Source organism: Lissotriton helveticus, chromosome 6 (genome assembly GCF_964261635.1).
Source record: "Lissotriton helveticus chromosome 6, aLisHel1.1, whole genome shotgun sequence".
Classification (NCBI taxonomy): Eukaryota; Metazoa; Chordata; class Amphibia; order Caudata; family Salamandridae; genus Lissotriton; species Lissotriton helveticus.
Window position 1 is genome coordinate 1081201829 of NC_136067.1, and position 72089 is coordinate 1081273917.

General features: G+C 45.2%; 1 protein-coding gene across 2 annotated transcripts; it reads left to right on the top strand.

Annotated features, from left to right (window-relative positions):
- The first annotated feature begins 27083 nt into the window (after nucleotides 1–27083).
- C6H6orf120 (chromosome 6 C6orf120 homolog) lies at nucleotides 27084–49495 on the top strand. Of its 2 annotated transcripts, none has more exons than XM_078648726.1 (2): nucleotides 27084–27210; nucleotides 48419–49495. In XM_078648726.1, exon 2 carries the CDS (start codon nucleotides 48423–48425, stop codon nucleotides 49035–49037), a length of 615 nt encoding a protein of 204 aa, XP_078504852.1. In that variant the 5' UTR covers nucleotides 27084–27210; nucleotides 48419–48422; the 3' UTR covers nucleotides 49038–49495. The 2 variants fall into 2 exon arrangements, with proteins under 2 accessions (XP_078504852.1, XP_078504851.1); XM_078648725.1 differs by lacking the exon at nucleotides 27084–27210 and adding an exon at nucleotides 27263–27398.
- The last annotated feature ends 22594 nt before the right edge of the window (nucleotides 49496–72089 follow it).

Genomic DNA, 72089 nt, shown 5'->3' on the forward strand with positions numbered 1-72089 from the left:
CTTTTTCTTTGTACTAGAAATATGTCAATGATTTACTGTAAAACCAAGAATGTGTGCCCGAAGCTTAAAATTCTGTATAAGAAGAGAAGCCTGATTTTGTAAAGTCGAGCAGTCTCCTGAGAACATACCTCCCGTGTGTTGTACTTCTAGGACACTTGTTACCTTGGTTGCAGCCAATAAAATCGATCCTTGACTTCACCTAGAAGACTCTGAGTTTCTGTGGTCTGAATCAGGAAGAACCCCAGGTCTCTGGGTGTACCCTGACACCGCTGGGTTGCCGGTTCTGTGCCGGTTCTTAAAAACCCAGTACCTCAGCTGGCGCCCAACGTTTGGGGCGATTCCAGTGGTACCAGCCCAGCCAGAGGTTCGTGAGGAGCTTTGTGTGGAAATTCTGGAGGACGGCCAACCACTTCATCGACCCCTGCATGTCGAAGTGGTCCGAAGGTCTTTGCTGCGAGGTTCCCCGCTTCCCAACGGCTACAGAGGACTGCTGCCCTGGCTATCGCCCTGATTTGGACCCTTGAAGTTTGGTAGAGCGAAACACTAAGACGAGTCTTCTGGTGACGTCATCGATATCTCAGTTAAGTATAAGTGGAGCGTCTCCCAGTCCTTAGTTGGCTTTGATTTGGAGCTTGCAAGCGCCAAAGCCGAAGGACTCGTGTATTCACGAGAAATATCGTAATCGATAATCCTTTGAAGTTTGGTGCTAGACTAGAGAGAGAAAATGCCTAGTCTTAGACTTGGAAATTTGTTTTGTCTTGGTTGTAATAATAGGGGCTCCCGATTGGAGGACTCATGTCCGGTTCCTCCGGTTGGAACTCCTACTTACGAGTTTTATGTGAAACATGGGGTAGGCCCCATCACATACAATGAAGTGTGGATCAAATACACCAGAAAAGATGGTGTTTTAAAATGGCCCCAATATGGTAGCTTTGATACCGAAATCTTAGATAACCTCGAAGTTAAACTTTTCAAAAAGAAAGCCCGGCCGGCAATGTTTGACTCCTTCCGCTTATGGCGTAAGGAGGCCAAACAGAAGGAAATCAAATTAGCTAAGAAAAATAAGAGAGAAGGGGGACTTTCAGTAATGCAAGCTGCTATGCAGTTTAAAGACAATGAAGAAGAGCAGATGAGTGAGCAGTTGCACAGGCAACGTAAAATGGCAATGGATAAATGCTATCCAGTTTTGCCGTCTCTTCAGCAAGAGGCAGCAAAAGAGCGTGAAAAAGATCCATTAATGTCACATTTATTAAGTTCGCCACCCCCCTATGCGCAAAATGCCACGGCACCCCCACAATCTTTAGTTGTGCAAACTTTGCCTCCCGTTCCTCCGCAGCACCCACCAGCTGTTCTCCAGCTGACTCCTGTCTCTATGGTGCAGCCTCCTCCAGGCCCGCCGATCACATCTGCTTCACCTGTGCTTTCTACGATTTTGCCTAATGTACTTTCTACTTCTCCTAATGCTCCCTCTACGATTTTGCCCAGTGCTCCTTCTATTTCTCCTGATGCCTCCTCTGCTATCGTCTCTGCCCCTGCCCTATCTCACCCCGTTTTTCCACCCGTTCTTCCTTCAGTTTCACCTTCCATTCGGCAGAAAATGGCCAGCACTGTCACTAACCTTTTCTCACCTCTTTTCGGGTCGCCTACTACGACCCCTAACATGGGACGAAGACAGTTGCGAAGTCAACTGCCTGACTATCAAGAGAGAGATTCACTGAATCGTTTAGTGCGTAAATGGGTTATGGACACTGTAAAGTATGATGTAGAGTCTGTCATGGAAGTCTTCCATCAATGGGAAGCACCGACGCAAAGATATGTTTTTGAACAGATGTGTGTTTTCCTCTGTGAGGATTTGGAAGACAATGATCTGGAATGCAACCCGCAAGAGTTGTGTCGTGTACGGTTCAAGTTTGGAGAGGGCATGATTGTAGGTCCCGATGTGGAGAAAGCGGTTGAAATATTATTATCATATCGGAGTAAGGGGAGCAGTTCTGGGTCACAATCTGAGCCTAGTGCATCTAGTATGAAAAAGGCGCGACAATACCCCATGAGAGAAGTTCCCCCACAATGGAGAGAGGGCGACACAACTGTTGACCCCCCTATTCTGCCACACTTTCAGCGTGTATGGGTACATGTCCCATGGAAGCGAGCTGAAGTTTTAGCCCTCAAACAGACATTACATGATCCGCGTAAAAATCCTGCAGGGTATTACAAAGAGTTGTCACAAACTGCTGGGTCATGTATAATGAATTTAGCCGATATCGATATGTTATTTGGGAATGTTGTTCCACAGCCTTTATGGGGTAAAATTCGTCATACCGATCATGATCAGGAGCTAGGTGACTCATGGGCTAATATTGCTGCTGCAGATGCCCGACAAGTTGGTGGTGCTAAACCTGAGCCTTTAATAGCAGAACTCCCTGGTAAAATAGTTGATTACATGAAAACGATAATGCCTGCAATACGTGTAAATTGGGATAAGTTGTCTGCATGCAAGCAGAAGAAAGAAGAAACTGTCTCAGATATCTTCACCAGGTTTGAAGAAACATTTGTCGACCACAGCGGTCAAGATATGACCACAGAAGGTGGTCAGAGATTGTTCGTCGATAAATTCGTGCACAATCTGCTTCCAGAATTGTGTAAAAAGTTAAAGGATTCAGAAAGTTCTTGGGCTGTGTCATCTTCAGCCCAGATATTGGCTACTGCATAATATTACGAAAATAGAGACAAGGACGAGAAAGATAGAGCAGAAAAGAAAACTAAGGAGTTGAAAACAAAGGTTTTGTTACAGCAAGCATATCCGCCACGTAGTGGTGGTGGTCAAAACAATAGTGGTCAGAATAACTATCAGAATAATTTTCAGCAGCCTCAACAGTATCAAAGGAGCTCGCAAAGAGTCAAGTACACTCAGCCACGTGTCCCTGTAGGCCCCAACCAGTGTTCGTATTGCAAGGAAGAGGGTCATTTTAAGTATAATTGTCCTATTTTGTTACAGCGTGCAAATGGTGGTCCTGGTGTGAGAGGTCGTGGTGTTCAACAAGCGCCTAGAGGTAGAGGACGTGGAAACGTCCCCCAGAACGCACGTCCCCTTCCACCCCAAAATTCTATGAATAGGTTCGATCAGCAGAACAACGCATCTGACAGGACAGCTCAATACTATGTTGATGATTATTATACAGAAGATGAGTATTTGGAAGGTAATGATTGCTAGGACAGCCATAGACAAAGAGAGGGAGTTGTTTCAGTTCCAGTAGATCAGAGTGGACCTTACGTTGAGGTGATTACATCAGGTGTGTCAGAGCCTTTTCTGTTGGATACTGGTGCTACAAAGAGTTCTATTATGCACTCCAAACTCCCTGGCGCACCTTTGTCTGGCGAAATGAACATTTCTGTAGGTTTCTCTGGCGCCCCAGTTAGAAATCCGATTTCTGACCCTTTGTCTCTTTCTGTTGGTCCTTGCGAATTCGAAGCACCCCTCATTCTGACAACAGGTTGTGGTGAAAACTTGCTAGGATTGGATTTGTTAAAAAGACTGTATGCGACTTTGTACTGTTCTCCTTCAGGAGTACAACTTACTTTATGTAAGAAAGTGGTTTCTCCCATGTATTTGTCGAGGGATAAACTTCCAGCAGAATTGTCGTTTCTTCCAGATATTCTTTGGGCCGCTGGTCCTAATGATGTGGGCCTTTTAGAAATTCCACCATATGTTCTAACATTGAAAGCCAATGTTCAAATGCCACGAATTCCCCAATATAGGATATCTAGTGAGGGTGAAAAAGCTTTGCTAGCGATCGTTTACGAATTGATTGAAAAGGATGTGATTGAAGAAACACGAGGCAACGTTTGCAATAGTCCTGTTCTGCCTGTTTTAAAACGAACTGATCCCTCTCAGCCACCTGTGTACAGATTCGTAATTGATCTTAGAGAGGTGAATAAAATAGTTGTGCCACAATTCCCGGTTGTCCCCGACATTACCACATTATTGACTATGATTCAAGCTTCTGCCACTTGGTTTTCCGTGATTGACCTGAAGAATGCTTTCTTCAGCATTCTGATTGCTGAAGAAAGCAGGGATATTTTTTCCTTCAGTTTAGGAGGTCGCAGCTTCCGCTTTAAACGCGCTCCTCAGGGCTACTGTGAAAGTCCGTCAATATACAGTCAAGCTCTAAAAACACAGCTTGATACAATTATTCTACCGGAAGGTGCTGCCCTTATTCAGTATGTGGATGATTTGCTCATTGCTGCAGACACCGAGGAAATTTGTAAAAAGGCCACGCTGTCATTGTTGCGTCATCTGTGTGATTTACATCACAAGGTGTCACTTTCCAAACTGCAATATTGCCGACAAGAAGTGACCTACTTAGGTCACCTCCTATTGAAGGAGGGAAGGAAACTGACCCCAGAAAGAATTCAGGCAATAGCGAAATTGGGTGTGCCAAAAACACAAAGAGAAGTGCGTGCTTTCTTGGGCATTACATCGTACTGTAGACAGTGGATTCCAAATTTTTTTTTATTGGCCAAACCTTTGGTGGCTTTAACGTGTAAAAATACACCCAATCCTATTCCTTGGTCTGAAGAGTGTCAGAAAAGTTTTCTCGAATTGCGCACAGCATTATGTTCGGCTCCTGTGTTAGGTACCCCCAACTACAGTAAGCCTTTCACATTGTATGTCCACGAGAAAGAGGGCTGTGCATTATTAGTGTTGACTCAGTTATTTGGAGGTAGGCAGCGTCCATGTGCCTATTTTTCGTCGACTTTGGATCTGGTAGCTAGAGCATTGCCAAGTTGTTTAAGAGCCACAGCAGCAGCAGCTGTTTCTATTCGACAGTCTGCTGGTCTAGTAATGAATAATACACTAGTCGTGATGGTCCCACATGCAGTAGACACATTGTTAAATAGAACGAAGACACAGCACTTAACTAGTGCTCGATTGTCCAGTTACGAATTAACATTGTTAGGGAGTCATGTCCACATAAAAAGGTGCAGTACTTTAAATCTAGCCACATTGTTGCCAATTACAGAGGAATTAGGTGTTTCAGAACAGCACGATTGTTTTCTTAGAACAGAGGAAGAGACGAAAGGGAGAGTAGATCTATCCGATACTCCTCTTGCTGAATGTGATGGTACGGTGTGGGTGGATGGTTCATGCTTCAAGCTCCCGAATGGTGACACGACTGCAGCATATGCTGTTACGACTTTGCATACGATTGTTGAAGCTGCACGTGTCCCACATAATTCAGCTCAAGCAGCAGAATTAATTGCGCTCACGAGAGCATGTGTGTTGTCTAAAGGGATGAAAGTGACTATCTACACTGATAGTCAGTATGCATTTGGAGTGGCTCACAGTTTTGGACGATTGTGGAGAGAACGTGGGTTCCTGACTTCGCATGGAGCTAAGATTCAGCATGGTCAGTTGGTGAATGAGCTTCTTGAATCACTGACCTTGCCTCTGCAAATGGCGATTGTGAAATGTAGTGCTCACAAGAAGGTGACTGATGATGTTGGTCGTGGAAATGCATTTGCTGATGAGATCGCGAAACAAACGGCAAAGAATGTAATGAGCCGGATGTATGTTGCAGGCCCTGCAAGATGGACTGGTGATGTTGGAATGTGTGAAGACACAATAGAGAGTGTGAAGTCCATCCAAGCTGAGGCCACCGAGAAAGAGTTGAGCACGTGGAGAGAAAGTACGGGTAGAATGGATGCGAATGGTTGTTGGATTGAATTATCAGAACATCAGAGATGGTTGTTACCCGATGCATATGTGCTTGCAGTGGTTACAATGGCTCATGGAATGGCTCATATCAGCGTAAAAGGGATTTGTGAGTTGTTGGCTCCAGTATGGCAGAATTCAGGGATTCCCAAATATGCAGAGAATGTCGTCAAGAATTGCATGGTATGTCTAAAGCACAATCCAGGTAGGGGAACCCCAACTCCAGCTGGTCATTTTGCACCTCCTACGTATCCGTTAGAGGTTTTGCAGCTAGATTTCATTCACATGGAGAGGTGCAACAATTTAAAATACGTACTCGTTGTTGTTTGTGCCTTCTCAAGATGGGTAGAAGCCTATCCCCTAAAAGACAACACTGCCTTGTCCACAGCAAAAGCCCTTGTGAAAGAGTACTTCTCCAGGTTTGGAATGCCTAGAATGGTCTGGTCTGATAATGGAAGTGAATTTGTGGGTCGTGTGATGAAGAGAGTGTGTGAAGGGCTAGGTATTCGGCAGAAGTTCCACGCTGCAAATCACCCCCAATCAGCTGGATTAGTAGAATGCTACAACGGCACGTTAAAACTTAAACTGGCCAAAATCCAAGCGAGCACAGGTCTTAAATGGCCTGATGCTCTACCCTTAGCACTCCTGTCCACCAGAATGACTGTGCATTCACGAGTAAAACTTAGCCCCTATGAAATAGTTTATGGCCGGCCAGCCAACATATGGGGAGTGCCCAGACCCACAAAATTCAGCGAACTTGAACACCCTGTTTTGCTTGATTATCTGTATGAATTGATGGCTAAATTGCGTGTTTTGCATCAACAGGTTCACGACAACCTGCCTCCGGTCGCTGAGACTCCGGGTCACGCCATTGACCCTGGTTCCTGGGTTCTTGTTAAAAACTTTCAGAGAACGAAGAACGACCAGCCCAGGTGGACCGGACTGCACCTCGTCCTTCTCTCCACAAGATCAGCCGTTCGCGTGGAAGGGAAGGCAAACTGGATCCACGGGATCCACTGCAAGCAGATCCCCCTGCCTCTGCCATATGACCAGTGGGTCCAGAAGGGTGTCTCTGTCCCAGAACCTAAAAGCGTGCCACATGTCATACCTTTCAGTGATGCACGTGTAAAAAGAACTGACTCTGAACGAGAAAATGAGAACATTTCGCACGAGGCTGTGCCACCATCCAAGCTATTGAACACTACAGAGCCTGAACTCTTGTTCCAGGATCAAACAGTACCTGGAAGACAACGGTATAATTTGAGACCGAGAAATACAAACTAATAAAAGCGATTTCTTTTGCAATTCGAGACCAAGATCCATGGACTAATAAAAATTCTTTTTCCTTCCAAACACAATTTTTTTTTTAAAGTGCAGCTCTCCCATCTGAGAAACTTGCTTATTTTTTGTTTTTCGAACCGCCATCCGGGTTCCGCTGCTAGGGCCGCGGTTGCTTAAAGTCTTTGGGGTGCAGCTGACGACGTTAGGTCGGTAGTTCTGGTTGGTCCAAGGGAGTTGCCCTAGACTGACAGAAGCATCTCTTAGCAGAATCAACCTCCCACCGCGGGCAGCACTTTAGAGAGGATGGAGTTTTCCGAGATGGAGAGACCTGCCAAACCAACGAACTTTAAAGGCAAATTATGTAAAGTGATGACACAGAAAAGCTTTTTGATATTGTGCATTTGTATATTATTCAGTATGATGATATTTTTGATAAGTTACGCTTTATTCTCTTTTCGTGTAACATTTGCACCCACTACATCACCCATACCTCCTCCTACTGCTTCCTCTCACTCTTTCCACCCTCTTCCTGACCATGAATCCAATAGGAGATTGGAGTTCATTAATAACTCCTTTGTTCAGCTCTTGCACCAACACCAACTTGTAATGAACACAACTAACTGTTGGGTGTGCAGTCTTATGCCTCACACCACGGATAAAGGTATCCCTTATCTGGTCCTGCCATTCAGTCACAATGGTTCTGTATGGGCATATAGGACAATGTTCATATATGCACACGAAATCTACCCCCTACGTTCTGTAACAGACAATCCTAGAAAAAGTGCTCTAGTCAAGGGTATAGTAGACATGATTAAGGAAGGTATTTCTTACGAGACTATCCCGAGAGATGAGACACTAGTATACATAGGATGGAACATGACTGGATATGGAGCTACTCTGAGTGAGAAACAGCAAGCTAAGAGATCGTCCCCGATTTGGATTGTACCCCATCAGGGTCATCTGTGTCTGCAAGGTAATGGCACGAATCCCAGGGCTCAGTTAGGGAAGAGTATCTGCACTAAAACGTATGTATTTGCAGCCCAGACTTCCCCCGCGTTTTTAGCAGCTAAGGGTACTTATTTCATCTGCCATGACAGAGCCTATACATGGTTGCCCCCTGACTTTTCGGGCTCATGTTTTGTTTCATTTCTGTTGCCCCCCCACCTGCACAGCAGCGGCAGATTACCACAGGACAAGGATAGTTAGAGGTGTCTTGAGTACAGAAGACACTGCAGGTCAGGAATTTGGGGACTTTGCAAAGGGTTTTCTGCCGTTCTGGGGATCCATGGCCAACAGCAGGAACATAAGGCAATTGACAAGGGTAGTTGAGTCCACCGTGGTTGAAACTGCTGGTGCCCTTAGTAACTTGACTGCTGAGCTCCAGTCGGATCGACTTATGACCCTTCAGAACCGGGTCGCGTTAGATGTCATACTTGCAGACGGAGGTGGGGTATGCAGATTGATCCAATCTAGTTGCTGTGTTTTCATCCCAGATAATGCTCCAACGGTGTACCAGGCCATCTCCAAACTACATAAGATTTCCGAATCTATTCATGTGGATAAAGGAGATTGGTCGTTAATGGGATGGTTCTGGGAACTGATATCCGCCTGGGGATGGAAAATTCTGATGGTCATTGGGATGGTCTTAGCCATTCTTTTCCTGTTCTGTCTATGCGTGCAGTGTGCTCCTGCAATATGTGGCCTTTGTGTCACATCATGTGTAAGGAAGCCTGTATCAAGAGATGAACTGAGTACTAGAATGATGTTACAGCAACATCTCAATGACTTTAAGAATATAGATCTGGACTCAGATTAACATGAGGATAGATTAATTGCCTATGTAAGGGCAAAAGGAGGGTTTGTGGTTCTGAAAATTCTGGACTCGTGTAACCATTCTGGACTCGAGAATTAAACTTCGTCGAAACATGACGAATTTGGTATCAAAAGGCCGAGAATGACGAGTACACTATGTACAAGCATTTCCAGCCAATTCGAGTGACGATTTTACCTCGTAATCGTCATTTTCGTTCAGAACCCTCAACTTCCATTTTGGGTATGGAAGCCATTTTCTGCGTTGCCCTTTACATAGGTCTTAATCCAGCTAGATTCGATCCCAAAAGGACACGTACACCTTCATCGACTTTCCTATGACCTGTGCAAGTTGGAACCATTGCCCCAGGCCGAACTCGTTAGGTCAGTTCCCCTCCCAGTGGCCGAACAAGATTGCATCAAGGCTCAACAAGCCATTAAACCATTTTCAGCGCACGCACCTGCCGTATCTCGCTCACATCTGTCTCTGCTCTTTTTGCTCCACTTGCTTTATGGTGGGGAGGTGCCCGTTTTATTGGTGGTCCACCGATATCTGATGAAATGTTGGGCCTTGCCGGGTGATTTGTTGTAGGCAGCACAAAGTGAAATATGGACATGTCATCATGACTCTGCTTTTTCTTTGTACTAGAAATATGTCAATGATTTACTGTAAAACCAAGAATGTTTGCCCGAAGCTTAAAATTCTGTATAAGAAGAGAAGCCTGATTTTGTAAAGTCGAGCAGTCTCCTGAGAACATACCTCCCGTGTGTTGTACTTCTAGGACACTTGTTACCTTGGTTGCAGCCAATAAAATCGATCCTTGACTTCACCTAGAAGACTCTGAGTTTCTGTGGTCTGAATCAGGAAGAACCCCAGGTCTCTGGGTGTACCCTGACACCGCTGGGTTGCCGGTTCTGTGCCGGTTCTTAAAAACCCAGTACCTCAATGTCAAAGTCGAGTAAGAAGTGTAGAAACTTTTCTGCCTGTAATAGCAGTCCAGGTGTCATGCTTTACCTTATTACACGCATCGTGGCACAACAAGTGCTGCAGTCTACAAGGGACACTTAAGGTACAGGCCTTAGGTACCCCTTGAACCATATTTTAGGGACTTATAAGTAATTTAACTTATGCAAATTGTGTCTAAGCCAGTTAGACGTACACATCTTTTTTTTACAACAAATTTTATTGTTGACAGGCAAAATTATCCCAGGAGGATCCAGGGCAATACATCGTATGCATAACATGGCATTAGTAATGATGTCAACTTTTTTACAATAGATCTGTTGAAAAATTGAGGATACAAAGGACTGAACCTAACAAAAGTAAACATTATAAACAAAGAATAACAGTGTCGCAATGTCCATGTAAACATTATCAGATATTGCCTCCAATCGTGATAAATTAGTATAGATACAATTGGTCACAGTGCGCATAACCAACGTTGGATCTTCATGGCAAATCATCAGTACATATTGCCCGGGGAAGAGGTTCAAGCTATAGAACTCGATATTCGGCCCACCTCTTCTATATTTTCAGGTGTTTCTGGAGACAGCCACGTGCCTTAAAAATCTAATTGAATTTCCAGCCCCATTAAGAAATCAACGCCCCACTTCCATGCCCCAACAGAGGGCGGGGAAGTCGCCTTCCAAGCCTTGGCATTGTCGCGCTTAGCCAAGGTAAGCCCTAGAAATAGCAAGTGCCTTTAGTATTTATTACCGCCAATCTCATCAGTAATGTGAAGCATAGTTAAGTGCGGAGACCGTAGAACATCCCACCTTAAAACCTCGGAAAGGCAGGTCAGCACCCCATGCCAAAACTGCAATAAAGCAGTACAGTCCCATGTCGTGTAGAGGAAGGTGCCTTCGGCCAAGCCGCAGCATAGGCCCAAGGGGGACGCAATTATCCCAGCGCACCAAAGCCTATAGCAAGTAAAGTATACCCGGTGGAGGTATTTGAATTGTATAAGTCGAAGGCGCATGGCAATGGCCACACCGCGTGGGGATTCAAGAGCCTTAGCCCAGTCGTCCTCATCAAGTGGACCCAAGTCTTTCTGCCAGGCCTCCCTGGTCTTGTGGAGTGTGTTGTGACCATTAGTGACTAAGGTGCAGTAAAAGGCTGTGATTTTGTGTGCGCCCATCTCACCTAAAAACACCTTAATGAGGTTAAACTCAGGAATGTGTCTTGCAGCGCAAGGTAAGGGGAGAATGAGTAACGAAATTGAAGATAATTATAAAATTTGGATCAGGGCATTTGAAATTCAGATTGTAGTTATTGGAAGGACTTAAGGGTCTGACCATGAAGGACATCACCAACCGTTGAGATTCCAATAGTGTCCCAGCTTACAAACCCCGGGAGTTCAAGCAATTGCGGTAGAAGGCCATTGAGCCAAAGGGGAGTCTTGTTAGTGAGAGACTTACACATCTTTAAAGTGTGAGGGCTCTGTGCACTTACATAGTCGAAAAACCAGCAGCATCATTTCACAGTTACCGTAAAGTGGAGCGAAAGGTGAGGGTGGCTCTGTAAAGAGCCATTTCCTTACAAGAAACATCCATCTATACTAATACATGTGAGCCTTCAATCCATATATAAAAGTCTTTCTCTAATTTCCTTATTACAATAAAGTTTTAGTGCTTTTATGACTCACTGTCGAATAAAGCTTTTTGAAATTGCAAAAAAAAAATGTTTTTTTGTCTCTAGTCACCTGTAATAGTAAAGACCTAGCTGCTCAACTGTAATACATTATTACAGTTGCGCTGTGATGTCATAATGCCTGCTGGCAGCGGCCAATGTGAAAGGCAGGTCATGGAACATCGTTGTAGCTACAGTTTAGACAATAAAACTACAGCTGGCTTTTCATTCTTTTGTATTGTTTTTCCAAAGGGAACAGTGATCAGAGAAAGGAAATGTTTATTGCAACATGGTAAGATTTTCTCGCTATAGGTTATTACTGGAAAGTTATCATTTCTATGCATGTTTCTACACATTGTGAGCTACATTCTTTTTTAATCTGCCTTACAATAAATTGACGCTAACACTTTTTTTGCTACAAATTACTGTTTTTGTTGTGTTTAATTTCACACTTCAGATTCTACTTTTATACTTCGTGAGTGCAACCATACTACATCTTTCATATGAAAGAAAATGACATTAAGGATTTAAGCGGTTGGTGGGAAGGGTGAGGAATGACCATGTATTATAATAAAATACCTCATGAGAAATATTAGAAGGGTATTGGAAGTCACCTAGGAGTTACATGAACTTATAAAGGAACTCAGCCTTCGGCTTAATTTCTCTTAATGGTTACAGAACTCTTTGGTGACTTCTAATATCCGTATAATTAATGACAGGGAGTACTGTAGCCTGTTTTTAACGTTTTAGAGGTATCAGTATGGCACAAGATAGGAGCTTGAGTGAACATTCATTTGAGCATAATGAATGTATTTTCAGAGTGTTAATCTGTCTGAAAACCTTTATTTCATATTTTCATTCTTTAAGACACATGTAATGTCATCAGTTAAATTTGCAAAATTCTTTGTGAATTTACAAGAGAAATTTGCAAATCCTTGAAAACATGGAGTTCCTTTGGCATAAGGCCATTTAAGGAGGGCTAACACCTTCTTTATGTCCATAGACAACCAGCACCATTCACTTTGAACCCAAGATGCTCATTCTCATCTTTGTCAAATTCATATTTCTCAGGCTTGCAAGTCAGTTGATGTTGCTGGATCCTAGACAACACCAAGGTCTGAAGCTTCAGATGTTCAGTAAGGGTTTTCAGGAAAAAATACTTTGTTCAAAGAGATCAGTACAAAATTAACAAAGAAATCACAAAAGAATGAATCCATGAATTGCGCGATTCAAATGGAATTACACAATGAACAAATTTGCCAAATTAGGTGCAGAAAACTATTTTCCACTTGCTCCTCTCTTTTATATGCATATGGTGGTAAGTACCTCATCCTTGTACACAGTCTCAATAGCCTTTAATACGGAATAAAGGATACTGATCCTTTAACATGAGTGAATGTAAACTACTAAAAATAACACAGGGTCTGAGATCTTTCTTCAGAACAAAAAACAGAGTGGCCTCAGATGGATATCAAGATCATAAAATCAATTAATTTAGTATGTTCTCTTATAAATAGGCATTTAGTATCACTGTGTTGTTATTCATCAAAGGACAGATGCACCCAAATGGTGCGACTGCATCAGGTTCACTTGGTATGGCACATTTGTATTACAGGTTAGGAGGAAGCAAGCAGTCATCAGGCTTAGCAAAAATCATTGCATATTCATAAACTGTGGTGACACTGAAAAAGATTAGCCACAACGAAATCTATACTAGTTGTAGAGTCTTTTATTTCTTAAATAGATGACCAATAACTTACTAAAGGGTAGCAATGATCATGATAAAACTGTTATTCTGGTAGCCCAACTGGCATACGGATTAAACCTCCAAATAGAGCATAATTTTAAGAGGCTATTAAAAGTCAGTACTCCAATGGAGACCTGTAATGTTGATCAAGCCTCCCCAACTGGCCTTGAGGTCAATGGCATACAATCAACAGTCAACACAACTTCAGGTATCTGTTGAGCTCAGTTAGGGATATTGGTTTTAGAGGCCCAATCATGGCCATTTAACGTGCTCCACTATCCAGCAGCGCCAGAACAGTAATCCTTCTTTCTTCCTTAGTTCTGAAGACAATGTGCATCAGAAATAATTGACTGCATGAAAACATCACAAATGATAAATGATCTAATACAAAGGAGCCTTTGCAAACACTCTCCATTCTCTTCCTAAGAGATCTGGCTTTTACTTGAATATGTTTTAGGACATTCAGGGCAGACACGGACCATACGTCCAGAATTTCAACAATAAAGGCACAATCCAGCCTATCGCCGATGTTTCTTTTCATCCTTTGTTAAAGGATCCCTAACTTGCCCTATCAAAATAGATTTTTCTCGGACGTAGTGTCTACATTATATTCTCATCTGCAAAAAGGATGAACCATTCGCAGATGTGAGTTGAATCAACCCACTCAAGACTCCTTTTTTTTTATTCATTTGAAACTGATGGTGTTTGATGAGTTGAGCCAGTGGGCACATATTGATGTGAAAAGGTATTGGAACTGAGATGGCAATCAAGATGATCAGTAGGTAACCCTTTGGGAAACACTACATGTGGAGAGCTTGGCAGCTTTGATCTTTGTAAGTCATTTGCAGATAAGAGTGAACAATGAGATCCACACAAAGCATTCCCTGAAATTCCGAACCACTCATTCAGTTGTCTCTGTCATCGGTCTCCGAGACTATGAGCGAAATATTTGCGTTGCTTATGGGGTCTGTTAAGTATTTAATGCTGCTTTCTATCTGCCTCCTCGTGGTAATGTGGTGGACATAAAATAAATAAAGGAAAGAAGAGGGACATTCAATTAAATACGAATGGACAGATCCATTGTGTGGATTGCACAATACACAAATAAAAGCTGCCTGATATTCTTCATTTGGAGGGCGTAAAGAGGTCCACTAGTGCATTTGCTGCTGTGGTCTTCATATCTTTAAGGGACCTCAAGAGGAATTGACTGTCAGTGTAGTGTTTTGTTCGCCATAATCCTGAATTTGTCATGTTACTTCCTTCTTCAAGAGTGTACTCAGAAAGAAGAGGTTTGAACTGTAGTTAAACTAGTATACTGGAGTTTGCCAGAGTGATGACTGCCAGAATCATACAGCCGGGGATCGTATCTTTGAGAAGGAAATTATTAAGGATGTTTTGATTTTGGGAACCAGTGATAGAAGAAGGGCCTTGGGCCACTACACTAAGCTTGGTGTTACAGACACATTGAGGGCTTTGATAGTATCTGCTAATTGTATCTATTAGTCTGCTTCCAAATAATGACAGCATGAGAGAAAAATGGAATGGTAGTTGCACTTGTTATTTTATCTATAACTTATTTTGTTTTTTGTATAGAATATTTGAAAAACATCACCACGTCCTTGTACTGTGCTTGCGTTTTTCTGTAGTACAGTAATGCCCATTATTTGTTAACATTGTAATACTTGCCTCTACTGACTTTTTACCTGGTACGTTTGCCCCCACTAGTGAGGAATGGTAATGGATGATAGAGGGAATATGTGGGAGGAGTCTGCAGTCGAATCCCCACTATCATTTGTCACCAACTTTACTAAAGCTGCTTGTACACACCAGAGGCGCAAACTGAATTCCAGCTTCTATTAATTTGCTTACATTGTAACAAGCATTTTTATTCCAGTTATACTTGCCTATGCTGACATCTCTCTCTGGTAAGTCTTCCCCTCCTAGTTAGGAAAGTTAAGGAGTGATGAACAGAAGCACTAGTGGAATGAGTAGAGAAGCCATACACTCATTGACCACCAATCCTGCTAAAGCTGCTTGTACACCAGAGCGACTTAAACATATTTCCTGCTGCTCCTAGTGTGTTTACATTGCATTAAGCACTTTATTTCAGGAATGCTTTCCTCTGATGACCTTTCTCCTCAGTAGGTCCTACCTCACTAATTGAGGAAACAATGGACTTTAAAAAGAGATATTATCCACAGCTTTTGACCAATAGGTTTCGTACTACATTATATATTGTACGGCGCACTGCCCAAATCTGAGATATGGAGCACCTTTAACAGAGTGTAGCTGGAACAGTGCACTCTATTGCAATGAACTTGCTCTTGCACTGGGAAGAGCACATTAGTGAAAGACGGTCTGTCAGTTTGAATCTGCAGGTCCGCGTTTCACAGGGCTGGCAGCAACTTTGCCTGAGTTTGGAAGGGTGGCAGAGATACTCTTCTGGCGAATGAAGAGAATGACTGCACTAACCTGCAGGGGTCTCACTGACACACCCTATCCCCCGTCCAAGGGGAGCACTCGCAGGGTAGCCGACTGTGTGCTATCTTTATGTGGAGCACCTCAAGGCAGTCGTTTGCCCCTGCAATTCCAACTGTTTTACAGCACAGGCACAAAGGCACCTAATTCCCTCATTTGCATGGGGCCACGCCATACCATAATTTTGGGTAATGCCCCGGTTACTTACCGGTAATCTTCATTACTCCGAGTCCATGTCTTCCTCGCCACAGTATGGTTCATGAGTAATTACTGTGGCGAGAAAGACAGGACGGGGAGATAATGCCCCGGTTACTTACCGGTAATCTTCATTACTCCGAGTCCATGTCTTCCTCGGCACAGTATGGTTTCCCTTCCCTCCCGGCCCTGGTGGTGGCTTCATGTCTGCGGCTTGGTTTCTCAGGTCGTGCTGTGTGTTCTGTGTCCCTTTATGGGATTGGCTGAAGCCACTGGGGGCCATCTTGGTGGAGGGAGAGGGAGACTAGAGCGCTTTTTTTTTAAACTTGGAGTTCTGTGTGGAGCCGGAGGCTCATGAGTAATTACTGTGGCGAGGAAGACAGGACGAGGAGGTAATGGTTAGATTCACATAGGGAGGTTAGAGGGGAAATTTTATGCCCATGCATAAAGAGCGTAACTGAATGCTCACTTATTAACACAAATAAGAACTCTATCCAGTACATGAAGATTTTTCATTGTGGCACAAACATACACTTAGATCAATGTGATAAGTGTGCTGTACTAAAAATCATTGGTAAAGTCAATAGGTCTTACCTTTACTACATGTGTGTCCTGATCTATTGTTCTCTGATTGTGTAATTTCTCTAGTTGATAAAGTAAATGTGTATAAATGGTAAAGAGTGATTTATTTTTTTCAGTAGGTGTATTACGTAGGTAAGGAAAGATTGTTTGAGTGCATATTTGTTTGACCTATTATGTGTTTGTAGCAATGAATGTTTGAATAAGTGTTTTATTGTATGTATGATGTGAAAATTGTGCTCAGAAGAACAATTTACTTATATTCAGTAATACTCTTCTTTGTAGAGACACTATCTAGCCACAGATTCCTCACCATTTGAATACTCTCCAGAGGTCAGACTGGATACAGAAACGTTTCAAAAGTATATCAGTGCGCTGTTAGGTGGCGCTGTGCAGCTCCGCAATGAAGCTGTTCAGCTCCAGAAATTGCATGCAGAGCCTATGATCTACTCCTGTGTGCTGATATCAGTTGCTTTTGAGGCTGTCAATTACCTCAAACGCACAGCTACAAGAGTGAATTGGTTGTGACCAGTGTGCAGATTCCTGGACATGGGATCTAATTAATGGATAGTGTCCGTTCCCAGAACAGGGAAGATGGGAATGTCGGTGAGGAATCTGCGGCTAGAAAGAGTCTCTACCAAAAAGAGCATTAACAAAGGTAAGTTTCTTGTTCTCAGAATAGAGACTTCTAACTTCAGATTCCTCACCTTTAGTATAGATACCATAGCAGTACCTATTTGGAGACAGGTCTGTAAATAGACTCAAACCAGAAAGTCATGCAGGACTGAGTGGGCAAAATGCCCCTCTCTGCGAACTTGACTACCCATGTGTGACGAGGGGGACCCGGGTGACCCTATGCGACATGACGTTCAACAACCACCCTTGAACAAAACCCTGTTACTTTCACCCTTTTCTAACCAGCAACCGGAAAACTGGAAACGAGACGAAGTCATTCCACAGAGACCCGAGACTGGCTTCCAAGAAGAACACTGTTTCTTTAATTGGGCAGAACTCGAGCCTAACCACGCCCACAAGTTCGAGGTAAAACCCAGCATTGAATACACACAGGTGTGTTCATCACCCGGAGGCGGAGTAGTTGGTTGGAGAGACGAGGAGAGCGACGGAGCGGAGTGGAGTACAGGAGTCGAGAAGGAGAAGAAGACCAGAGGGGAGTCTGGAGCAGGTAACGGAGACGCCGGAGGAGCCCGAAACCTCGAGGAAGAGGAGGCAACAGGAGGCACGCCGAGAGAGAGAGCAGACGACTACAGCGACAAACCAGGAGGCCATCGAGAAGGCGCTTCGCCCAGCCACACTTCAAGGGAAGTGTGGCTCTCGCAGGTACTGTCACGCTTTGCGGGCTGGGCGGGACGTAGATGGGCTAAACCTCCCTGAAACCTCACCCGGCTTTCCTCTGCACTAACCCCCCCCCCCTATTCACTGAACCGGCACCACAGGACACCGGGGTTTGGCTGTGCACGTGTGACCCTCACGCCCTTCCCTAAAACGTTGTGTACAAAAGCAGCAGGACTAACGCCTGTCCTACATCTCTTTCTTTTCCCATACCGCGGCCCCGAGTTGGAAGGCAACACGGCTGAATACCGGACTACTAGTCCCAGAAGTCCCCGGGAAAGGAGAGGACTCGGAACAGAGAGACGCAAGGACAGACTGTCCCTCGCGGAAACAGAGAACGAACTCCCCCTTCCCTACTACCGGAGGGTGATTCAGCGGAGACGCTTCCTAAAACCAATAAAGCCTGTGTTACCCCCAGTACCTGTCTCTGTGAGTCTGTTCCCACCCCAACAAGTGGTGGAGAATGCAGGCACATCAGTGACCATCCGGGACACAAAGATGGAAGAGCTTCTACAGGCGTTGATCAAAGGACAAGAACAACTGGGTGGGCAGTGGAGTAACAGCTCGCTTCAGCACAGGCCGACAGGGAGACGTACCGGAACACCGTCTCTACCCAGATCGAGGGACTACAGAAAGCCATACATGACCCCGCTAGCAATCCCCCAAGAGAAACTGGAAGACCTCACCCTACCCCGTCGGGCATCTCGCTACAAAAATACATAGCCGGGGAAGACCCCGACGCCTTTCTGATCAATTTCGAGAGGGTAGCTCTGGCATGCGGGTGGCCGCACGAAAAATGGCCATTCTTTCTTGCGCCTCTATTGACCGGCGAGGCCCAGGCGGCGTACCAGGTGGCCAATAGCACAGGCCAAACCCCTTATGGTCAGATCAAAACCATCATACTAGACCATTTGGGCCTGGACGCCGAGGCCTACCTAGTCAGATTTCGGAAGGAGAGAGGGACCCCGGGTGAGAACCCAAAAACCCTGTTCTTTAGATTAAAGATGGCCGCGGACAAATGGCTCACTCCAATAGTAAGCACCAAGGAAGAGATATTGGACAAAGTGTACTTGGAGCAGTACCTCGAGGCTCTGCCTTTCGGGACACAGAAATGGATAAGGCAGCACTCCAACCTGACCACCACTCAAGCAATGGAGATGGCATCTACAGGACACCAGGGTTTGTCTGTGCACATGAGACCCACACTCCCTTCCCTAAAACGTTTTGTACAAAAGCACCAGGACTAACGCCTGTCCTACATCTCTTTCTTTTCCCATACCGCGACCCCGAGTTGGAAGGCAACACGGCTGAATACCGGACTACCAGTCCCAGAAATCCCCGGGAAAGAAAAGGACTCGGAACAGAGAGACGCAAGAACAGACTGTCCCTCGCGGAGACAGAGACCGAACTCCCCCTTCCCTACTACCGGAGGGTGATTCAGCGGAGACGCTTCCTAAAACCAATAAAGCCTGCGTTACCCCCAGTACCTGTCTCTGTGAGTCTGTTCCCACCCCAACACCAGGCAATTTTCTACTTTTTTGGAGAAATCACTAAGTACAATGGGAATGTCCAGATTTGGGCTCTGTAGCTCACTGGGTCATAGAACGCAATCTGCACTGTAATCAGGAGGACTAACGAGGCTGAGGCTAGTCTGGGGTTACTCGTGTATCTGTTGTGCCGGGGCATAACAAGACATGGCTGTACTGTTCCTATCTGGGACTAGCAGCAGTTGGATCATGACTACAAGGCCCAGCAGTGAGGATCCAGTGGCGCAGCAACGGTGCCCAGGTCCTTGATGAGAGCAAGGTAAATGGGCCACTCCCTGCCCCCACCCCCCGTCCATCCACATGATGGCTGTAAAATACAACCATAACCTGGGTAAATTGGGCTTGTAACATATTTGGGCTCTGGTGCCATTTCAACTGCTGGACTAACAATAGCTATGCAACTGAGAGGGGCCTCATCCCCTCAGCCTCACAGCCATGGTTCTGTATTTCAAGGCTGAGGAAAGAGGCCTCCGCTTAGGCCTTGAACCATAGGACCATGACTAAGAGGCCATGGGGAGGAGAGCTAGTGGAGTACCAATGGTGCAATGGGCCCAAGTGCAAGCAAAGTAAATGACTCTCTTCAGGCCACTGACTTGACAGTACAAAATTGCCATAATTTGGATGCATTGGGTCCATAAGCCTAGAGGCCATGATACCACTGCACTTACTACACAATTGATAGCTATGCTCCTCAGATGTGATTCCTCCACTGGGCCTCACAGCCATTTTATACTGCTTTCAGGCCTGGGGAGAAGGTTCCCTTAGGCCTCTCAGCACTGGACCAAGGCTGCAAGGCACAGGGGAGGATCAGTGCATAGGAGAAATGGTCAGCTGCAGAGCAACAGCACAATTGGCACTGATGCAAGCAAATAATGCTGAATAGTGAAACACAGCCATAACTTGGGTGGAGTGGGTCACTAACATACCTGAGCCCTGGTACCATTGCGGCACCTACTGAGAGCTACACCCACATTTAATGGGCCCCACCACCATGAGCCAGTGCTACAAAGCTCATAGGCAGGGCCTCGTCCTCTGAGCGCCCGGAAATGGCTGCAAGGCCCTGGTTAGGGAGGGCCTCTCCTGGGCCATTAAGTAATGGAACATGGCTATAAGGTCCAGTGATGGTAGGCAAGTTGAATAGCAATAGTGACATGGACGCTTATGTACCCATGGTCTAGTACTTCGAGACCCAAGTAGGGTGCCGAACTGTCCATTATCACTTCAAAGAGCACTTTGTGCCTGAGGAGAAATAGTTTGCATGCTGAGTGATCAGATTTGTAGGCAAGCAAGGGGACTATGATATACATATCACTTTTGGGGGGTTTCATTCTAATTCATCCTCCAGTAAAGCTTGCCATTTTAAAAGATTACCTGGCTGGAGATCAAGTTTATTGAGTGTGGTTACTATCCCTAATATACTTGATTTCTAATCACTCCAACCCCCCTGGAGTAAGCCTTGACTGCTTCCTATTGTAAATTTTGAGATAAGTTAAGAAAATGAACATCCGTGGTATCCAAATGGAATGAAATAGCTTTGAATTACCAGCAGTAATCAAGCAGATTGCCCAGTAGTTCGTCACTGCCACAGGACCTGGTCTAGTGGGTACGTTTTGGCCATGGAACTAGGATTATTGACATCTAACCTCAGCTGTACAACGTCACCTAAATATGATGGAAATTGCCACTGTATTCTAAGGCTGGGAATGGTCCAAAAAAGAGTGACATTTCCATGGGAAAGAAAGCCCTTTGGCCTTGCCATGTGAATCAGTGCCACCCCAGTTGTGGTCTAGTAGACTAGTGTTATGTCGGAGCCAGGGTGACATGCACGTGATGTGCAGCATGCAGTGCCGAGTTACTGGCTGTGGATAGCGGGATCGATGGCCGCAATAACAGGACACTTACTGAGGGGTATTAGTTTACCACCACGAGTGTCAGCTATGTCACAGCACGCACAGTGTACTTTATTCATCACGCCCGCAGTACGCGGGCGTAACCAGGCATAACGACGTCCTCCGGGGGAGTCACATCACACCCCCGCGTTCCGTCAAACAAGGGCACTCCCATTACAAGATTGCGCATGCACAATACAACATTCCTCCCCAGAAAGCAAACAATAAAGCATAATAGAAAACCTTACTTTCACAAAAGAAATTGTCTCAGCATAACTGCAACTGGGATTACACAACATTTGAAAAACTTCAGTCACACAGGGTGGTGTCTCAGCAATGAAAATCCCTGAGTTTACTGCATGTTTCAGGGTTGTTTCTCAGATGATATCGGGTATGGGTCTCCCTGCATTCCCCATTCTGTTCAGCAGTCACCGAGGTCTCAGATGACCCTCTACTCCCATCTGGCTAACGCACCAGCAGTTCATCACTTCTGGCCATAGGTGTTTCAGCCTTGGCATCCAACCAGCCAGCACTGTCTTGACTCTGAGATTCCCTGTCCATCTGGCCTGTCTCCACACAGGGGTCTCCATAATATTTCTTAAAAGCTGAAATGTTGCTAGTAACCAGCTCCCTGCCTCTGGTGGCTGTAACTTGAGTGCCTTTCCTGCTTATGATGCACCAGGGGTTTCATTCCTACGGGAGTCGGAACTTGCTTCCAGGATGTCTATCCTGAATAAGGAGTAAATCTCCCACTTGGATAGGTGACACCTTTGCTCTTCGCCGCATACTCACTTGTTAATTCGCCTTTTTTCTCCTGTCATCAACAGCGTGTTCATTCACTCTTTCTGGAACCCACCTGGGATGGTGGAGAATAGAGTCACTTACCACTCGCCCCATTGACAAGTGTCCGGGAGCACGACAAATGGAGGTATGGGGCGTCTGACGGTAATCCCTCAAAAAGGAATAAATAGATTGCTCCACAGATTCATTAGTAGCCACAGCTATCCTGATGACCTTGTTCAAAGTTCTCATAAAACGCTCAGCTTCTCCATTTGCCTGAGGCCACTTTGATGTTATCTTTTGCTGCCCAATTCCGAGGGATTTTAGGTATGACGCAAATTCTTGGCCATGGAAAGGAGGACCATCATCAGTCTTTAACTCCTTGAGGAGTCCATGGGTAGCCATCACCTTTTCCAATTTCGTTATCACTTCTGCACTCAGGGACGACAATACCTCAACCTCAGGATACTTCGAATAGTCATCGATCACCACCATGGAGTGTTTCCCATCAGGAAGACTTCCAAAATCTATGCTGGCACTTATCCACGGACCCTCCGGCTGCTTTTCCATGGCAATGGGCGCTGGGGGACTCGGGTCACCGGTAGCTTGACACCACACACAGGGCCTTACTGCATCTTCAACTTTCTCATCCATGTTAGGGAACCATACTTTTGTCCTGCGTCTATTCTTCGTTTTCACCATCCCTTGGTGACCGGCATGAGCGAGCCCCACCACTCGATCCACAAGAGTTTGCAGAATGACCAATCAGTGACCTCGGAGTAAACACCTGTTCGAATCAGCATACAGTTCATGCCTCACATGATACAGGCTGTCAATCACCTTCCGGGCCTCAGGAGTGAAGGTGGCTCTTTGGCTTCTAAGACTGTGCCATTTGTTGGTCTTGAAAGCTTCCAACGCTTTCTGTAGGCACTCATCCAGCAGTGTTGCTTGACACAGTTCACTTAAAGATATGGGCAGCGGACGGGATCTTTCAGCAACATTCTGAACATACTCCAGTGTTTCCTCTGTCTCTTCTATTTCACTGGGCGTGGCTTCTCTGGGATGGCGGGATAGTCCGCTGGATTGCCGGTTCCAGGGTGATATCCAATTTTACAATTATATTCTTGTAGCTGCAACATCCACTTTTCAATACACAGAGGAGGCTTGGATGCAGTATTCCAATGGCCTATTCCGATGGCCTATGTGACGGCCCTCCACAGTATCCTCACAATCAAATTCTTGGGCCTCTCGTTCTATTTGGTGACGCTGTGGTCTTCAGAGTGATGGCATTCACCGGCTCGGTCTTGATGGGAGCTTGGAGAACGGCCTCCATGTGGGCAGCCCTTACCTTTGAGAGTTCTTTGGTTCTTCCTAAGGTAAGTATGTCTGCTAGTAATTCCCCTGACTCTTCTAGGATCCTCTCCCTCAACTTTGCCGATGCACATCCCTGAATGATCTGTCCTCGGATCTCCTCTGTCTCATCTCTGAACCCACAAGTGCTTGCTAGTTCCTTTAAGCACGCATGGAATGCATCTAACGATTCCTTCGGCTGCTGTCTCGCTTGTCTGAATACGAATCGTTCGTAATCTTAGTTTGCCATAGGCTCGAAATAGCCGTTGAGGGCTGCAATAGGCATGAGGTGTGTCTTCGGTGTTGCCTCCACCACTGATTTTGCTCTTTTGCACACCTCCTTCCCACCAAGATGTATTATCATGGGAAGCTTCTGTTCGGCCTCAAAGAAGAGTTGCACGCGCTCAACCCATTCTCTCCACCTTGGGGCCTGAGCAGATGGGGCCCCTTCCACCAAAAATTGTTCTATCGCCGGTAAATGAGCCATGTTCTGTCAGACAGTGTCTCTTACTTGCCACTCTGGTCTGTGCTGGGTGTGGTATTGCAGCTTTGGCATGGTATTGCTGCTCCTCACAGTTAACTGTGTGTCCTCACTTGGGCCAACTCTTGTTCCTTTACACCCCGGCAAGCCAAGATTATGGAGGCTCCTTCCAACCAACATATCACCGCTTGCCTGCATGTGCGAATGTTTAATTCGTTAAAAATGGGCTTTAAAAGCCGGTCCCTTAGATCCTTAACTGCCGGGCAAACGCACAGCAGGTGAGTTAGCGTTTCATTACGAAAACCGCATAGGCAACAGTGTGCTGCGTGTTGGTTGTTTTTCCAGGAAGGCTGTAGGTCTTTCGAATCATGCTTACCCAGCCGGTAATCAATAAAGTTCTTTTTTAGCTTAGCGCTGAAATGGGTTACTAAGTAAGCCTGTGGCTTTGTTGACACGTAAGAATTGATCACTGTCCACCCATGCCGGCGTTTTGATGTTGTTATTTTATCTTCTACGAAGGACTTTCTCTTTGCTATATTATTTACCGTTTTACCAAATACTGCCCGATCTACCATGCTGTCCCATATCGTTTGTATATCCAGTTCTGCCAATGATTTTCTTAGACGGGTTCCCCATGAATTTAGATGTCTTGATCCATCTGGGTTTTTATTCCTTTCCAGCATAGACTATTCAATGACCCCGGCTCAGATGTACGAAATTTCTGGCATAACTTCACGAAGCCGCTCATGCTTCTGAATTTTTGATTCTGAAGGCCGAATTCCAGCCGAACCTGAACTGGGGAGGCTGACTTTGGTAGGTTGAATACAGCTTTATATACCTTTGTCTGGAGTTCATTTAATAGTTCTACCTCTTTACCGCACCAGACTACTAAAGCATAGGACAATGCGGGGAGAATTTGTGCTGCCATCACTTTTAACAGATGGACATGGTTCGGGCAGCCCAATTTTTTATACAGTACTCTATATGCAAAAATTAATGATTGCGTTTTTGCTTTTAGGTACATTTTATGTTCTTTATTTGTAGGACCGTGTCCCAATTTTAAACCTAGATATTTGTAGGGTGCTTGTTCTTCTACTATTCTCCCTTTTACCAACCATTTAAACTTGGGTTTTTTGGGGTCCACTAGACGTACAATCTTTGTTTTCTCTTTATTTAGTTCCAACATTTCTTGGTCCAAGTATTTTAATAAGTTATTTAAGTAAGTTTATTTTTATAAGTTTGTAACCCAATAGGGGTTTGACTCAGCACCACTATGTCGTCTGCATACTGTAGGAAGGCTATTGGCTCTTTGGACGTGGCTGCCTGGTGACATGTGGTCTTCGTCCCACGCTCATCGCCAAATGTTATGTCGGAGCCAGGGTGACGTGTATGTGATGTGCAGCATGCGGTGCCGAGTTGCAGCGCTGTGAATAGCCGGATCGCTAGCCGCAATAACGGGACACTTACCCAGAGGGGTATTAGTTTATCACTGCATGTGTCTGCTCTGTCACCGCACGCGCAATGTACTTTATTCAACGTGCCCAAGGTACGCGGACGAAACCAAGCATAACAACGTCCTCGGGGGGAGTCATATTTTAGCCCTGCGATCCATCAAACATGGGCACTCCCATTACAAGATTGCGCATGTGCGTTACAACAACTAGTTGGAAGTGTGGAACCAGAAACCATTTTTAATCCCGGCCTCTCATTTGGTCAAATTGTGTGCTATAGGGCAATTACCTTTCTTGACGTATTTGATCACTCCCATTTTAGCAAAATTGGTAGTATTTACATTATATGTAAAATCTGCTGGTGAGAATGGTAAAAAAATGGACTGTATATAGCCTGTGAGAGGGGATGAGTGGCCAGTCACCTGGTATATTCACCTAAATGCAATAAAGTTTTACATATATATATAGCTTTTGCAGCAAAGAGCAGTGTGCTTCAGTCTTGGCTCTACTAATTTAATAAACTGTTTGAACTTGGGCAAATCACACTTTGTCTATGCCTCTATCCCCTGACCATACCTTAACACTTGCAGGCTTAATAATAAACACCAAGCGCATTTTTCCAGGACTGGCTCCCAGCCCAGCGTGGTATTCATGAACACATTTAGGAGTGTTTATTTGCAGGTGACTGTGCACCTCTATAGCTGAGCATGCTCCCGAAGCTACATGGTGCAGGCCAGTACTGTACTGCAGCTCCTTCTTCACAGCCATGGCAAGGGCTTCTGTCACAGCTCATAAGGGGCTCAGAAGTGCTTGTAGTTTCAGAGAGTTAAAGTGGCTGACCACCAAAAATGCGGGGCAATGGGTATAAACAGCGAGATATGAGTCCCGACTAAGGGACAAAGCTGAAACATGCAGGACTGTTGTCCACGCTAAAAAAGTGTCTACGCTAAGTCATCGGGCCCACGGGATAAGCGTGGGTTCCATATTTGTGACCTACCGCACCAGCCGTGATCATCGCGTTATTTTTTTTTAATTCTAAAATTGAATGTAATGGCAAAGAGGAGGGAAGAAACTGGGCTGTATACTACGATCTATCATGCAAAGAAAAATGCCTTTTGTTACAGAAATCGAAACGACAAAAGCGGTGAATAACATGTCTTTTATCAGTGCACACGAGATTGATAATTGTTTTACTGCAAATTTTAATGAGACAAGTTAATTAATGCATTGATATAATCATTTTAGTAAATTTGATGATTTATGTTAATTAATGCATTGGTATAATCGTCCTTGCACATTGTGTATATTGGTGGTTGTGCCGCCCTTTTATGATTTAAACTATATCAAATAAAAGTAAATGTATCTATCTATCAGTGCACACGTACTCCTAAGCATCTGCAACATCGAATCCCCTCGTAAATGTAGGTGCTTTGCAAAATACGAACTGCCTATGGGTGGCAAGCAGAAAGTCACGAGCATGGGTGTCATATTAAATGTGAAATGTCTCGTCAAAAGTCAATCTACAATACAGCACGATCTGTTCTGACAAGCAAGGAAGCTTTCAATTCAGTCGCATAGAGCAAATAGAATTTGCATTACAAAAGAAATATCCAGTCAATAAACGCAAGAAATGCCGTAATCCAAGAAGACCAGTACTAAACCGGGCGCCCCCGCCACAGAAGGACTGCTCTGGCACGCCAATCAGCACATTATGTGCAGCGCACTAGGATTGGGTGGAGCTCCTCAATGCTCCAGTCCTAGCCCTCCTTACACATCTTAGTACCTCCCATTTCCAGAAGAGGCTCGCATTTTGTTCAGCCCTGGTACTGGTTGTTCCGCGACCCGGAAGTGGTAAAACTACGGACAAATTACATCCGTTAAAAGATCAACAACGGACGACAGATCTAAGGCTGAATTCACGGACGGTCCGTGTAAGTAGCGGGCAGGTGGTCACCTCAACTCGGGTCTACCAGCTTGCTATTCTCTAAAAAAAATAAAGCCCTGGCACTGATAATCTCCTTAAACAGACGCAGCTTTGTGCCAGCCAATCAGTGAAAGGGAAATGAGAGGTCTTACCCAAGGACATCGAGCTATGGAAAGAGTACTTTTCTTCTTACTGGTGAGGGGACAGTCATATGAACCCAATACGATCCTAATACTAGTTTAATTTCACATATCAGTGACACTATCTGTCATGAAATGAGACCTGTCAACGCTAGGTCTCCTACCATGGCTAAATAGATCCCTACCAAAGCACGATTCAACATAGCTCCTGCATAGTACAGTGGACGTTGGGCTGCCCTTGAGAAGGAGATTCTTCCTGAATAACTTATAGAGGGCTGCCCCTCTCACCTCAGTGTTGAATAGTTGTCCCCTTGTGTTCGCTGTTTGCATTTTCTGTATTAGCATTTCATGCGGGGGCGGGGGGGTTAAGTGTTTGACTCATAAACGAACATCTAATCAAGAAACGTTCCTTGGGGATCAGATCTTAATCAGGTATTCTATTCTATTCATGGTGTCTTATATAGCACGCAGCTACCCCAAAAGGCTCTCCTGGAGACAGACACACCTGCAAGACCTAGGCGAATTAAACTGAGGTTTAGAATAGGTGGGTCTTTATTAGTTTCCTAAAGGAATTTCTGGCTGCGTCTGTCTTAGTTTGTCTTAGTTTGGTAGGGAGGACGTTCCACAGCTTAAAGGCCAAAGAGCGGCAATCGCATCTGACTCGCTTTACTTTCGGGTTGGTCATCAGAGAAGCGATCTCGCAGCCTAGTGATCTATTTGGCATGTATGGGCAAACCAGTTTTTGGATCAGAGCGGAACCTTTCGGCGAGCCTTTCATAGGACCTAAAAATTAATTTTTTATATCCTCATTTAAAGAAACCTACACAACTCTACCTTGCTACCTGTCATAGGATACAACATCATTCTTTATTGTATTGTGAGCCAGTGAAGCGCCGCCAACGCTGGGGCTGCGGAATGGTGTTTGGGGATCTTGAAGAGTGATAGTGCAGCAGCATTTTGAATGATTGATCTGTAGGCGCTTTGGACGTATTGAGGGTTTCCAAGAAACAAGGAGTTACTGTAGTCACGACGGGAGTTGATCAGTCCTTGAATGACTACCCTATTGGATGAGGGGGGTAGCCACTGCATGACTTTCCGAAGTGTGCGTAGTAGTCCAAAGCAAGTGGCCAACAAACACCTTTTTTGTTTGAGTATCTATAGTGAGTTTTCTGTCCAACCAAAAGCCAAGGCTTTTTACTGTCATAGAAGGTACTGGTCGCCCTCTGAGGCATTGAGGCCATAGCAGTTCTTTCCAGCAGGATGTGCTGTTCCCAACAACCAGCACTTCTGTTTTCCAACCATTGAGAGTTTGTGGTTCCTAGTTGACATCCATTCGATTACTTCCTTGAGGCAACCTTTTAGGTCACTGGATTCCGGGGTAATGCAAGAACCAGCTGAGTACATTCTTGCCAGTGGGAGGGCATATACATTAAAGGTGATTGGGCTTAAAGAGGAGCCCTGTGGGACTCCGCAGTCAATGGGATATGTAGCTGAAAGAAATGGTCCATCCCGAACATGAAAACTTAGTTGTTAGAAAAGCATTGAACCATTTCAGAGCGGAGGCTGCAATGCCAGCTTTTTCCAGTCATTGGCCCAAACTGCAGAGGGAAAAGGTGTCAGAAGTGGCATGATGGCTGCTGAGCCACCCCGGTCAAGCATGGCTTGGTGCTCTTCAGTGGCCACTAACAATGCGGTCTCAGTGCTGTTTCCAGGTCTACAACCCATATGTGTGGGATGAAGGATAGAATGAGTTTCTATAAAATTAGAGAGATGTGTATTAACATGCTTCTTTAAGATTTTACTAGCTATTGGAAGCAGAGAGATTGGTCTGTAATTGTCGACCATCAAGGGGGTCTGCATGTGGCTCCTCATGCAGAAGTTTGTATATAGCATGCTTCCATGCAGGGGGAACACTACTGAGTGCCAGGGACCTGTTTAGGATTTTCATTAGAGTAGGTAGAATACTGTCGCCAGCTGTTAGTAGGACATTAGGTGAGGCTGATTCAAGTGGTGCACCACATTTTATAGACTTTAAGATGGTGCCAATGTCATCTATATTTAGGGCGGAAATGAAGACAGTTGAGCATTTGTTATTAATTCTTCAGAGTGAGCTGGACCAGGTGATGGGCTCTTTGGGAGAGTCTCCCAAAAATAAGATTTACTTTATTTGTAAAAGGTGTGACGAACATGTCACAGCGCTCGGTGGAAGGCGGTGGGGCTGCTATACAAGTGGGTGATGTCATGATGGTATCTCTCTTGACAAATTGGTGACACTCTCAATTTTAGTGCTAAAGTAAGAGACATTGGTCTATATTATGACCTGCTGATAGTTTGTTTTTTTACTGTTAGTAGATTATTTGATTGCCCAGGTCGTATCCTTTCCTCCAGATTCTTTCTATTTTCTTGATCTCTTTCTTGAGTTCTGCCAGTTCTGGAGTATACCATGGAGCTGGCCATCGCTTCGCTTTGAAGTCAGAGGTTTATAAGGAATGGAGAGTCAAGTCACTGTGTTAGCCATTTCTCAAATTTGGTGTACATTTTGGTAACCTCATCCTCTATCAGAATAGATTTCTTCAGTGCATTATGTCATTTGCTCTTCTCAAGTTTTTTCTATGGCCTTCTAATTTTGGCAGGAGCAATTTCCTTCAGACCTGCTATGGGAGGGCTAAACCGGAAAGGGACAATAAAGTGGTCTGACCATAGGACATAAAGTGCATCTTTCATGTTAACTGAATGATGTTAGAGAAGATTGAGTCCAGTAAGTGGCCCTGGCTATGTGTCGCAGATCTAGAGATTAGGTTTAGCCGTAATGCTGCGAGGTCTTGTATTAGTCTAGTTGCCATAATGTCCTTGCCGTCATCAAAATGCAGATTAAGATTGCATAACGGTGATGTTTGCCTTATTTAAACTGCTTTGTGCCTCCATTTCTGGCAGAGCTAGGGTGAATTGCATTGATGGTCCTTGGGGCCGGTAGATGAGAATCCCTGAGAATGTAGAGGTGGGTGATAATTCCTGGGGGAACAGAAGGCATTCACTATCTTTAATATCCATAGGTGTGCTGGTGCATTTATATTTCTCTTTAAAGATGATGGCTACTCCTCCACCTCTTTTGTCTTTCCTATCAAGCCTGATAATAGAGTACCCCTGGGGAAGAGACATGGCAATGTTGCAGCCGAATTTTAATTCAGCCAAGTCTCTGTGAGAAACAAGGCATCCGGGGATTTATCTTCAAGAAGGGTGAAGATCTCAATGCTGTGTTTTGGGAGTGACATGCAATTTAGCAGTAACCTGTTAGTCCAGAAAGGTTAAGGAGTAGATAGCATTGATTTCTTGCTCCTGCCATCTAGATCCCAAGTTCCTATGATGGCCCTACAGAGTTTGCATTGGCGGGGAGTGTCAGCGGTGCAATGGAGTGCAGGTAGTTGATTGTTGTGATATTATTAAGTAACTAGCTCACTGGTAGAAATCAGTTGCATGGTGAGAAAAAATGGTAGTGGTTCTGGCCCCCCAGAATGGTTTCATAGGGGTGGAGTTACTGAGTTAGGCAGCTAGACAGCTAACTAAGATGGCGGTTCTAGTTCCAGTAATAGATAGACTGAATGTAATCGAGCTCTGCAGATACTGTTTGAAACTTGGAATGCTTGGCATTAAAACTTCCTAATATCCGGCTTAGATACTCAGTCCTCTCTCATGGGCTAAAAGCAAATGAAAGTCCTTGTTTACATCCAATTCAAACCTGGGCTTAGCACATGGGTGGGACCATTGCCATTCTTTAAGGGCGTCTTCGTAAAGACGTTTTGAAGTATGTAAAGTAGGACCATTTTACATACTATTCTGTGCCATTTGAATTTTCCCCAAAACATCTAACATTGGATCAGAATGGGAATGGTCCTATACAATTAGCACAAATAGAAAGGGCAATGTTTTGGGTTAATTCACAAATGCATGTAAAAGAGTACTCCTGAAGTACTACTTTCCATGATCGTAAATAGTTTTGTTGATTTGCCACGTGTGCCTGTCGCCCTCTTCAAATACTTCTAAAAAGATTAAACCTCTCGCCCATTTTTCTCGACATGCACATTCAATGATCTTTTGCATTTTCACCACTTAGATGTTGTTATATTCACATCACTCCTTCATCTTTTTTATTGCATGATGCTAGAACACTATCTGTAATCTGCTTGAACACATTATTCTTGTAAATTCAACTGACTTCACTGTGCACCAAAGGCTGACGGTCCAGTCTCATTAATTATTATTGACACTTCTGTAGTTGATTCAGACTTCAGCTCTTCAGCATCACCTACTAATTTTCACAACAGTGATTTGTTAATTAGAACATATATTGCAAAGAACATTAGTAATCTAATCGTTCTCTAACAACGTAGTCAAAACTATTTTCTTTAGTGGTCGCCTTTAGACTATTTACCACCTCAGCATTAGAAGTTTTACCCGCCGCACATTGTGCTCTGATTGAGAAATGTGTGGATGTTTATTTTAACTCTGGTATCAATAAACACTAATATAAGCCATCAACATTACAATCCACACTTTATTTGTATCCTCTGGTGCTAAGTAAAGTTTCAGAAGTTTTTAGGGCATCGGGAGAGACCCTGTTCTTAGGAAGAGACGGTAGGCTTCCCCTTTCTGCTCAAGTCAGTCATGCAGAAAAGCTTCAGACAGAGGAGGAAGGAGGGGGAGATGCTGCAAGCCCGGCCTTTTCCGTGTCCCTGCCAAGGTGCAGGACCTGGGCAGTATGGCAGAAGAGAGGGGCTGCAACGATTGACTGCCTTCCTGCATCTCCTATCCAAATAGCACAACAAGAGTTTTGTATTTGTTTTATGATCACATTCTTACCTCATTGGGTGAAAGGTTCTAATGGTATTGTAACCTGCTTCAATGGGCTGTACAGCTATTAAAGTCACATTTTATTTTTATAGTTTTAGAACAGTAGGCAGATATTTATAGGCTGCGGCTGCTGCGGCTGCAGGCATGTAAAGCTATATTATGAATCATAATTAATCTCATGTTCATATAATAATTTATTCCAATGGCAGTTCTCACCTTTGTCTAGTGTCCGACCATTTTTTTATACCATTATGAACTAAAGTTAATAATAGCAAAGGTGTGTATGCCATGGGTATGTGTTATGCCATAGGGATTTAACATTGTAAATTAGAAGAATTGGAGGAAGAACCTAAAATCTTGTTGGAGTAAATGAAAGTAGAAGAAATATAGAAGACACTTCTCACAACATATTATGGATATATGGATAAAATATATAAATATTCACATATCTTCAGATTTTATAACCCTTCTGTTTGGCCATAATATTGCTCTTTAGCTCATTACAAGCCTCAAGTTGTCTGGGTGATGATACTACACTGGTTAATCCAAAGGGGTGTAATACTTACAGGGTTCAATATTAATGCATTGTTCTGAGCTCCATATCTCAGAATAGGACATAAGATGTGGTGTAAAGTTTGCATACCAGATTATCACCTTTTTTCTCCATCTGACAATTTCTCAGAGGCATATTTTGTCAGGTTTTTGCAGCCGAAATGTGTGAGTAAAATTGTGAAGGTACAGTAATTACATTAAAAATGACTTGGAGTAAGGCCTTTGTGCAGTCTGCATAATATAAAAGAGGAACATTGTTTACATGTATCAACATTAATTTAATAAATCATTGAACTTTGTTTTAGTATTTAACAAAGGAATCGCACAAATTAATCTTATACATTGTTCCAGTGGCTTGCATTATGTGCGGTCAGTTCACTTCAATTCTGTTTTTATCAATTTTGACATTAGCTTTAAATAAACAAGAAAAAACTTACAATGTATTAACTATAATATAAGCTTAAATGCAATGACTAGTCCCAAGGAATTCTTAAAACAAAGAAACATATTAAAAAAAAACCTGTAAATAGTAAGATAATGGCTTCGTTTATTTGGAACATATATTACATTTAATGCTATTTTACAGTCTGAATTCAAATGCACTTTATTTGTAGCAACATCTGCGTCAGGATGTTAATGCAAATTAAAATCACATACTTGATATCCTTGATCTCGTCGCCACATAGACTGCATTTCCAATTTATCTTTGGTAGTTTCGTCCAGTAGTCTATCTCATGTAGTGGAATCCCCCATATGTTAGAATCAGGAAAAGGGTATGATATCCAGGTTGATAAGTTTCTTTAGATAAAAATAATTTAAAATTATGATATTTTGTTTGCTGCATCGAATACACTTGTTTTTTTTGTTACAACATGCAATGTCATTCTAAAATGACTTTTTGATTCTTTTTTAAAACATCTTTTAGACCACTCGTGCTTGGAATATTTAATAATGTATAGTCATTCGTGGATAGAGCTTTTGATGCATTGGTATACGTGGCATTGAATTTGCAGGTTATGGAACTGTGCTAGTTGAGGGATGTGAATAGTCTAGATTCATTGTCATGCAATTCGAGTATGAGTAGTGGAGCAGAAGAAAATTCCAACTTCTTTGGAGCCCAACTGGAGTTAAGGCAATAATCAGCGAACATTAGTAGGCGCCAATTTGTAAGTCCTTGTTACTGGAGAAATGGACAACAGCCCTCAAGTGCTCCCGTCAGATTTTATAAATGAATTAGGAACAGTTTTGGAGCTGGTACATAACCTTGTAATAAGCCATTTTTGGTTGGTATTCTTTCATAGAGGTCGTGTACAGTGCCCGTGGCCTTTTTTAACCAGTTTTTCTATATTTTTCACAGTAATTTGGGCCAATAAACAATTTGGTATTCCCTTACTTACTTTTGGCCTTTTGTTTTAACATATTTATGGCATAATAAGCCAGTCACCAAAACAATATGCATGACATTCTTATTTTTTCCTGAAACCTGTTTAATATGCTGCCCAGTGTGATTAATGTTTCCTTGCCATCTGCATAGAGTCATTACACGTAAGGCTTATTCATAAGCATGTTGCTTATGGTAGCATCATTTTGAGTGCCTTTTTATTCGTTTTTATTTGTAGTTTCCCTTTTTAACCATTCTTATCATGTGTCCACATACTCTTGCACATGTGCTTGTTTCCTTCTCTTCTTACATTTATGTTGATCATTTTGGTTTTTATTTTGTTATAATCAGATTACTTTTCATTAATCTCCTTACAATTGAAGCTCATCAGGTCTTGTTTCAGTACTCGGATGATTCTGTGCTTTTATTTGCAGTTCTGGCCTTATTCTTTTACAGGCTTCTTGTAAGAGGTTCCTCTAAGGTGGGCCTCTCCGTCCTTTTCTCATTGCAGGTTGCTGTTGCTTGTTTGGCTATTTCTGCTTGCTCTTTTCCTCATTGGAGTCTAGTAGGCTAGTGCTTGCTTGCCGGGGCTCCACCTCCATCTTAGGTATTTCCTAGAGGCAGGTTTTGTTAAAATCCATTCTGTCCTCTGGACCTTTAGTTTCTTTTTGGGTCCCTGTTCAGTGTTTTTCACACATTCAATAAATATTCTTAGACATGTGTAACTGAGTGGTGCAGTCGTCTGCAGACTTTTCCAGGAATAGATTTGGGGTGCATAGTACTTTGTCGGTTTAGGAGTAGGTCTACACTAATGTTTTGGTGATATTGTCCTTTTTTAGATATGTCTTTGTAGGAGAGAGCGTATAAATTGTGCCACTGGAAATTGGTTGTGCGTTCTTTCCTGGTTTGTACTGGCCTTAGTGATACTGGTTTCTTGTATGTGCACTTAATTTGTTAGGGGAGTGATGTTCTGTTGCTGAATCTTTGTGTTAAATTGATGTTTTGTTATTTTGTTGTCATGAACACCTTTTCTATCACACGTAGCGCCATGTCTAATTAGCCTTTTACCTATAGGTTGCCCCCCACCGTCCTGAAGAAGACTCGCAGCTGAGGCCCAAACTACCCTCCATGCATCAGTCGAGTCGAAACGTCGACGCCCACCACTGTACTAAGACCTGTACCTGCTTCCCATCCCATATACCATTGAAAATGCATTGAATGCACAAATTAAATTTACAGATTACATGTAAATAAATGATATACAGTGGACAGGTCATCTATGACTGTTTTGAATTACCAGTATTTTGAAAGCATCTAATTTTGGCTATCTGTATTCCTGTGATTTGCACTCCTACCACCCTCACAACCACTCCCCGACTCTTTCCCCTTTTCCTGCGCGCAACCTATTGTTATTCAATGAGTAGAATGGTTTTATAATCAATTAAATGTCATGTGAAGAATTTAATTTCGCGTGGCGCTATTTTCTGTGTGGTTCCTTATTACTTGTATTCATGATTTGACTTTGATTGAATGCATAAAATAGGTAATTTGGATATTATCGGTGTTGTAGTATTCCACACAACACATACTAGCTACATTTGAATTCAATTCACAAACTAATTGGTCACAGGCTACCTTTATATTCCAGCATTATACCCAGGTCCGTCTTGACTTATTGGGTTACCCCTTTATCTATAATGAATACAAATAAATACCATTCAAGCACAAAAATCGGTCATCTATTTACATAGATAATAACTAGTCACATTAACCGGAGAACAGATATCTACATATCAAAATATATTAGAAACAACAAGGGAACCCAAATAGGTCAAACGGGACCTTGGGAATAATGCTATTCAAACAACAGTGGTCCCATTGAGGAAGAATATACACAAGGAATAAATATAGATACAGTCGTAGCTATATTGATTTTGACTTGTCCAGCCGGACAGTGGTCTAGTATTTACTTATAAATGATTAATAGGAATGTTACACAACGGTTCACAACGCGGGGCACACGCCTGCACCCAACTAACACATGTGCAACTGACATACAGTGACAAAAGTAGAACAAAAGGGCTTGTAGGCAAGAGCGTGAGGTTTGAGGTACCAGAATTTGCATAATGTCATGGTACATCAGAACATAATCTACACCTTTACATTAGTAGTACATATTCAGTTTTGTATAAGGTGTCATTAGAGTCGATGGCGTTTCGATCCGTTATCTAGGTACACAGATCATCATCAGGACATAATTCTTATGCCTAATAATTGAAGCCTCTGATGCCGAGAGGATGGGTCAATTCCGAGTGGATCAAGGACCAGGCAAAATGGCGCGTTATCGATGGTGGCGAGTCTATTTGAGGAACTTAGAGGCACAGAGCCGGCATTGCGGGCAAGTGACCATTTTGCCTGGTCCTTGATCCACTCGGAATCGACCCAACCTCTCGGCATCAGAGGCTTCAATTATTAGGCATAAGAATTATGTTAGTTCTCTTAATCACCAACAGGTCTGTCTCTTTGCGCTTTGGAAGAGGAGAAACACAGTCAAAGGCGGGATTGTCTCCAGGTACTGAAAGGACTTTAAGCCGTATCTAATGCTTCCCTAAAAAGGATTGTTTTTAGTTGTTTCCGGAAGGGGAGAAGACTGGGTTCTTTACAGAGATTAACGGGCAACTAATTCCAAAGTTGTGGCAGAAGGACCGAAAACGATCGTCCCCCTTTGGATGTGGTGTTAAATTGCGGGAAGGTCACCCGGCCGGCGTCCGCTGAGCGCAGCACGCGCCCTCGCACATATTTGAGTAGGCGTTCTTTTATGTACCCTGGGGCGTGTCCGTGTAGAGCTTTGTGGGTAATGCAAAACCCCTTAACTTCGCTCTTTGCTTGATAGGCAGCCAGTACAACTTGCACAGCAAGGAAGTGGCGTGAGTTCTTCTGGGCAGCCTAAAGATTAGCTTGGCTGCGTCATTTAACCTTACTTGCAGTTTGTTAGTAAGTTTCTGGGGGAGCCCGACATAAAGCGCATTGCCGTAGTCAAGTCTCAAGACAATAGTTGCTGATACTATCGTTTTCATTGACTAAACTGAGAGAAGAGGAACCAGATTCCTCAGCTGTCTTAGAAGACCTATGCATGTTCCGACCACAGAATTGACTTGGTTGGTCATAGAGAGCTCAGAGTCGATCTTAATGCCCAAACTTTTCACAATGGGTGCTGGGTTAGGAGTGGCCCCCAACTCTTGGGGCCAGAACCGATCGCTCCTGGGGTTGTTTTTAGTTGAGATGGCTAGGACTTCGATTTTGTCTGGATTGATTTTTAGGGAGTTAGCAGTCATCCAGTTTACTGTGAACCTGAGTATGCTCAGGGCTGACTGTTGGGCATGGGCCGAATTATCGATCCTCAGGATGAGTTGGGTGTCATCCGTGTAGTTGAATACTCGGCAGTCCATTTTGGCTAGCGCAGCCACCAGAGGCTGTAGGTATATATTAAAGAGGAGCGAGGACAATGTGGAGTCCTGAGGGACCCCACACGAGATGTTGCCCTTTTCCAATACCTGCTCGCCCAGTTGGATCCTCTACGATCGTCCTGATGAAAAGGATTCTAAACATTTGTGGGCCTGCCCCCGAATGCCCAAATCCAACAGCCGGGTCAATAGTTTTGTGTGGCAGACCGTATCGAACGCTTCTGACAGATCTAGTAAAATCAGGGCGGTCGATTCTTTGTTGTCAGCCTTAATCCTAAGTTCGTCCAGTACTGATAGCATAACCAGCTCCGTACTGTGGTGGGCTCTGAAACCTGCCTGGTGAGATTGAAGTAGTTCGTGTTCCTCTAGGAATGCCGATATGGTCTTCAAGACGTGTTGCTCCACAACTTTTGTTAGGAAAGGGAGCTGGGAGATAGGCCTATAATTTTTTAGTTCAGTCCTGCCTGCCCCTGGTTTTTTTAGTAGAGGAGTAACTCTAGCCTCCTTCAGGTTTGAGGGGACCTGGCCAGTCGCCAAGGAATTATTCAGGAGGGTGAGAATCTGACTTTCCAGGGCAGGGAGTGCCATCCTGAAGGTCCGTGGCGGGCAGGGGTAGGCAGGGGAGCCTGATTTGGTACCAATTGACAGGAGTATTAGAGACCTTGGGTCTTGTTGAGGGAAGCTAGTGAGATGATGACAGGTGAGGGGTAGGGGTGTGGACAACTCCAGGGTGCTCATGGTGATGGGGGTGTTTTCAATCTCTAGGAGGATGTCTGTTACTTTCTGGAGGAAAAAAGACTGTCGAACGTTACAGTCAGTGGGTGCTACTGCGAAGTTTGCATCTGACTTTTTGCTGAGTTCTTTTAAGATCTTAAAAGTCTCCTTTTGTTTATTTGGCGAGTCAGTGATTCGCGCTTCATCGTACTCAGCATTCCTAGATATGATGGATTTTTTATAAAGTGTGAGTAGAGATTCATAGGTTGTTAGCTCAGCGGGGTCGTAAGCTTTCCGCCACCGTCTCTCGGCTTGGCGGAGGCTTTGTTTCCTTTCCCTTAGTGGCTCATTAAACCCTTGCCTTTATGTCTGATTCTTTCTCTATGTCTGGTGCTACCCAATCAATAGCGGATTGTAGGGTGTTACTGAGGGTTTCGCTTTCTAAGTTAATGTTACCTTCCTCAAATTTGGATGAGGGTAACCTCTGTAGTGTGTCCACTTGGTTATCTGCCTGAATTTTATTCCAGCTCTGCACTTTCCTCCACTCGAGAGGAGTTTGTGAAAGTGGGCTATCCATCAGAACCCAGGACGAGATTAACGAATGGTCCGACCAGGCGAATATCCATTTAGTAGTGGCAAAAGCTTTCAAACAAGCAAGGAACAATAATAGGGATGCCCTTGTGGAACCTGCTTTACCAAAAGAACAGGAAGAAAGACCTATATGCATTATAACTTTTAACACCAGCTCGAACCAAGCAACGAAAAACATAAACAAGCACTCGCATCTACTAAACTGGCCAACTCGATTTACCGAAACCCATGTTCTCCCATAAATGGGTAAAAAATCTAAGGGACATGGTAGTCCACACAAGACCTCGAGACACCCCATTAACAGAGATAACAAACACCCTTTTACCGCCAGTAAAGGGCCACTACCCTTGCGGCCAATGTAGTGTATGCCATTTAACAAAGCAAAGTACAAAAATCAAGTTTACCAATGGCACAGAGTGGGAACAATGCAGTAAAAACATAGTGTACTTGATCACATACCCATGTCAAATACAATACATAGGTATGACTACTCGCCCAATGAAAACGTGTATAGGTGAACACAAAAGCAACATTAAGTGTAAAAAGAACACCACTAAAATGGCCTCACATATTTTAGAAGCCAATTATACTATTAGGGACATCCACTGGACAGTTGTGGAAAGAGTACCCAATGAACAATTCCTTTTTTACAAAGAACAACGCTAGGTGTTCCGTTTTGGGATACACGCCACAGGCCTGAATGACGAAATCCCTTGGGACAACTGTAATCCTTAGGTGCGCCCCTTCAGCACCACAACTCATGTATATGGTAGTGACCCTCTATAATGCTCTTCCTGGCACGCACCTGACTAGAACTCTGTGACAGAACCTTGTGAGAATTTTGGACCGGGTACTGGGGTTCAGAACCCTGAATGCACCGGTATGCCCAAGCATTCTGCTTATGCATACAATACATGACAAAAACCGCGCCCTCTTCTTTTTAAATTTTCTTTTTCTTTTCCTCCATATAAGGACAAGAATCACATCAGCAATCTGCCAAACCAAGTTAACCCATGGCCTGTCCTTTTCCTTTTGTTTAGAAGTCCCGGTAATTAAACAGCCATGTAAGCATACACCGAAAGTGTGTGCTTGTTGCACATGATAAGTGAGCCACCAAGGTGGGCATTTTTTTTTTCTCGCTCTAGTCTTTGCACGCTATTTGGCGCGCAAACCAGAAAGTGCTGCACACAAATAGCAGCTCCGACTCAGTGTTCCACGGAGCCACAGCGAGGTAGTACCCTGGAGAGTGAACAGCCTTGAAGACGTTAGTACGGCTTAGCCGCCCCCTGTCCCCCGCAGTTGATCTAGCTCACAACCAGATGGCACACTGAGTGAGAGGGCATTCTAGTCCCCTTTTTATAACAACCTTCCATTCCCTTGCAGTGTTTGACTACAGGCGCTCCTCCCCTCCTGTGAAAAGCTCATGGGGCTATCCCCTGACATTAATTATGTAAGGTTTTTTTTAATCTCTCATTCGATACAGTATGTAATGACCATCAGGTGTTCTAGCCACCAAAGTGTCGGACCAAGTACACAGTCATTGATCGTTTTAGAGTGTGTGTTTTCTGTTTAAGTGTTGTAAAGTCTTGTTTTGTTTTGTATATCATATGTCTTTCATGGGTAGCACAGCACCAACAATATATGGCAATTGCAGTGCACCTTGAGATAGAAAAATATATCCCCTTATTTTACAGATTCCCACGTTCATGGTGATGTAAGTTCGTGTTGCAAATGCTGACAGTTAAAGATGTTTTTTTATCCTTCCAGATAATTATTAAGAAACAATACCAATTGGGTATAGTATTACATGTCATAATTACTCATTACTCCTGCTTACATTGTACAGCAGGCCACGCTGTGATTCCATTTTTGTAAGAGGGGTTAAGGGATCTAACTTGGTCCTGAAGAAAAAGCCAAAGGAGATGGCTTTGAAACATGTTGACTAGTGAGGTGGAAGCCCATAGAAGCATATTGCCTCCACTCCCCTCTTTTAACGCTACCAGCTAGGGAAGGTATTAAATAGTAATTTTTCCACATAGCCAGTTAACTTTTAAACTGCACCACTTTGTCACTTTCCTGACTCTTCCACTCTCACATTAGCACGACACATAGTGATATCACTCGTAAGTGCTGCCGTGTCTCCGTAGGTTGTAGCACGCCCCGTCCCGCAGCAGGGTGGGAAGAACCCAATGATAAAGCATGCCACCAAGGTTCCTTTTGGTGGGTGAGGGTTATTTTTAAAAACACAGTGTTTCCCTATACATCATTGGGGCACGCATCTTTATCACAAATTGTGAGGTATTTTTGTGCCTTTTTTTTCTAGGAAGGATACAATTATTTAAGGTATCGAAGGTGGATTCTTTTTGGTTATTTTATGACGTTTTTGAGGAGGACGAGTTCGCCTTAGTTCATTTCTCTCCCGCTTCACTCCCCCTCTTTGTTTTTTTGTTCAATCAATCAGTGAACTTGTAAAGCGTGCCGCTACTTACCCGTGAGGGTCTCAAGGAGCTAGGGGGGGGGGGGGGGGGGGGTGCTGCTACTGCTCAAAGAGCCAGGTCTTGAGGAGCCTTCTGAAGGTGAGCAGGTCTTGGGTCTGCCACAGATGAGTGGGGAAGGGTGTTCCAGGTCTTGACGGCGAGGAAGGAGAAGGATCTGCCGCCAGAGGTTGTTCGTTGCATGCGCGGGCGAGGCTGGAGGAGCGGAGCTGGCGGGCGGGGGTGTAGAAGTTGAGTCTGTTGTTCAGGTAGGCTGGTCCGGTGTTGTGGAGTGCCTTGTGAGCGTGGGTGAGCAGCTTGAAGGTGATCCTCTTGTTGACGGGGAGCCAGTGCAGGTCTCTTAGGTGGGGGGTGATGTGGCTGCGGCGGGGGATATTGAGAATCAGTCTGGCGGAGGCGTTTTGGATGCGTTGTAATCGTCGCAGGTGTTTGGCTGGGATTCCTGCGTAGAGTGCGTTGCCGTAGTCCAGCCTTCTGCTGACGAGGGCTTGGGTTACTGTTCTTCTTGTTTCGGTCAGGATCCACTTGTAGATCCTGCGAAGCATGCAGAGTGTGTTGTAGCAGGAGGTGGAGATGGCGTTGACCTGTTTCAGCTTCATGGCAGTCCCTCATTTGTTAAACATTGCCTTCGCTGAATAATTCCACCCAACACCCCCGTTAAGGGTAAAGTGCCTTGTGTCACATTTAAATTCCCCTGCACAGCCTGCTTTTTGAATATAGCTTAAAATCATTTCTCGGGTATGATGTTAAATCACCAGAATGAGAACATTTTAGCAACGTAAGTGTACCTAGATGTTAAGTCCACGCTTTTTGAGACGTAGTTCAGTAATTTCAGTGCTCTTTTTGTCTCAAGAGATTCCCTTATGCATTATGGTCTCTCTTTCTATCACCCCCCCATCAGTGAGCTTTAGTCTTTTTTAAACGAAAATAATCCAACCAAATTGTTCTCCTCCAAAAAAAGCAAACCACATTTATAAGATTAAGCTCTGAACTAGCTATTTCGCTTTGTTAATGGTTTTTAGGTCTCGGGCTATAACGCGCTTGAAAAGCGCGTTCTCGCCAGAGAACTATAGTCGGCGTCTGAGACGCCGAAGGGAGACAAGACCTGGCCGCGCGCAGCGTTTTTCCATAGGCTAACGTTGTGCGCGTGGCCAGGTCTTGTCTCCACGGCATGCATGGCAGGCCGGATCGCGTCGCGCGCCTCCTGTGGAATGCAGGGGGAGTCTGCATACCAGCGCGCGGCGCACGGCTCACAGACACCAGTTGCATTCACGCTGCAGCCATTTACTTCTACCGTCTATCTACTGACCTACATGTGCGAGTGTGTATACTGCTAACACAGGCACACCGCAAATTGAAATATACTCACACGCTGAAATAATGCCCCAGCACTGCCCTGTCACCCCCAGCCCCGCACTGTCACCTAAGCCCAGCCCTCTGCAGTCCCAGCCGCCTGTCACTCTAATCCCGGAACTACCCTGACATTCCATTCCGCGTGCTGTCACGTGACCCTTTCGCTTCCGACTTATCCCCAAACTGCCCAGTTACCTCAGCACAGCCCTGTCTCCCCAATTGAATTACTGCCCATTGCCCCCTTCGACCAATGCCAGTCCACCCTAGCATTGCCCTGCCACCCTCACCAGCGCCTTTCCACTTCCGCCAGTAAACACCACCACGAGCAATGCAATGGCCTCAGCGCGTGCTCACGCCTCACAGACACCAGTTGCATTCACGCTGCCGCCATTTACTTTTACCGTCTATCTAGTGACCTACATGTGCGAGTGTGTATACTGCTAACACAGGCACACCGCAAATTGAAATATACTCACACGCTGAAATAATGCCTGTTTTATTTATCACCGGCCTTGCTGCTTCACTATATACAACCTATGTGTTTTAAAATTTGAAAAAAATCTAGATTACTAATAATAGACCAAAACAATTTTAATGTTAAATAAATCACATGTTTACAGTCCTATTCTATGATTGATCGCAATTTTAGTAAGAAACGCAGACTTTAGAAACCCGTAAAACGTGCAAGTCAAAGGGAGAACATTTACATATACACATGGGGATATTCATCACATACCCCCACTACACCACACTCGAACTTCCACCCCATATTTCGCTTGCAATTTTGCAAGGGGAGTCTGCATACTAGCCCGCGGCGCTGATAAGCGTCGAAGCTTGTTGTTGCTGGGACACACATTTCATCCCGGCCGGCTTCACGGAAGGCAGCATCGCGGGACGGTTATTGCTGTCCATTTTGGTTATTTGTCTCAGAAGGTGATGCCTGAATGAATCCAATGATTTACTGGTGTCGCCAACTAGCTGCTTCTACCCCATAAATCAAGTAAACGTTGTCGAATGTTTTTTTGGTGCTGTCGTTATTTGGGACAATGTTATTTCCGGCTGCTTGTGCCTTCTTTGTACCAGCTGCTAATATTCACAAGTTTCTTGTATTCTCACGGCAGCCATGTTCTGTGTCCTTGCGCTACACCCAGTTCAAGTTCTGTACAGTTCTGCTGGTCTCTGCATCCCGGTTGTACGGCTCCGAGTGGCACATGTAGGTTTCGCCGTTGTGTAAAATGGCTGATGTGAGAAGTATTTGCCATGTACTCTTTGGGCTGCTTCGTCTGTTAGTGTTTGCTGTCGGTGCCCTTGAGCGCTGTGACCTTTTGTTTGTGTCCAATAGGCCGATGAGATCATAACCCCCCCTACTGTTCTGGCTGTTTCATGTGCGGCAGATGTTTTTTTCGTTTATTTTCCTCACGACCTATCTATTTCCTTGCAGGCAGGGATGGTTTTTCTTAACTTACTTATCAGTTGTTTACCTTTTTTCCTCTTTTCCAGCTAAAGAACTATCAAAACACGTTAACTAGATAACCCAGTAACGTCATTGCCTTTAGCAGCTATAAAGGTCCAGCGTGGGCAAGGGGTGTTCTGTGATTCTATTGATCTGTGCAGGATGGCCGAGATTCCTAGAAGTGAGCATCTGCAGGCTGTAAGCGTGTCTGGAGGGAAACCCTTGCTGCCGAGTTGTACAAAAGGCCAGCTTTCCGAGAACGTAGCCTCTAAAACTCTCACCCTTTCACCGTAACTATTTTATAGAAATACGACTTTCCAAGTTGATTATCTTTGCATACAGTTCAGTGGAGTTTGATAGAGGCTTTTCCTTTTCAGGAGCATGCCATGCGTTCTTGATATAAAATTGCATCAATCCTTTAGGTGACATCTAGTGCTTTGGGTTTTATGCATCCAGCAGCCACGACTGAGCACTGAAATGCCCTTGGATGCCATGCACACTCAGACACCACCACTGCCATGCACACACAGACACCACCACTGCCATGCACACACAGACACCACCACTGCCATGCACACACAGACACCACCACTGCCATGCACACACAGACACCACCACTGCCATGCACACACAGACACCACCACTGCCATGCACACACAGACACCACCACTGCCATGCACACACAGACACCACCACTGCCATGCACACACAGACACCACCACTGCCATGCACACACAGACACCACCACTGCCATGCACACACAGACACCACCACTGCCATGCACACACAGACACCACCACTGCCATGCACACACAGACACCAGACACCACCACTGCCATGCACACACGGACACCACCACTGCCATGCACACACGGACACCACCACTGCCATGCACACACGGACACCACCACTGCCATGCACACACGGACACCACCACTGCCATGCACACACGGACACCACCACTGCCATGCACACACGGACACACCACTGCCATGCACACACAGACACACCACTGCCATGCACACACGGACACCACCACTACTGCCATGCCCACACGGACACCACCACTACTGCCATGCCCACACGGACACCACCATTACTGCCATGCCCACACGGACACCACCATTACTGCCATGCCCACACGGACACCACCATTACTGCCATGCCCACACGGACACCACCATTACTGCCATGCCCACACGGACACCACCACTGCCATGCACACACGGACACCACCACTGCCATGCACACACGGACACCACCACTGCCATGCACACACGGACACCACCACTGCCATGCACACACGGACACCACCACTGCCATGCACACACGGACACCACCACTGCCATGCACACACGGACACACCACTGCCATGCACACACGGACACACCACTGCCATGCACACACGGACACCACCACTGCCATGCACACACGGACACCACCACTGCCATGCACACACGGACACCACCACTGCCATGCACACACGGACACCACCACTGCCATGCACACACGGACACCACCACTGCCATGCACACACGGACACCACCACTGCCATGCACACACGGACACCACCACTGCCATGCACACACGGACACCACCACTCCCATGCACTCACGGACACCACCACTGCCATGCAGACACGGACACCACCCAGGCTTAATTTGTAAAAAAAAAAAAATGCCAGGGCTTTCAGTTGTAAAAAATTAAGTGAAGGGGCACTCGTCAGGAGGCTACTGTAGTTTGCCATACACATTACGTGACTTTGAGCTATTGGCATTGTAAATGACAATGACTTTTATTTATGTTTTGGTTTTTAAAACATAAATAAAAGACCTTGTCATTTACAATGTCAAGACCTTAAACTCGCGTTCATTTACAATGCTAATAGTTCTAACTTTTGCAATGCCGAGACCGTTGCATTGTAAATGCTTGTTTAAACATGTTGCACAGCAGAGCATGGTGTTTTGTAAAATGACTTAAAAACATTTTTAAAAGTGCTATGGCGTGGTCGACGCAGGCAGCGCCACAGCCTTTAAACCCGCCAGGCAACTTTTTTGAACACTTCTATCTCCAGAACCAGTGCACTGATTTTCACCAAACCAATGAAAAACTGCTTTATGAGTGAAGTTCTACTTTCATGCTACGTTTGTCGTAAATCAGTGTAGCTTTTTTTTGCTGTAGACGCAGGCGAAATTTCATACAAGAGATAAAAAGGGAAAGTTCATCCCTAGCACGCCCTGTTTATCTTTTTTCCCTGCACATAAATTGGCATGCCAGACCTTAGCTGACCATGCTAAGCAAATGGCAGTGTTTTTGCAGCTCCCTCTTCAGAGGACAACGTTATAGATGATCTAAATGATTCCTTTTAACACAGAGGGAGATGGGATGAATGCTTTAAGATAGTCTAAACCACTGGCAGTCTCTAAAGGGTGGTAATCGCTCATTTTGTTGGAAATCTAAAATGAAAAAATAGAACCTGAAGAAACGGGATGACAAAGTATAATTTATAGAAAGGTCAAATATATCAATACCCCTTTCATAACAATATTATGTTTTTGTGGAGAAAATAAATGTAATGTAAAAAAATAAAAACAGACTAAGGATAAAAGATGGCATTGTGCGCTATCTGTGCCTAAAGGAAATCATTTGGGCTTGTAAGAATTGAACATATTCCCACAAGATGGAAGCATCACCTTATATCCAGAAACAGAAGGTAGGGAGCAAGCATAAAGAAAAGGCTGATGGAAGAAGAGTAGGCGAATAGTGGCAAAAAGAGTCTGCTGCCAATGGGGATAGGCTATGGCAGGTAGAGGAGGGTGAGTGGATCGGAAAGCCTGGAAGCATCATTTTAAAGAAGAAAAAATGCAGTGGTTAAGAGGGAACCTACCCATAAAAAGTACGAAAACATCTTGGAAAAATAAGATTTTTCATTAAGAAAGGGTTTCACTAGGTTGGTTTAATCACCCTGGTCAAATCCATTCTTGATTTATACAAAAAAAAGTTAAGATTGGTTTGCCGAAAACATTTAGAAACAGTTTCTTTAGGTTGGATTTTCGTGAAAAACACATGCAGCCCTCTGGTTAGCATTCCAGCTCATTGCTTTCACCCACTTTACCACTCCAGGCAGAGACCTGCCTTATGCAAATTTGAAATGACCCTTTCCTTATATGAACCATCTATCTCAAACTGCCCAGCAAAACCCCCTTCAGAAAGGAACACTAGCACAACCGCCGACCAGTTCCAGCCTTGCCATTGAGCTATAACTTGGATCTTATGGCACTTGCAGCCAGCCAATTAGATAGTTTGGGTCGGGCAACCCAGTTGTGGGACACAAAATGGGAGAAAAAAACTCCCTAATCCAATTGGATTTGAGGTTTGATTTCAAATTTGGGTCCACATACCCAGATTCTTTGATTGACGAACCAGATATCTATAACTTGATTGACTGCTTGTCTCCGTTTGAGGCCTAGAAAAAACACTGTAAGGCTAATTTCTCAAACAACAACGCCCTACCCCACCCCTGACAGGTTTACACAAAACTAGATCGGAAGCCACATGAATGTTAATAAGAAAATAAAAAAGGGCTTTACAATAGAAAGTCTGTCCTAGTCATAATTAAGCGGGTGCTATCCCTGCCTGTGTAGTAATTGTGATAAAGTACCACCTGCCATACCTTTTAAGGATATTGTAAGTCGTCAAGGAGTTCCTTATCCATATAGAGGAACGAAGCCAAAGGGCAAGGTCTTGGAAGTCAGAGTTAACGTGCCATGTTGTTTTCAGGTACAGTACAGGGTATTTTATTCCCTGAAACGTATTGCCACATCAACTCTCTTCACAAAAAGTATAATTCCTTGGTTTTTCATAATTTTCTATGTTGAGAGCACCCTACTCATGTTATGATGAATTTTGCCCAGAGCTTTAACTCATGTTTATGAATTTTATTGTGTTGTACTGTGTATTTGACAAAGCCTTTTGTGTTTGAGTACACGTAATATGGCAGAGTAATATGCTGTTAATAGGATAACGGATATCATAAACTGATTTGGCATCATAACTGCACTTGCATGCTATTGAAAAGATACCTCCAGGTAATTTACATTTCACCTTGTAGTGTTGGTGACAAGCACAACATGGGATAGTAAGATCTGAATCCCTTGTATAATGAATAAACATCTAGGGTGCTTTTTGATCTTTTAGTGACATTTTTGTTTTTAATTTCTACAGGATAATGGTCCATAATCTATTGTGGAAAAACACAATTTTGGCGAATGTGACATCAGGCGCTATGTGTCCCCTATGGAGGAAAGCTTTGCTGCTGTTTCTAGTCTCTGGTAACCTATTTGTGGTGCATTGCTTTGATGCGGATGAAGTTCCAGAGGAATGGATGCTATTGCATGTAGTTGGGGGCCAGATTGGTGCTGGAAACTACAGCTACCTAAGACTGAATCATGAAGGAAAGATAATTCTTGAAATGGAAAGCCCAAAAGGGGATGCAGACTTGTATGTGTCAGATGCCACCCTCCACCCCAGCTTTGACGAGTATGAATTACAGTCTACAACATGCGGCCGAGATGTCATTGTTGTGCCATCCTATTTCCAGCGGCCAGTGGGGATTGGAATATATGGTCATCCATCTCATATAGAGAGTGAATTTGAAATAAAAGTATACCATGATCGGACAGTTCAGGAGGATCCGTTTTCTGAAGAATCATACGATCCAGAAGAGAGACAAGCAAATCAAAAGAAACGGCATGCACCTCAGGATGCTGCTCAGGAGGAAGAGTCTATCCTGTGGACTATACTAATAGGGATTCTGAAACTGGTATTGGAGATTCTATTTTAACAAATATCTCGTGAACATGTAATGTTACACCAAACCTCCAAGTCCTGTGGACAGTAAAAGTTTGCTGTGAGAATTGGTACATATTTTATATGTTTAATGGAGAGTTCATGGTACCATTTTCTAGTGGGGGTATTAATGGGAAGAGAAAAGCCATATTTAGTTTTTTATCAAACTGTTAATCAAATTATACTTGATCTGTGAACACAGGAGTTTTCCACAAGATTTGCTCATACAAAATTAGGTTGGTGTAGCAAAATATGGAATGCACACCTAAAAATAGAATTTTGGATATTTTTTTTCTTCTAATTGGTTATCAGATAAATCTACTTTGGTATTTCAAAATATATATTTTATGAACAATACCTAATGATATGAATCAAATACAGACTGGATTCTGTATGAATATCAAATAATATTTTATATCATGAAATCTATTAAAGTATAAATTTTACTTAAAATGTGTCTATTGTTTACACATACAAATCCCAATATATATATATATATATATATCCTCACCAGCCTTAATATTTGCTATACGAATTGGCTTTTGGCTCTATCTTAATGTTGTCACTTACATTTTCTTGGTTGGTAATTGCATAAGGTAGTCCAATATTGTATCTCACATGTGTTCTCCAACACCAGTTTAATTTTTTTAGTGCCTATCCTGCCAGTTGCAGTGCTTCTCTGGCCATTGCGAATTCATGAACAGTGCCTTTTTCTTTTGATGTCTACTCTATCTGGAGTGACATTTTTAGGTTTGAGTTGACAATTAAAATATCTAACAGACCTCTTGCTTACAATATGCACACAGTGGACTTTGAGTCCATCCATTTCAGCCATTGGCTTTTCTGGATTATTCTCTTTCAGCCATTGGCTTGAGACTTCATCAACCAGGTATTGACTCATCCCAGAGGTAATTTTCTCTCACCTAATGCTGTTGAATGTTTGGGCGTATATTTCCGATTCCACTTGAGCTCTTGCATTGCAATGCTCGAGGAAGAACTTTGCATATGAAAAGTACACTGAGCCAAGTCGCCCATAGTTTCGGGTGTGATCCACAATAGGACTGAAATGTAATAGGACCTGCAAAATCCGTCCCTGAGCTTTAGAAGAATCTCTCAGGTATGCACTTCTTTGGGGAAGAGGCTCTTCTAGCATGGCTCGATGATTTCAAAGAAGACACGTTCTTTGTAGTTTCCAGGGGGATAATAATGTTGAGCACTCATGCGTCATTACCTCACTATCATGAGTTTTGTGTAATTTGCCATTCTTCAGCCAGACAGCAAGTGGCAGATTTGATGACCAACAAGCTCCTTTCTATAAAGTGGTTTTGGTAGCAGCAGTACTCTTGCAGGTTTCCGCACTTGTAGGCTCAGTTGGCTCTCTCTATGGATCTGGGTGCGATCTGAATGCCAGAGAGACTAATTCTAGCTTATGTCTCAGTTTTGTCTGTCCCAGTTTAATAAAAACATATTACAATTGGGTATGTAAATTGTAATAGCACCTTTTCAAAAGCACTAAAGAAATGTCAATGTGTGCACGAGTCTGTAGCCTCCATATACTACATCAAATCTCTGACCTTTATTCTAGGAGGATTAATGCCACATACATGGCAACATTTAGAACACTTGAGAGGTTCGGAGAAAAAAGGTTTGAGAATTTAATTTGCACATTAACTTGCTTTAGATGAGAGGAGTTGAAGACGAGAAAAGTCTAAAATGATAGCATTTTTGCTTAAGAAAAATCATCAGTTTAACACCTAAATCACAAGTATTGGTGAATGTGATCTCAGCTAATGGAGTGCTATTACAGTTTGATGTGCTTTGTTCAAGGCAGGTCATAGTCTGAGGTCCATTTGGTGCGGATGTAAATTTCTGTCAGATTCTTGATTTAGTAATACAGCCTGAAGCACATTTCTGAAGGGATCTCACAGTCTGCCATCATTTACCTGCACTTATGTACATGTAATGTCATAGCATGTCAATTTTCTCTGAGGTCTGTGCTCTGCTGGATGATTCCACCCGGACCTCCTTTTTCACACTGAAACATAGCTAACTCCTGCTTCATCTCCAGACATCGCCACAGCCATCCCCACCGGTTACAAGATCAGCAAGCAAGACTGTCAACACAGACCAGGGGGAGGAATCACCATAGTATTCAAGAACTTCCATCGACCGCACAGCCAACGAGAATCAACTATATGGAACACTTCTACTTCAAACTACAAATCACTGCCAACATCAAGCTGGGTGCAACCCTATTCTATCGACCACGCAGGATACTAAGCCATCTTCACCAGCCACTTACCAGAACTTATGGCCCTTCTAATTATCTACTCCAGCACCTACTTCCTCCTAGGAGACCTCAACTTTCACCTAGAAGATTTGATCTACCCCAACTCAATTGCACTCCTAGAAAGCCTCAGAAACCTCAAACCCACATAGCGCATGTTAGTGCCTCACCCACTACACCAGACACATCCTGGACCCTGTTTTTACCTCATTCCATTGACTAACGATCAACACACAGACTTCCATCACCTGGACCGCTCATTACCCACCACAGAAGAACCACCACTACAGGCCCGACCTTTGACACTGGAACAATATATCTAAAAGGTGGATATGCCTTCCGCCAGCCTCAAAAATCAACAAGAGCACACAGGCCAGCTATCCAACGACATCAGTAACTTAACAGCTGGATCACCACCTGCGCCCAGACTCTAGATCCTTGGAAATGAAGCCAAGTAGCAATAACGTGAAAGCAGTCCAGCTGATACATGGATGAGCTTGGAATGATAAACTGTACTGCAAGCAACTGGAGCAGAGGTGGAAAGCGAGCCAAGAAGGATCAGAAGAAAGTACTCAAATACGCCCAGTGACGCTACTACCAGCAAATCCGGAAAACCTAGCGGAAGGCATCTCCAAAAGCAGCAAAAAAAAGACTTTTCCGTTCCACACCAGCAGCATCACCCGAGCCAAGAGCTGTATGAGGTCAGAAATAGAAATTTATAAAGATTTATTAGAAACATTAAAAAAAGGGTGCAGTACAGAAATTGTAAATTCAAATGGAATAAAGGATGTTTGCAAATAAAGCAATACAGGATAAGATGCAAAATCAGATACATGACATGCCCCAAATGAGAAGCAAAATTACTAAGAAACCAGGCAGCATTCCTAATAGCACCCAAGAGAATCAGTAGAGTATTCTGGCTCACCACCAAATTTGAGAGTTTATATAGGAAATATTCTCATGGAAAAACATTTAAAAGTTCTAAGTCATGATGGTGCGTGCAAAAGAATGATACTTTTAACAAATTGGAGCACGATTCTATTAAACAGTATGGTGCCTTTGTAAAGCAGGAAGGCAATCAACGAACGAAATAACTTTAAGTATTGCTCGGCGATATTGCCTCTTATCCCACAAAGTATAATTCAATGAAGAGGCAGGCGCTGGAGACTGGAAGGCAGGAAACAAAGGTTTATTCTCTCCGGAGGAGAACACGTCAAATCAGACAACAGGGTATCTTCTCGAGGTGCTCTAACTGCATCTCTGAGGCCTGGCCTTTTATACACAGGTTTATAGCTTTATTACATGTGGCACATTCTTGTTAAGGCTTTGATGTACGGAAAGACATCCTTGGAATCCCCACTTCAAGCTCGTTCCCACACATATCTACAGTAAGTGACGGCTATTCCACAACAGGATACTGTGTCGGCGGGGCAACTGCTTACAGGAAGGGGGCCAATAAACGGCAGCTGCAGGACCAGGTGGTGGCTTGGGAGCGGGGTAGGGCAGAGGGAGGGGGGTTCATCAAAGGACGGGGAGGTGTTGGCCGGAGGGGGGGTGAAATGCGCTTCCGAGGAAGGGTCGCGCTGGGGGGGGGGTCCATGCATGAGAGAGCGGGGGTGGTCAGAGGGTGCGGGGGGGTGTTCGCAGCATCAGGGGAACGCGCTGGTGATCGGCGAGGGGCAGAGGGGCCATGGCTTTCAAAATGGCGGCTGCTTACTAGAGCGTACAGGCCTGAGTGGGGACAAGGTGGTGCCGATTATGTTGACATCGCAAACCAGATTTTAACAGTCCTCCCTTTTCAACATATCTAGCCAGCTTGCCTAGCTGACATCCATCTTCATTAAATTCTTAACCTCGACATCGTAAATGATTTCATGCGTTCTCTCTTCATAATACAGAGTCTTAGGACGGACAGAAATATTCTTGACAGGATTGTACATAATTATATGTAGTTGATGTGAGAGGCGGGGAGGTAGCGCATACAAAATTACATCAGCTGCGCCATACGTCAGACCTTGGAGACGGGGACATTAGTTAGATGATGTAGAAAATTCGTTCGAATACAAACATGACGTCATAAAAATGTTCTGACAGAATAAGGGCTGTTATCACTTGAGGTCTGGACTCCCTGGGGATCAAAACTAAACAGCATGCTCATGTGCATAACTGGTATTTTACAATCGTAGTTAACGCCTTCTTAGTTATTCATGTACAGTTGAAAGTGACCGATGCAATGTTTCGAAAAGCTCAATTGTGTGATATTCAATACAAAGTGGTCGGGAGAGGAATTGTAGTCAATACAAGGGACAGGCAAGGGGTGGCAATGTTAAAAAAAAAGGTTCGTCTCTCCAGTGTCTTATTACAGCGAGCCATCACTGGTAGGCTCTCATGGTTCTTCTTCTTTCGTTGGCGCTATTGAGCACCGGCGGTGGAGCTATGCGTCCAGCTCTTAATTCAGATTTCGCGTTGCGGGGTGTGACCATTCTTTGCTCTCGGATCACAGTCCTGTTTTGTCCTGTTCCCTAACTAATTTTATCATAGGTACCTTTAGACGGGGTACCCGCATTTTGTTCTTCTTTCGCCAAGTTCAAAAATCCCATATAAAAAGGGGGCGGGGGGGATATGGGCGTGCTTTGGGAGGCCGAGGGAAGAGGGGGTGGAGTGGGATCGGATCAAAGCGGGCCAAGGAGAGCGGAATCTTTTAGCAATGAGCCCATCAATCGGGCTCGACGGGCTGGGACTTCAGGCACGAACTGATCAATGAGCAGGGGGCTTCTGGATAGCCCTTCTTTTTATCACTTTTCATGCTGAGAAGGGTGCCTCGTCCCGCATCTCTTTGCTCCGTTGCTCCCCCTTGGTCGAGGCCATAGATGTTCCACGATCCGCAGCCAGGCTGTGCGTCACGTCCGTCCCCTCTCCTCCGTTGACCGCATGGTATCTTTGAATAAGTAAAAAAAAAATCTTAGGGAACTGGTAGGGAAGACGTTTACATACTTCATTCTCTCTCCCAACCCCAAGTAGATGGGGAAACGTTTATCGGTCACTCTATGGTGGATGTCTATTAACTCTTACATCGGTGTATGCTACTAACTCATAAATCATTGCTGTGACGCAGGTTTGCGAGTGCTCCTGCAAATTTCCATCATCAGGTCGGCTAGGTGTTTATTCCTGTATTTTACAAACGTGGCAGGAAGTCTGACATCTATCAATTACCTAGTCTATCAAAATTCGAACCGGCTTCTTCGGTAGAGACTCGTCTTTCTAACACAAGCCTTGTGGATTCATATTTTTCTCCAGGGACGGCTAAGTTTATGAAAAAGTGCGAGGTGCTATTGTCATGGGCTCACAAGTATCTGTTCGGGGAGGAACACAAGCTAAACATTTTTCTTGCTGGAGACAATGGTTAACCTTTATCAGTTTTAAGCGATGCATCTTCAAAAACAAGGTCATCAGTTATTTCTTAAAATATCCAGGGACGGCGAGTACAGAACTGGGACTATTCTGGAGGAACGGGAGTGTTTAGACGTTCTACTTTTGGGCAATGGGCGGGGCGATCTGAGCGATGGAGGTGGGGTTGTTAGAGCCCTAAAACAACAAAAACCACTGACGTATAGTTCCCGTAAAAAGGGCCAGATTGGGGGACATCAGTCGTCTTACCTGTCCTTTCTTTCTCAGCCAATTAAGTTCCATCATTTTACAGAAAGGAGAGGTAGTAGTGTGGCAAAATACGGTCGTTTTGTTTCTGATAATTTGTTCGAACCCTGTCGAGTTTAAGCCAATTATACATATACCGAGGAGGTACAGTGTCGTTACTTATTTAAAAGAGGGCAAGGGGCCTTCAGCGAGGAAGAAAGAAAGAGAGAGAGAGAGGGAGGGAGAGAGAGAGAGAGAGAGACGTGCGCATCAAGTAGGCTATTTGGTACACGTACGACATAAAACGAGGGAGAGAGAGAGAGAGACAAACGTGTACGATAATAGGCTACTTGGTGCACACACAACATAGAGCAACACGGGTCAGGTTTACGTACAAGAACACGAGCTGAGGGAAAACATAAATTCAACGTTCACGTACACACAAATACCGGATAGGGTGTGACAGTACATACATCAAACGCAGAAATCTAAGATGAAGACACAGAGCTTATTTTGGGTAAGGGGACCTTTCTTTTCCTTTCCTTTTTCTATGCGTGCTGCGTATTTTCAGTATTCTCCGTAATTCTTTTGGGGGGGGGGGGGGGGGTCGGACTTTTCACTCCCCTCCCTTTCTGGGCAATTTTGTTGGAGGCCTCATTTCAAAAAAATACTTACTCCTCTTTTTCCGGTCGGACATTAGTCCAGTCGTGCTTATACTCACGGTGGAGCCTTCCAACCTCTGGGCAGGTGGTGATCAAAACCGGGACAGAGGAGGGGTATTGGTCGGGCGTTCAGTGGTACACCTCTTATTTTTTTTATTTTTTTTTATGTGGTGAATCTAAAACATGCCAATATCCCCAACCCCTGGACTGAGGGAGAGTTGTTTCTTCAGACGAGGAGTTACCATATTCGGGCTTATTTCCCCACCCCCTTGATCGGTAGACCAGCATTTCAGTCATACAAAAGACGTTCTCTCCAACGACCCGGGCATATGCAATACATACACATTCATACCGTACAATCAGGGCACGTACGCACAGTCACACCATACAATTTTTCACGTTCCCAGTGATGGTCTGCACTCCATGCAATATCTCACAGCGCTTGTCTATGTCTTTCCCTACATGGAGCACGGTGCGGTCCATGTCCACTCCATTCTTCAGTCGGAACTCCGATGTAACCTACAGAGGAGGGAAAAAAAAGGGGGGGGGATACAGCATTCAGAGCACGTCAGCGCGCGCAAACACGAAAAAGCTTCTACTTACCATGTATCAGACTAGCTGCAGGAACGTGTGATACAACAGATCTTGGCTATCCCTTTCGCATTATTTTTCTGTGTAACATATCCTCCCCTTCTTATGATGCCAAAAATGTTTCATTTTGTTTGTCTCTAAATTCGAGTTCCCTCTTCGTGTATTTGTTTCTCAATTGGTCGTATTTTATGGGACAAAATACCACACCTTACATTCGGCAGATACCTTAAGCTACGGTCGACCATTTTCTAACAATTCTGGAAAAAGGCAGGTGTGACGGATACAAATTTCAATCAATCCAAAATTCAGGCAAAGGGTCTGCATTATCTGTCTTCTATTGTTTAGGAATAACAGCCATTATTCAAAAACCCTACCAACCTAGACGATTGTTATGACGCTGATTCCATACTTCCTTCGAAAACTCTTTATTACAAAAATGTCAGTATACAAATACGGGCCTAGAACCACGTGGGCCGGCCACGGAGCAAACTGGAATCGTATATGATGAGGGGACATTTACACCATAGAAAAAACGTAACGGGCGGGCCATTAGGTTGCAGGAACTAAGGTGTCTAACAGTTGCGGAATCGGTGGACGTTAATTTGATAATCAAAGTACGACGGGACCAGTTACAATGAAATTATCTAGATATACATTTGTGGGCAAGTACCATGAGTAACGTTAATTCGAACTTTCAATAGTACAGTAATCAATAATACATCAGAACTTAATATCAAAAGGGATGTCCAAATGTTCAATCAGTACCCGTCCCCGCCCGCCATGTGCTCCAAAACTGCATACATATCTCATGATATCAAGGCTGAGCAACCAGTACACATCAAGGAGTTGCGAGTCATTTATACCGGCGCCATTTTGAGCGAGGCCGGGCAGGTCCAGAATATAGTCAAAATGTCTCCACCAACCAGCGGTCGGACCAGAACCCCTTTCGGCAGTCCAAAAAGTCCTGTTAAATGACAACAGAAGGGACAGGCAACAAGAACCATCAGTCAAAGAGGGGAGGGCAAGTTCTTCCCTACCGGGTCACGTTGGGGCTCCACCGGAACTGATCGAATTGGTAGTCTACAGTGTTTCTGGATGTTTCAGACTGAAGCTGGCGTCAGCATGAGAGCACCACCATCCCGTGGCTACGTCGTGGCCATTCCGCGAGCAATCATGGCAGTCGCTCCCCACCGGAAGCCTGCGGGAGTCGGGGGCCCCGGTGACTCTTGTAGAATCTTCAAGGCTGAGAGGACGCTTTCGGGAATGGGGCCCATGCCCTAGCAGTCAAGCGTCCGAGTTCCAGGGTTGCCCAGAGCCATCCTTGCAGGCCAGGTCCAAGTCTGTGGAGCCGACCGCCATTTCGTGAGCTCCGTGGCAGCCGCCTGTCGCTGTACCGCAAGAGTGGGTGCAATTCAGCCGGATGGTGGGTGAGACGCTGTAGCCGCAAGAGCAGGCGAAACTCAACCGGCCGAGTGAGGCACTGTGCCGCAAGAGCGGGTGAGACTCAGCTGGCCGAGCGAGGCACTGTGCCGCAAGAGCGGGCGCAACTCAGCTGGCCGAGTGAAGCGCTGGGGTGCAGCTGAGGAACCTCCACCTGGGGAGGTGGGGAGGCTCGTTCGCGCCGCCTCTCCCTCCCAGTGCACCCCACGCCGTCTCCTGGCGCAGGTATATGTGATGGTCGGACCAGGCAATAAGGGGGGGGGGGAATCATCAGCAAGGCATTCACCCCCCCCACCCCACCCGTGGCTCGCTGGATGCCACCTCAGGGTGGACGAATGGGAAGGCCAGTACAACAACATTGTGGCCGTGGTGCTTCCGGGCCATCCACCCAACGACCTCTTCGGCCGATGGCTGCCAGCAAGGCCCCGCCCTATACGTGCCGGGAGCCTCGTCTTCCGGATGGGCGTAGCTGCGGACCTGCTGCACTTCGGGAGTTTCCGGAATGGGGGTAGGTATCTGTTAACTTTTATCTGTATCATGTTGCCGTTATTGGGCGTGGTGGGCGGTGGGGCAGACATGTTTGGGCAGCGGGGGCGGAGGAGTCGAGCTGCCTTGCGTCCATCGCGGCTTCGAACTTGGCTCCTCCCACTAGTTTTATATTTCTCGTAAGGGGCTATTCTTAGTACTTCTATTTTAGCGGGGTAAAAACGATCTCATCAGTGGCCTACTGATTTTGTTAGATTTCTTTCGTTTTTCTTAGCGATTTTTTTTATGCCATAGTTTGCTAGAAAGATACAGCGGCTAATCCGTATTCTATATACATGTCCTTTTTATTAGGGGTGCCCTCTGGTGGAGCTGGATGATCTACCTCTAATAAACGGTCCGGGTAGAACCAATTACCAATCAGTGGGGAGAAGATAGGCATGACAGATTACAAAAAGGGGGGACAAAGGTCCGCACTACCTATCTTTTCACTGCTTGCAAAGGCTAGACAGAATATTGCTATTCTACGTTGTTTGCAGACAGTGAATGCTTCAAGAGAACTAGATCCAAATAAATAATCAGTGGGGAGAAGATAGGCACGTCAGATTACAAAGGGGGACAAAAGTCTGCGCTACCTATCCTTCACTATCTGTAAAGGGAGAGAGAATATTTCTATCCCTCGCCGTTTGCAGACAGGGAATGCCTCAAAAAGGAGCTATTCTGACAATCAAAGACAAGGGAGCTACCCTGACAATCAATCAATCAAACAAACAGTGGGGAGAAAAGATAGGCACGACAGATTACAAAGGGACAAAAGTCCGCGTTACCCACCCTTCACTATCCACAAAGGAAGATAGAGTATTTGTACTCTTCCTCATTTGTAAGCAGCGAATGTCTCAAAGAACCATCATCGTTTCGCAATTTGTCGTTTTTACACGACCTTACCCGGACCGCATGGGCTGTTTCTCGTCTTCCGCGTCCAGCGCCCGATCGTCCTCCAATCTCCGATATTGCCGCGGCACTCCTGATGGTTCCCAGTCAGGACCGTAGATCACTCGAGAGAGAGGTCGGTTCGGAACCAGTGAAGTTCGGATGATCGGCTGTCAGACGAGGGTCTATCGGACAGGACCTCTCCCACTGGATCCACGTGTCGCTGATGGGCCCCACGCTTGGGACGCCAATTGTAAAGCAGGAAGGCAATCAACGAACGAAATAACTTTAAGTATTGCTCGGCGATGTCGCCTCTTATCCCACAAAGTATAATTCAATGAAGAGGCAGGCGCTGGAGACTGGAAGGCAGGAAACAAAGGTTTATTCTCTCCGGAGGAGAACACGTCAAATCAGACAACAGGGTATCTTCTCGAGGTGCTCTAACTGCATCTCTGAGGCCTGGCCTTTTATACACAGGTTTATAGCTTTATTACATGTGGCACATTCTTGTTAAGGCTTTGATGTACGGAAAGACATCCTTGGAATCCCCACTTCAAGCTCGTTCCCACACATATCTACAGTAAGTGACGGCTATTCCACAACAGGATACTGTGTCGGCGGGGCAACTGCTTACAGGAAGGGGGCCAATAAACGGCAGCTGCAGGGCCAGGTGGTGGCTTGGGAGCGGGGTAGGGCAGAGGGAGGGGGGTTCATCAAAGGACGGGGAGGTGTTGGCCGGAGGGGGGGTGAAATGCGCTTCCGAGGAAGGGTCGCGCTGGGGGGGGGGGTCCATGCATGAGAGAGCGGGGGTGGTCAGAGGGTGCGGGGGTGTTCGCAGCGTCAGGGGAACACGCTGGTGATCTCGAGGGGCAGAGGGGCCATGGCTTTCAAAATGGCTGCTGCTTACTAGAGCGTACGGGCCTGAGTGGGGACAAGGTGGCGCCGATTATGTTGACATCGCAAACCAGATTTTAACACCTTACCATCTAAGCAGTATCCCCCTACATGAATATTGATTCTGCCCACTCTCTGTTAATGCCATCTGGAGATGGCAGGGCAAACCAGTTACAAAACCAACAGTAAACTGTTGTGAATGAATTCAGTGCAGTGAGCTAGCAGAAGGGCCTTGGGAAACTACAACTTTACTTCACCCATGTAGGATTTTTTTTTCTCAAACAGCAAGAACAGCAGCAATAGAAATAAACACACCTGAATCTGCCTAACTGTGTGCTGCAGAAATAATGTGCTGTGAACATGCAGAAGGAGACATCCATTTTGAACAAGTTGACATCAAGACTTATTTAGCTTAAGTCAGAAAAAGGCACATTAACAAGTCATAGCAAGTTTGTTTAAAAAAAAAAAAAAAAAAAATTCAGTTAACCAAACATACACATTGGCAGTTATGACAATAATCATACATTGATGGCAAATTTACACATTTATGCTTGATCTAATATACATTTACTATAGTGGCAGCCGTACATCGCTCTCGTCGTTACCCTGACCAAATTCTCCTAAATACCCTACCTCAATCCCCTTCTCCCTCTTCATCAGAACTGGTAATGTCGTCTTCCGGCAGTGGGTCGCATATGTCCCCCCTGAAGACAATCCAGGGAGTCCAGATCTTGTTCCATTTGCGTGGACTTCCTCTGGTTGCGTATACCGTGCGTTCTGTAGTCATCACCATGTCCATATTTTTACACCACTGCGCCAATGTGGGTAGGTCTGTTGCGCCCCACTTCTGTGCTATCTCTCTTCGCTACCATAATGCCTATTGTGCCCCAGGTTTGACCATGCCGAGTGAGATCATTTGGGTCCCATACATTCAAAATACACTTTCGCGGCTCAGGCAAGAGGAAGACTTCTAGCGTCTGCAATATAGTGCGCATCACCTGTCGCCAGTATTCAGCAATAAATGGACAGTCCCAGATGGTGTGAAGAAGCGTTCCTTCCTCCCCACACCCCCGAAGGCAGTAGGAATCCTGGGCCCGCTGCAGCTTGTGTAATGTGATTCTAGTGTAATAAATCCGATGTAGGATTTTAAGCTGCACTAGTCGGAACTTGGCCGAAATTCCCACCTCCCTAGGGGACGCCAGGGCCACACTCCACTCCAAATCATCCATGTCGCCCACTTCTCTCGTAGTTTAAGTGTAGGGTCTGGTAGGTTATTAATCAGCTTTCGATATGTAAGGGATGTGGCGCTATGTTGCATATAATCAGTGAGTAGTCGGTCCTCCAACGGAGAGGCCTCTGGGACGTCAGTGTCTGCCGGGATTGCCGTTAATAAAGCGTGTCTAATTTGCACATATCTATATGTTTCATTCGGACCTAGATCATACTGCTGCTGAAGTTGGGTGAATGGAATCACAGTCCCTTTATCCCACAAGTCTCCCACCGTGGATATTCCGATATTGTCCCACTGCGTAAAGCCCTTACTACTTCTCAGTTGACCCAGTGCTTTGGTGTCCCACAGCGGGGTGAGCTTAGTTAGAACTCCTTTCCATCCCAGTTTCGCCTGTGCCGTGTACCATAATGTAGCCAAATGTTTTGTGGGTCCTATCAGTTTCGCTGCCAAACCTCTGTTATAGAGCACTGTTAGTATGCTGTTTGTGCCTGTCTGTGCCCTGTCAGCCCTATAAGCTGGATCATCCTGGGGTGTGTGAATCCAGTGATTGAGGGTTTTAAGCTGTGCTGCCCAGTAATACAGTGGCAGATTCGGCAGTGCAATCCCTCCATCATACCAGCTTCTATTCAATTTGATGTGAGCTATGCGTGCTGGGCGATTACCCCACAATAGGTTTGAAACCATTGCTATTACCGGTTTAAAATATCGCGGCGACACCGGGTAGGGTGTGTTATCAAGTGCATAAAGAATTCTCGGCAGTGCCATCATTTTGTATAGTGCTGCTCTGCCCAGCAGAGTCCGGGGTAGAGACGCCCAGTGTTTGACATCGCGTCTTAGACGTTCTAGAGGCGGCTTCAGGTTTTTTTCAAAGAACTCTGTTGAGTTTCTGGTGACATATATACCAAGTTATTTAAAGGAGTCTTCTGTTATTACAAGCGGGCAGTCAGTGGCGAGTGAGGGTTTTGGACCCCTCAGGACGTATACTACAGATTTTGACCAATTTATTGTGTAGCACGATGTTCTCCCATGGGTATTACAGAGTGCAAGAAGCTCCGGAATACTACATTCCGGGTCCATCAGGTATACCAACATGTCATCTGCATAGAGCGAGAGACGATCTTTCCATCCCTCCTTCCAGCTAATTGCCTTCAGCAACGGGGTTGCTCTAATCAAGGTCGCTAGTGGTTCCGGCACTTGTGCAAACAATAAAGGCGACAGGGGACACCCCTGATGTGTCCCCCTCGCTAGTTGTATTGTGTGTGAAATGTGGCCTTTAGCCGTGACCTATCGGGTTAGTGAATAGGAGCCGTATCCATGCTGTAAATTTAGGGCCAAACCCCATATGAGCTATGACTGCAAAGAGATATTGCCACTCTACCATGTCGAACGCCATCTTCGCATCTAACGACAGTATCACTGCTGGATCTGTTAATAACGGAGCTCGTGCAGTATCCCGTGTATGCGCCTGAGATTGAGAGCGGTGTTCCTTTTAGGCATAAAGCCTGATTGGTCCGGGTGGATCAAATGCGGGAGGTGGGACATCAACCTAGTAGCTAGAAGTTTCGCCAGGATTTTAGCTTCTGCATTTAAAAGAGATATCGGGCAGTATGAGGTACAGGCTGTCGGGGGTTTTCCGGGCTTAGGAATCCCCACAATCGTCGCGGTTCGTTGGTCTAACAGGAGTTCAGTATTCGCCAAACTTTCAGTGTACATTATAGCGGTGCGCTAAGTGTATCTGACATGATTTTGTACCACTCTATGGGGATCCCATTGGGGCCCAGGGCTTTTCCAGATTGCACCGTACTTATGGCCGACTGTATTTCGTCAGCCGTGAGGTCTGCCTCCAGTTCAGTGACTGCTTCTGGCGTAAGTGTCTGGGTTGCTATATGGCTGAGGGAGTCCAACGCTGCCTCTTCTGCCACTTCTCTGTCCGGGGTGTAAACTGTTTCGAAGTAATCTGCTAGCGTGTGGACTATCTCCTCAGGGCGTGTCTGAATTATCCCATCCTTTGTGCACAACTGTTGTATTCCTTTAGTACCTCCCCCTTTCTTGTCTAACCAGACCAACATTTTCCCCGCCTTGTCTCCCACATCGTATATTCTATGTGCTGTTGCTGTAATACTGTCAACTGTCTGATGTTGTAGATGGTCCCTATATTGTTGTTGGCGTATCTGTAGGGTGTGTGTCGATTCTGGTGTGGGATCTGCCATGTGCGCTACATTCGCTGCGTGTAAAGCTAATTCCAATTCTGATAGTTCATGTTGTTGCGACCGTTTGTACCCAGTGATGGAGGTAATCGCTTGATCCCGGAGGACCGTCTGGTATGCTTCCCATAGAATCGAGGGTGACGCTACCGATGTCGTGTTTTCATCAAAATAGTGTTTAGTCGTTTTTTTAAGTTCTTTCTTAATGTTGGGAATTTTAAGATAATTAAAGTAAATGGGATATATTCTCTTGCGAGATTTCTCCCGGCATGATAAAGTTAACAATATCAGAGAGTGATCTGATATTCCCGTGGGTTGTACGTCTGCGTTCTCGATGTTTTGTAATCCATTTCCCAACATCAGGACGTAGTCTATTCGCGATAAACTATTGTGCACCGTGGAGTGATAAGTGTACTGACTCGTGGTGGAGTGCATGTGCCTCCATACATCTGTTAGTCCCATTGCCTCTAGGAAGCCCTGGAACTGGGAGGGTCCGGATATTTGGGGTCGAACAGAGAATCTATCTACTATTGCATCTATCGTCATGTTGAAATCGCCCCCCATAATAAGGTCCCCTGCCGGTAAAGCTAAGATGAATTCTCCCAGTGTTGGTAGTGCAACTGACTGGAGCGCTGGAGGTATATAAACTGATACTATATTCAGAAGTCTGCCTTCCCACTGTCCCTGGATTGCTGCAAAACGTCCCTTATCATCCTTCCTTACTAGGATACCCGTCCCTCTCGAGCCTGATGTGAACTCAGAATGTACTGCCATTTTGTACCCTTGTCTGTCCAACGCTTGGTATGCCTTCCCTGTGAGATGTGTCTCCTGCAAAAGGACCAGTGTTGGGCCTTGTTGTTTTATGGCCTGTAGTACTAATACCCTCTTAATTTTGTCCCCCAACCCTCTCACATTCCATGTTAGTATCCGTAGGGGTGCTACCGGGATCATCTGCGTCACCCCACCGTGAGTATTAAGTTGTGAGCTGTGCGCCATGAGGAACGTGTTGAAACTTGTGTAGTCGTCTCCATACTGCCATTATACTGCATCTGCCTCCTAGTTGTGTGTGTAGTGTGTTTACTCCGTCGTGGCCTGCCTTAATGTGCATAAACAGAAAACCAGGAACTACTCCTTCCGTCCCATCCCCCCTCCCTGCCTCCCTGCTTAACAGACATTGAACCGCCCGCCGCCCCAACTTAGCAGAGTGCTTTTCCCGTCCCCAAACCATAGTACTTGCTTGCTGGGGTAAAAGGTCCCATGGAGGTAGCGGCTCCTCCTTTTCTCCTCGGCTGCCTCAGTCCAGTGTCCAATGACAGCCCGACCTCCATTGTTTGCAGCAACAAATATTCCTGTTGGAGCCGGGAGTTCAAGATTCTGGCCTCTGTCCGTTGTCGTCCGCCCCTGTTCCTGGTGAGCGGTCTGGATTTTCTGGTGCTTCTACTTGTCTCCATCCTTCCAACCAGTCATACACTGTTTCTGGTGTCTCAAAAAACCATGTCTTGTTGTCAGCCACCACTCTTAGCCTTCCCGGAAATAACATAGAGTAGGGTATCTCCTTCGATCTCAGCACTTTTTTGACTTCCATAAAACTTTTTCTGCGACGGGAGACGTCAGCTGTGTAGTCCGGAAAAAAGGCAATTGTGGAGTTATGTACTCGAATTGGTGGTGAAATTCTGCCTGCCTGGAGGATTGCGTCCCTGTCTCTAAAATTGAATAATCTGGCCAGGACCGGTCTCGGGGGCCGCACCCGGTTTCGGTTTGCCGCCGGGAACTCTGTGCGCTCTTTCTACAGAAAACAAGTGAGACAGTCCCTTGGGCTGCAACCTAGTTTTGATCAATTCCTCCACGTATAAATCCATCGCTTGAGTTCCATCTGTTTCCGGAACTCCAAGAATTCTTACATTGGTCCTCCTCGAGCGCCCTTCCTGATCATCCAACTTCTCTTTAAGTAGCTTGTTTTCAGCCTCGATCCACGCCATTGCTGTTTGCAATTCCGAGGTGTCCTCCACCAGAGATTTCGTAATCACCTCAACTTCTTTGATCCGCTCGGTCATTTTGTGAAAGTCTGCTCGCATCTGTGGTGATCGTCCCTACTGTGGACTGTACATGTGACAGTGCTTTCATAATATCCTCCAGTGTTACCCTCTTGGCCCCTTCTCCTTCTGGTGTTTTCTCCGTAGATGTGCGTCCCTCCGTTAGTGGCGGATGGTTCTTTTCATAGGCGTATTTGTCCAATTTCGCCTGCGTTGTATGATTCTTCGGTCCTCAGTCAGCCATAGTGTCCACTCCCAGAGTCCCACTTAAGCGGGCCAAGCTCGTACGGAAATAACTGTTGTTCTCAGAACTATACAGGCTGTGGTGTCGGACTTGGGGCACGGCTCTGATCCGTCTTCAATTCCCAGTGAAAGAATACAACCCAGTGAGGCAGTGGTATGCTCTATGTCGTTTGGCAACGTGGGACCGGGTCCACAGGGACGCTTTAGCAGTTACGCCGCGAGAATTAACTGCTTTAGATCTGTTTAGTGCGCAGTGTTCTTCCAAGCGCCGCACTTCCCGGCACCAACGCGCCCAAAGTCCACAATGTGGCGGCCAGAGTCAGGGTTGTGATGGTGCTCACCAGAGACAGATCAACGCCTCCCCGTGGGTGTTCTGGTCCTCCAATTTAATTGCCCCCACTGCTGCAGGTTCTAATTCGCACCTTTGCCCTCCACGCGGCCCGAGTGCCTCTCACCTTCTCTGTGGCTCGGCGGCGGGGAGCGAGTCCAGCACAGATGCCGCCGTAGGCCGTTCACCCCCCCTCCTTCTTTCTCGGCCTGCAAGTAGTACTCGTGTCGGAGTGCTCATGGGGGGGGTTTAATGTGGCACTCCTCTCCCGGTGATCTTCCTTGGGCGGGGGGAACTTTGTGAAGCAGTGGGGCTGAGTGAGGGGGCTTAGTTGAAATCGGTGCCTCGGATCTCGCGCAGGAAGCAATGTCTGTCACACCGGGACACGGCACACGTCTCCGCCGCCAAAGGATCCCGTTACAGCGTCTGGGTGTTCCGGTCGCCCCCCATACAGACCCGGGCCATGAGCGTTATTTTATTTCCAGTTCTCCCCGCCTGGTGACTTCAGGGCGTCTTTCCTGTTTGTAGCGCCCGCCTCGGCTTCACTTCCGTCCGGATCTAGGGGCACTACAGTCCGGTGCTTATGGTCGAGGTAGAGGCCGCTATCAGTAGTCACTCGGCTCCACCGGCTCCCGGTCTCAGAATCTCACCGTATCTTCACTGGTCGATGCCGCCCGGTCCCGGACGTCAGATTCAGCCTTCAGAGTTCTGCGTTATGCCGGATCAATGTGTGGATTAATGAGAAGGGCCGCTTTACCCACGGAGCTCTTTAGCTATACAGCCATCTTGATCAGCTGCTAGCCACGCCCCCCAGTCATAGCAAGTTTGTTTGAAATGCAATATCACCAGGTCAGTTTATACATGTATATTCAAAAGTAAATCAATGTTCTGCACATTGTTAATAATGCGCAAATAAGGTTTGCAACCCTGCTGTGAGAAGCTGGCCTGGTATATGCTGTCCACTAATGTAAGTGGGCAACTTGCACCAGTCCAGACAACCCTATGGTGATTTAAGAGGTCTTCAACAAACACAGAAAGCTCTCTTAATGGTAGCTGTGGAGAGCAGCCTTCAGGCTTAGTCTTGAAGGAGTGTAAAAGCAACTTGTTTTACCAGAATGCAATCTTATAGTATAGATTGAATGAAAGAGAACCATACAACGTATTTATATAAAATATGTATTTATTATAGAATACTTTGTAGCATGTTACAGTAGCTCCACACAGAGATATACACAAAGCACACAATACTATAGCAAAGAAATCACCGTAAATAAAACGAATACACAGTGGGCCCCAGTGGAGGACCAAACCATATACTGAGAAAGTGGTATAAGTACCTTGACTTGAGTCAGGACAACGTAGAGAGGCTGTGGACCCAAGGAACCACCCAAGGTAAGTAGAATGGGACCCCGCGGAGGACGCGTACAGTGTGATAACATGACAGCGAGCTCCGTACAACTCTACGGGTAAGTCGCGGTTAGATTTTTAAAAAATAAGGACCCTTCCCAGTTGACCCAGAAGAAACCCCGTGGAAGACATAAGGATGGAGAGCCACCCCACCTGTGGCTACCCTAGTAGCCAAGTTACCTACACCAGGGAAACTGGGTGCATATAAGTGAAGTGGTGTCAGAAATCGCTGTTGAACCCAAAGGAGGACTTCAAGAAAGTGCCGCCTCTGGAAGAGGAGAAAGTGTCTATGGGAATCCAAACGTGAATTCTCGATGAAGAGTACCTGAAAGCAGAGGGGACAGAGTCGTGGTCATCTGGGAGTGACCAGGGTCTCAGTAAATGATTGCCCATCGATTTCTAGTGCTTCAGGATGGATGTTTGCGATCTTGACTCTGCAGCTGTGGGGACCAAGCGACGCTGAGGATGACAAGGAGCCAGATACGAGCTGTCCCACGAAGGATGTCGAGTACTGGGGGGTTGGTGTCCAGCGGGAGCATCACCAAGCCTTGGCAAAGGCAACCCATGCAGGAGGTCAAGATGTTGCAAGAGGACGACCAGCAATTCCAGGAGACTCACCACAACCAGGGGAGTCAGGATAAGCCCAGAGCAATCAGGGAGGCCCAAAGAAGTCGTAGTTGACCCTCCATAAATCGAAGACACAGAAGTCGCAGGAGGACCTCTGGCAGTTTTACAAAATAATGGGCCATGTAGCAAACGGTACGAGTTGGTTGAAGATCTTTGCAGAAGAAGTTGCCCGAGGTTCGGGCTACTTTGAGCCCAATGCAGTTGCTGCAGAATTGCTAACAAGCATTTGCACTTCCAAAAGTAAGCGGTGCACAGGGGTTCGGGTATTGCAGCCTCCAAGAGGGATTCTGACCTCAAACTTGGTGAGAGGACCGCTCTGGCCTTGGGGGATGTAGAAACCCACCTCCTGTGTTGTTGAACCCTTTGGGGTCCGTAGGAGGTCTGGATAAGCAGATCTGGCAGCAGTGTTGTGGTACCTGCGAATGCAAGGGAGTGACTCCTTCACTCCAAGGGAGATTACTTCTGTAGTCTTTGATGCTTCACAGTCCTTGGAAGGTTCCTGTATTGATGCACAGGCACAGACGATGCAGCAGACTGAAAGGGAAACTAAGTCAGGCTCAAACGAAGTCCAGAGTGCCGAGACAGTAAAAGTGCAGTGGTATCAGTTCTGAATCCTATCCATGACTAATCTAGGGACCTACACTCCGGTAAGCCCTTAAGTCCCCTAGGGAAAGGGTTGGAAAGATTCAGAGGACCCTTCCACGGGAGGGTAACTCTAGTTTCGTGCCAGAGCGGGAGGCAACAGCTCCCAGGACTGGTTTGAACTGGACTATGCACAGGGACACCAAACGTGCCCATCATGCAGACTTTCAGGTGCTGGCAAGTGCACCCACCGAGCCACAGTACACTAAATCCTGTCTGGGAGATGGTCACACCTCCCTGTTACAGAATGCCTATTGTTCTACCTTCCTCTGCTCGAGCTTGGCTCAGCAGCATGAAGGCAGAAATGTGTCTCTGGTCGGCAGCAACCATTTTGTGTTGTCCAGGACAAGACGGCTGGTACCGAGAACACCGAGCCTAACGGAGGGCTCTTCCGGTGCTTTGAATCATACCTCTCACACCGTGCATGGTGTGGGGGTATGGTTCCAACATGTTTAATACTAAACATGATAGGGTTCGTTACAGCCACTTTCGAGATGGTCATCCCGTGCGTACGCAGTGCTACTCTATATAGTATATGGCTGCTTCACTGACAACCTGGGAGAAAGGAATCCGTAGACTGCAGGGGTGTCCTGCTCATGCAGGGGCCCCCCTCTCACATAGAACCAAGCACACTGCCCTCAGGATTGTAAAGGTCTGCTATAGGGTTGACTTCTAGGTTTTAAGTGCAGTGACCCATAGATATAGTAAACCTATATATTCAGTAAGTGGCGCATGCACCAACTTACACAGGCTGCAATGGCAGACCTGTAGGTCCATTTTGCATGGTCTCTCATGGGTGGCATAATGTATGCTTCAGCTCATGCGTGACTTCTGGGGTACCTATGCCCTGGATGCATGGATACCATATACTAGGGACCGACAAGGGTACCCCAGTATCCAATCTGGGATTGTACCTAGGTACTAACACCACAGTTTAGGGAGAAAGCAGATAGACTGGCATCCTGATTAGCAGGATCCCAATCAGCCTAGTCAAAAACAGCATCACATGAAGCAAAAAGTGGGGGTAGCCATAAGAAGCAGCTCATACTTTCCTATACCTGCACTCCGATTAATCTATAATCTCTAAAAGCCCAACAGTTAAAACACATTCTGTATCACTGTATGCTTCTTGCGATCCGATCCCTCCAACAGCTTCAGTTGATTATACATAGGCTTTCCTGTTTTCAGTTTCTATTTTTGGTAAATTCTGGTGGTGTTTTTTCAGTGATTTCAATACCTTAAAAAAACTGATTATCAGTGGTTACACATTTCCGCACCATAAAAAACAACAGAAACAGTGTTTTTCCGGTGTTTATGGACCGTTCCTGCACTGATAGAGCATGGTGTATCGACATTAAACGTACAGTGTATATGAGGGTCAAATACATTTATTACAAATTAAACTTATTGTAGTACACCATACAATACTGCCTCAGTTAGTCTTCGGTCTTGCGTGCCTGCTCCTTCTTTCCTATATAAACTTTTATCTGTGAAAAGGCCCTCTCAACATTGACCATCAAATAAGGGCTTCAGCAAACTGTGTCTGAGTTCAGACCAGAGCACATGAGAAGGGCTGGGGTACACCCACAGCAGAGGCAAGGAGAGGCCCTTTGTGTGCACAATAAGGCTGCCCTACTCGATTGACGGCTGTTCTGCATGTTTTACCAAATGTATTTGCTCCTGTATTCTCAATTTACTTCTCGATTGCAGTAATATTATTACTGCATGGGTGCAGTAATATTATTACTGCATGGGGCCCTACCAACCAAAGTTAAAGCTCAACTGTAGATTAGGGCCTCACTAGGGTCTGCCTACAGCAAGCACCTCTACCTACCCTTGCGGTCAGACACAACAGAGTTGCTACTTACTTGGTCCACCAGAAAGCACCTTGGGGCCTCTACAAGATGTAGGAGAGCGCTACAGCAATTCTACAATACAATGCAGGGGAGGGTCTGATTAAAAGGCCTGGAGGCCACGATTTCCAGCTGCCTGGATCTGTCAAGCTCTAGGTGTCCATCGCCCAGAGGAAGCGCAGATGTCCTGGGTGCTAGGGTGGTCCAGTGTCAAAGCGGGTGCTTGTGGGAGGGGTATTGGACCAACAGAAGGGGCACAGAGAAACTCAAAACTTATTTCAAATACCCCAGCAACAACGGCCTTGTATCCACTCACACTCTTTCAAATATTATAAAACACAAACACGCATACACATTCTGCGGATCTAACAAATGCCCTTATTTTTGTGGATTGTAAAACAGCATGCATGGGAAATCCTCTGTATCTTTATCCATTAATAGATGTGTGTTCATCTTTGCATGCATGTTGAGGTGATTAGAAACATAAACACAGGTACATTCTAGATTGTTCCTGCCGCAGCGGCTAATTTGCCCTCATCCTCTCAGTACAAAGTTAACTTTTTGTGCACATGCTTCGCCGTTTCCCAGCTCCGGACATGCTGAGCAGGTCCCAAAACTAAAAATATCAAAAGAGAAAAAGTCTTATGAGAAGCTGAAGGACTCGGGCCTTCCTTCCTCACTGCTCTTTGTAGAAGCATTTTCTCTTGCCAGTGTGAAAGACATCACCCACTTAACTTAGCTAATTTACTGCATCTTTGTCCTTTTACATTTGACACACATAAGACATTGAGTCTGGGCCCTGGTTTTAACCAGAGTACCTACGCCATGATGTAATGGGGAGGTGGGTGGGAAGATATAATTACGAAAATAATAGATTCAATTGGTTGTCACTTATTTTAATTTCCTAAATGTACAAACTAGAATGTGTGGAACAAAAGTGATGTACCCAGGATGACACAATGTTTGGAAAAGTTCTGAATCTGGCATTAGGGATCTTGGCCAACAGTATACAGTCATCATTGGTAGATTTTAGATTTGCTTCCAAAGATTTCAAATCACTACATGTATAGTGTAGGCAGCTGAGCCAATTCTGATTTTTGATGCTAGAAAAGTTAGTGTTCTTTAGTCGATGGATGTATGAATATAGCCAGGCTTTACTTTTGTGCTGTGTGTAAAACCTCCTGATGTATGTCACAACTACTTTGTGACTCGGTTTGCCTCTCTGTGGCCTTTTGTCTTGAGGGACACTTGTTGTCAGATCTGGCTTCATAGGCAACACCATTATGGAACGTGTTGTTTTACTTTCAAAATAAATACAGGCTGGGAAAAACAAGTATGCGTAGTGCTAAGGGTTTAGAAGTCACGAACACCTTATGCTATGGTACCATATTGTGAAGTCTGTATAGTTTGCAGTACTCCAGCAGGACATAAAGTTACAAGCGATATCTTTCGCCAGTCCTGAACTTTTTTCCAAAAGCAAATCACATTCTGAAACATATAGCTTTGCTTGTAACAATATAAGTGTGGGCTTACAAATCTTCAGCATAAGCACATATGTT

Bases quoted from the DNA above. Each gene is read 5' to 3' on its own strand.
- C6H6orf120 (XM_078648726.1), top strand. From the start codon at position 48,423: ATGGTCCATAATCTATTGTGGAAAAACACAATTTTGGCGAATGTGACA.